The sequence below is a fragment of the Aquarana catesbeiana genome, linkage group LG01 (assembly GCF_042186555.1).
Source record: "Aquarana catesbeiana isolate 2022-GZ linkage group LG01, ASM4218655v1, whole genome shotgun sequence".
NCBI lineage: Eukaryota > Metazoa > Chordata > Amphibia > Anura > Ranidae > Aquarana > Aquarana catesbeiana.
Genome location: NC_133324.1, coordinates 5,561,749 through 5,633,126, shown reverse-complemented (window position 1 = coordinate 5,633,126; position 71,378 = coordinate 5,561,749). Strand labels below are relative to the sequence as shown.

At 51.1% G+C, this 71,378-nt stretch overlaps 3 protein-coding genes and 1 non-coding gene across 5 annotated transcripts in view; 2 read left to right on the top strand and 2 right to left on the bottom strand.

Moving 5' to 3' along the window:
* LOC141125029 (small nucleolar RNA SNORD57) overlaps positions 1 to 33 on the top strand; it is a 71-nt gene extending 38 nt beyond the window's left edge. Inside the window, exon 1 of the small nucleolar RNA XR_012241332.1 lies at positions 1 to 33. This exon is cut by the window's left edge and continues 38 nt beyond it. This is a non-coding gene — a small nucleolar RNA (small nucleolar RNA SNORD57).
* NOP56 (NOP56 ribonucleoprotein) overlaps positions 1 to 3,194 on the top strand; it is a 9,690-nt gene extending 6,496 nt beyond the window's left edge. Inside the window, 2 exon segments of the mRNA XM_073617853.1 lie at positions 134 to 280; positions 2,650 to 3,194. Of these exon segments, the coding sequence (XP_073473954.1) occupies positions 134 to 280; positions 2,650 to 3,033 (531 nt within the window). The 3' untranslated portion in view covers positions 3,034 to 3,194.
* A 16,088-nt stretch (positions 3,195 to 19,282) lies between these two features.
* Positions 19,283 to 52,830, bottom strand: IDH3B (isocitrate dehydrogenase (NAD(+)) 3 non-catalytic subunit beta). 2 transcript variants are annotated; one of them, XM_073617844.1, is made up of 12 exons: positions 52,677 to 52,830; positions 52,457 to 52,534; positions 44,220 to 44,318; positions 43,966 to 44,086; positions 41,300 to 41,360; positions 36,997 to 37,129; positions 35,136 to 35,269; positions 34,735 to 34,837; positions 33,226 to 33,372; positions 32,970 to 33,064; positions 31,088 to 31,148; positions 19,283 to 19,983 (listed from the first exon to the last, which is right to left on the bottom strand). In XM_073617844.1, the coding sequence occupies exons 1-12, from the start codon at positions 52,710 to 52,712 to the stop codon at positions 19,906 to 19,908; spliced, it is 1,146 nt and encodes a 381-aa protein (XP_073473945.1). In that variant the 5' UTR covers positions 52,713 to 52,830; the 3' UTR covers positions 19,283 to 19,905. The 2 variants fall into 2 exon arrangements, with proteins under 2 accessions (XP_073473945.1, XP_073473938.1); XM_073617837.1 differs by lacking the exon at positions 19,283 to 19,983 and adding an exon at positions 27,575 to 28,181.
* Positions 52,831 to 59,001: 6,171 nt separating this feature from the next.
* LOC141129737 (tripartite motif-containing protein 14-like) lies at positions 59,002 to 68,854 on the bottom strand. The gene is made up of 2 exons (XM_073617828.1): positions 68,739 to 68,854; positions 59,002 to 61,122 (listed from the first exon to the last, which is right to left on the bottom strand). The coding sequence occupies exon 2, from the start codon at positions 61,118 to 61,120 to the stop codon at positions 60,122 to 60,124; it is 999 nt and encodes a 332-aa protein (XP_073473929.1). The 5' UTR covers positions 61,121 to 61,122; positions 68,739 to 68,854; the 3' UTR covers positions 59,002 to 60,121.
* Positions 68,855 to 71,378: the final 2,524 nt, after the last annotated feature.

The following is a 71,378-nucleotide window of genomic DNA, read 5'->3' as shown; positions in this document are numbered from 1 at the left end:
TGGAGGCAAAAACTGATTTAATGAGCCTGATCCGACTAGTGTTGACTCTAGGCATGGTGGAGCAAAGAAGGGGGGGGGCTTATGTCATCTCAGGGTCGGATTGAGTTCAAACCTCCCGTTTTTGTCTTTTAAGGCCACAGACGTCGTGACTGAGATCAAGAGGAAACTGGAGAAGAAAGAACGTAAGCGGAAGAAGCGTGAAAAGAAGAGGCTAGCAGAACTGGCTGCAGCGACTGAGCAAGAAGAGTCTGCACCAGTGCAAAGCGTGGAGGAAGCGGAGGTGAGGGTGATGGGCTCAGTACAGATGAAAGACACTCCTGTGTAACTAGTTTTTGGTATTCACCAGCAGTCATCATAGGAACACCCCCTCCGTCCCCTTCCAAAAAATACTGGGTAGCTGCTACAGGCCTGAGGCAGGAGGCTCCTGATAAACTTCTCGGGGGGGGGGGGGGGATATGGGTGCTGAAGGCCACATCCTTGTCCTGTCTAATTGGGAATATCTGGGGAGATGTTCCATGCACAAACATGGCAAAGTGAGCCTTGGCAGGATTCAGATGAAGGAACACCACCTGCCATCTCCAACATGTTGTTCTGTCATTGCCCACTATAGAGCAGGGATATGCAATTAGCAGACCTCCAGCTATTACAAAACTACAAGTCCCATCATGCCTCTGTCTCTGGGTGTCATGCTTGTGGCTGTCAGTCTTGCTATGCCTCATGGGACTTGTAGTTCTGCAACAGCTGGAGGTCGGCTAATTGCATATCCCTGCTATAGAGCACTAGCCTCCCCAACACAATCTATCAACCTGGTATGGTCCTGCAGTCATTGCTAACAGATCACCTAACACCCACTTGCATCTCCAACATAGTATGGTCCTGTCACTGTCAAAAATCAAGCATCTAACACCTCCCGCCATCTCAAACATGGTATGGTCCTGTCATTGCCAACACTATAGAGCACCAGCCGCCCCACACCATCTTTCAACATGGTGTGGCATTGCAATCATTGGCAATGGCGGGGGGGGTGTATTTCGTGCTTTATATTGATGACAATGATTGTAGGTCCACACCATGTTGAAAGATGGTGGGACAGCTGGTGCTCTAGTGCTGGCGATGACAGGACCATACCATGTTGGAGATGCAAGGGGGTGTTAGGTGCTCTATTGTTAGCAATGATTGCAAGGCCATACCAGGTTGATATTGTGTGGGAACGGCGAATGTGCTCTATAGTGTTGGCAATGACAGGACCATACCATGTTGGAGACAACATGGATGTTAGGTGCTCTATAGTGATGGCAATGATAGGACACCATGTTGGCGCTGCGAGGGGGTGTTGAGTGCTTCATATTGTTGGCAATGCCTGCAGGATCATACAATGTTGAAAGATAGTTGGGGGCTCTATAGTTTTTGTCAATGACAGGACCATACTATGGTGGGAAGTATTTGGTTCTCCGTACTGTTGACAATTACGGGGGGGGTGTTTGCGCCATACTGTCATTAATATAAAAGCATGAAATGCCCCCCTGTCATTGTTAATCCCCCCCCCCTCCCCCAACAGTATGGAGCACGAAATACTTCCCACCATCTCACAATATGGTATGGTCCCGGCATTGACAAACTATAGAGCCCCCAACTAGCTTTCTACATGGTATGATCCTGCAGTCATTGCCAACAATATGAAGCACCTAACATGGTATGGAGCATTTAACACCTGTCATCTCAAACGTGGTATGGTCCTGTCATTTGCTAACCATAAAGAGCACTTTCCCACCACCATCTTTTAACATGGTATGGTCCTTCAGTTATTGCTGACATAATTAAGCTCCAAACACCCCCCTGCCATTGCCAAAGGTACAGAGTATCAAACATCCCCCCACCACCAACATGGCTTGGTCCTGCAGTCATTGTCTCCAATATCAAGTAGTAAAGAGCACCCAGTCACCTTCCTTGACATGTTGTGGCTCTGTTGTCCCTGATGACTATCTTGAGCACCAAGAAAACTGGCATTTGACACCATATTAAAATTAGACCTGGCTCTGGTTACACTCTTTCATAAATTGGGGATAGAGTGACTTCATTTCTGGTAGAAAAACAATTCCCTTCAGGTCATCAGTTGGCATTGCAGATCTTTACCTGCTTCCTGTTCTTGAGATACTGTGATCCGCTATTTCAGTGGCTTGTTAAAGGGAGTGGAGTCTCTGGGGCCCTACCTGATGTTCTTGGGATGGAGAATATGATTTGGAGGCAGAGCTGTTGAAGGTGCATCTTCCTGGGCTTGTTTAGACAAGTGGTTCTCAACCTCAGTCCTCAAGTACCCTCAACGGGCCATGTTTTGGGAACTTCCCTTAGAAAAAATAGCTCTTATCAATACCATGGCTATGATATTGATTTTAAAGCGACTGTGCACAGGAAAACCTGAGTACATGCCTGTTGGGGGTACTTGAGGACTGAGGTTGAGAGCCACTGGTTTACACTCCTGGAAACAAAGGGATGGTGACTCTTCAGGTCATCCTAAATCCTGCACCTTCAACAGCCGTTGCTTCTCCATAGATTCATCCAGACGTTACTTCTCAGTAGTTGTAGGTATGGGGGGTATGCTTTTGTATGTCGTGATTTTAATGGGGTCTGATATCTCATTGTCTTCTGCAGACTCCCAAGAAGAAGAAAAAGAAGGCGGTGGTGGAGGAAGAAGTGATGGACAACAGCCAAGAGGAGGAGCCACAGTCCGGCAAGAAGAAGAAAAAGAAGGCAGAGGTGGTGGAAGAAGAAGTGTTGGACAGCCAAGAGGAGGAGCCGCAGTCCGGCAAGAAGAAGAAAAAGAAGGCAGAGGTGGTTGAGGTGTCCGAGGAGGAGATGCCCAGCAAGAAGAAAAAGAAACGAAAGTCGGAGGGTGAGGTGTCTGAGAACGGGTTAGAGGAAGAGGAGGCACAGACGCCCAAGAAGAAAAAGAAGCCGTCCACAGAGGAGACCCCGACCACAGAACACAAGAAAAAAAAGAAAGCCAAAGTGCGCCATGAGGAGGAAGACGGCTGAGCCACAGCCGCGCACTTTACAGACTGGACTATAAGGCGGGACCCTCTGCCGTTCTTTCATTTCATACGTTTTATTTTTTATGTACAGAATTATGAAGCTTGAGGACAATGAGCTAGAAAGTGCCCAATTGTAAAATACAGAATAAAGTTTGTATATAACAAGATCTGAGTCTGTGTGTTGAATGGAAGTGTGCAATGCTTACAATGAGGAGGAACGGCTCTTCACACATCTGTACAGTTGGGGGGGGGGGGGCGCGGCAGAGGGCATCTGAGACGTAGCAGAACCTGGGGGTGGTAGGCACTTGCGGGTGGAGCCTTGGGCAGCTAGGTTTCTGAGAGACAATGGGACGGTTGATTTTAGTACTTGACCAGAAAATTTGGTGGATTTTAGTGAATTTTTGCCTGGATCGTGCATCACAGGGCATTTCATAATCATGGCCGCTTGGGTTAGGGTGTCCCCTTCAGGAAATCTCCACCCAGCCTTACCACAAGCTTGGCTAAGACTTGTTTTTATCTAGTGCCCTTCAGTGAAGGTCTCTCTGAAGATCTGGTCATTGGTCCCCTGTTTTTTTTTTTAGATCAGCGTTGTCCACATTTGGTCAAGGGGATTGAGAAGGGAGAACGCTCTTGCCTCTAAAGAAGGTGACCAGGGACTCCTCATTGTGGGCAGCATCAGCATTATGGTTGCTATCAAAGAAGCTGGTTGAGGATATTCTAATTTTTATGTGTATAGTCTTCCAGATACAAATAGTTAATTTTTTTTTTTTTTTTTTTTTTTTTTTCAGTAATTCAATTCAAAAAGTGAGACTCCTATATTTTATATGTAGTTTTGTTACACACAGTGATATATTTCAAGCCCCTCTTCTTCTTCTTTTTTTTTTTTTTTTTTTTTTTTTTTCTTTTTTAATTTTTGATCATGGCTTACAGCTAGTGAAAACCCAAAATTCAATCTCTCAGAAAATTAGAATATTACATAAGACCAATAAAAAAAAATACAGAAATGTCTTAGTGAGAAGTCTGTCCATGTACAGTGTAGTATGCACTCAATACTTGGTCGGGGCTCCTTTTGCATGAATTACGGCATCAATATGGCATGGAGGTGATCAGTCTATGGCACTGCTGAGTTGTTATGGAAGCCCAGGTTGCTTTGATAGTGGCCTTCAGCTCTTCTGCATTGTTGGGTCTGGTGCCTCTCCTCTTCCTCTTGACAATAACCCCACAGATTCTCTATGGGGGTTTAGGTGAGGCGAGTTTGCTTGGCCAATCAAGCACAGTGATCCCATGATCATGTGACCAGGTATTAGTAGTTTTGGCAGTCTGGAGAGTTGCCAAGTCCTGCTGGAAAATGAAATCGGCCTCTCCATAAAGCTGGTCAGCAGAGGGAAGCATGAAGTGCTCTAGAATCTCCTGCTAGAGGGCTATGCTCAACTTGACAAAACACAGAGGACCAACACCAGCAGATGACATGGCTCCCCAAATCATCACTGACTGGTGAAAATGTTGCATTTCGTTTTGATAATCTCGGTCCCAGAGTCTAGAGGAGGAGTGGAGAGGTCCAGTGTGAAGTTTCCAGTCAGTGATGATAAAACACAGTGGACCAACACCAGCAGATGACGTGACTCCCCAAATCAAGTCCAAAGTCAGCGCAGCCCTCTAGCAGGAGATTCTAGAGCACTTCACGCTTCCCTCTGCTCACCAGCTTTATGGAGATGCTGATTTCATTTTCCAGCAGGACTGGCCACACTGCCAAAACTACCGATCACATGAACCTTGTGCTTGACTGGCCAGCAATCTCACCTGACCTAAACACCTATGGAGAATCTGAATTGTCAAAAGGAAGAGAAGACACCAGACCCAACAATGCAGACAAGCTGAAGGCCACTATCAAAGCAACCTGACCTTCCATAACACCTCAGCAGTGCCACAGGCTGATCTCCTCCACGCCGCATTGATGCCGTAATTCATGCAAAAGGAGCCCCGACCAAGTACTGAGTGCATCCTATACTGTACATGGACAGACTTCTCACTAAGACAACATTTCTATATTAGAAATCTTTTTTTTTTTTTTTTTTTTTTTTTATTGGTCTTGTGATCTAATTTTCTGAGATAATGAATGTTGGGGTGTCACTATCTGTAAGCCATAATCGTCAAAATTAAAAGAAAAATGCTTGAAATATATCACTGTGTGTAAGGGATCAATATAAAGTTCACTTTTTGAATTGAATTAACTTTTTGATATTTTAATTTTGAGATGCACCTGTGTAAATTTTCTTCATGGGGTTGCTTTTTTTTTTTTTTTTTTCTCTCTCCTTCTCCAAGAATATCTGCAGGAACGAATCCCTAGCCAAACAACATTGAACAGTGTGTGTGAACAAATAGCACGAACGATGGGAAAATCTTAAAGGGGCAAGTAATACAAGGGGTGCACTATGTGCAGGTCTGAGGAGGGTGTGCTTGCTATGTGCAGGTCTGAGGAGTGTGCAGGGTTGAGGAGGGGTGCACTTGCCGTGTGCAGGGTTGAGGATTATGCGCCTGCTATGTGCAGGTCTGAGGAGTGTGCAGGGTTGAGGAGGGTGCGCTTGCCATGTGCCGGTCTGAGGAGTGTGCAGGGTTGAGGAGGGGTGCGCTTGCCATGTGCCGGTCTGAGGAGAACGCACGGTTGAGGAGTGGTGCGCTTGCTGTGTGCAGGGTTGAGGAGGGTTGCGCTTGCTGTGTGCAGGGTTGAGGGGTGCACAGGGCTGAGGAGGGTGTGCTCGCTATGTGCAGGGTTCAGCTCTTTATCACAAGCTGTTCACATCTCACTTCCACCCCCTCCTAGGCTCTCACCTATGCACCACTCTCCCCCCATCGCCCTCATTTTTCCATCCACAAAAGCTTCCTTGCATCTTACCTTCTCCTACCTGGCCCGGCTCTAGTACCTCCTGGAAACGTAGGCACTCTCACTTACCGGGAGATCATTGTCACCTGTGCACCCAGGAACAGATGGGGATCACCGTGCAGCTTACTCCATCATGCCCCATCCCACACTGCACCCGCATCTCCCTTGGCCCCGCTGTGAGTGCAGGCCAGGTAGTGATCCGTGAGCCGCTGAGAGGAAAGCTGTCCTTGTGAACACAGGAATTGGTGTTAAAAAGTGACCGCGGAGGGCGAGAACTGGAGATGGCGATAGTTCCACCACATTCTGGCTGACAAAAAAAAAAAAAAAAAACCCTGGGTGCGAGGGCCACATGAAATGGCCTGGCAGGCTCTATCCCCCCCCCCACAGACTTTTGCACGGGTGTAGGACATTAATAGCCTTTGAGGTTATCTGAACTTGGGTCTGCAGCATGGTGTCCAGAGGTTACCAGCTGGAATCTGCTGCTTTCTTTGTCATGGAACATCTTCATTAGCCATTACAATAGGGTTATGCTGCCATGTTCAGGTGATTGGACACTGGCAAGAAAGTCAGTTGCCTCATAGGCATAACCCCTACCAGTTAAGCAAAGCTTCAGTTTTTTTTTTCTTGCAAGTGTCTAATAGAGGACCCAGGTGATATGACCATCATGGAACCCCCTGTGAAAAGTGTGGGCCCGAGAGGGAATGATGGTCTCTGCTACATAGGTACTGCAGTTGACGGGACTACTGGGCACAGCAAGTATTACAAAGGCACCTTTCTTTGAGGGGGTGGTAAGGCAGTGAGAGTGAACCTCCTGGACAGATCTTGCTTTGAGGGTTCAGGTAGATTTGTTCAAGACTATAACAGATCCCCTCAATTTGCTCTTGCATGAGGGCTCTAGGAAAGATGGAAAGCATGGAACAGGAGGATGCAGTTGATGAGGTTCCCCAGTGTCACTAAACATCAGCATGAGACTGTCTCTGAACTTATGGATCTCCTCACAGATGCTGGAAATGGGAAAAATCATTCTTTTTATCCTAGAGGGTTCTGACAATGGATGTCCACCGCAGGGGCTGTGGTGACATTCTGGATTTCTCGGTCCAGGGAACTTAAGTCACCATTGCAGGAGAGGTTTTTGCCCACCAACCTCCTGGGATTAAGGTCAATTCACGTTGTCCTACTGCATTCATCATTGCAGCTAAAAGGCCTTCATATAAGGGTCCAGTCGGACAACGTAACAGTGGAGCCTAGAGGTTGAGCTGTTCAAAGAATCTCCATGTTCCCGCACTGGCTGCCCCCCCCCACACACACACATTCCAGCCGAGGAAAGCTCCGTTAGATTTTTTTTTTTCTCAGTCAATACCTATCTCCTGGGGAGTGGGCCCGTTTGAGGAACTCTTGATGGTAGAATCACCTCAGAAGTATCTTCAGGTGTCCAGGTTCAATGCACAGCTGGACGGGTTTGTCTGAAGAACCAGGGATATTCAGCCTTTGCAGTGAACGCTCTGGTGACACCGTGGGACCAGTTCTACCTAATTTATGCTTTTCTGCCATTTACAGTCAGGTCCATAAATATTGGGACATCGACACAATTCTAATCTTTTTGACTCTATACACCACCACAATGGATTTGAAATGAAACGCACAAGATGTGCTTTAACTGCAGACTTTCATCTTTAATTTGAGGGTATTTACATCTAAATCAGGTGAACGGTGTAGGAATTACAACAGTTTGTATATGTGCCTCCCACTTTTTAAGGGACCAAAAGTAATGGGACAGATTAACAATCATCCATCAAACTTTCACTTTTTAATACTTGGTTGCAAATCCTTTGCAGTCAATTACAGCCTGAAGTCTGGAACGCATAGACATCAGACGCTGGGTTTCATCCCTGGTGATGCTCTGCCAGGCCTCTACTGCAACTGTCTTCAGTTCCTGGTTGTTCTTGGGGCATTTTCCCTTCAGTTTTGTCTTCAGCAAGTGAAATCCATGCTCAATCGGATTCAGGTCAGGTGATTGACTTGGCCATTGCATAACATTTCACTTCTTTCCCTTAAAAAACTCTTTGGTTACTTTGGCAGTATGCTTCGGGCCATTGTCCATCTGCACTGTGAAGCTCCGTCCAATGAGTTCTGAAGCTTTTTGCTGAATATGAGCAGATAGTATTGTCCAAAACACTTCAGAATTCATCCTGCTGCTTTTGTCAGCAGTCACATCATCAATAAATACAAGAGAACCAGTTCCATTGGCAGCCATACATGCCCACGCCATGACACTACCACCACCATGCTTCACTGATGAGGTGGTATGCTTTGGATCATGAGCAGTTCCTTTCCTTCTCCATACTCTTCTCTTCCCATCACTCTGGTACAAGTTGATCTTGGTCTCATCTGTCCATAGGATGTTGTTCCAGAACTGTGAAGGCTTTTTTATATGTTGTTTGGCAAACTCTAATCTGGCCTTCCTGTTTTTGAGGCTCACCAATGGTTTACATCTTGTGGTGAACCCTCTGTATTCACTCTGGTGAAGTCTTCTCTTGATTGTTGACTTTGACACACATACACCTACCTCCTGGAGAGTGTTCTTCATCTGGCCAACTGTTGTGAAGGGTGTTTTCTTCACCAGGGAAAGAATTCTTCGGTCATCCACCACAGTTGTTTTCCGTGGTCTTCCGGGTCTTTTGGTGTTGCTGAGCTCACCGGGGCATTCTTTCTTTTTAAGGATGTTCCAAACAGTTGATTTGGCCACACCTAATGTTTTTGCTATATCTCTGATTGGTTTGTTTTGTTTTTTCAGCCTAATGATGGCTTGCTTCACTGATAGTGACAGCTCTTTGGATCTCATATTGAGAGTTGACAGCAACAGAAACCAAATGCAAATAGCACACTTGAAATGAACTCTGGACCTTTTATCTGCTCCTTGTAAATGGGATAATGAGGGAATAACACACCTGGCCATGGAACAGCTGAGCAGCCAATTGTCCCATTACCTTTGGTCCCTTAAAAAGTGGGAGGCACATATACAAACTGTTGTTATTCCTACACCATTCACCTGATTTGGATGTAAATACCCTCAAATTAAAGCTGAAAGTCTGCAGTTAAAGCACATCTTGTCCGTTTCATTTCAAATCCATTGTGGTGGTGTATAGAGCCAAAAAGATTAGAATTGTGTAGATGTCCCAATATTTATGGACCTGACTGTATATGATTAGAGCAGAAGAAATTCTGTTTGTTTCTCACTCCGCTCTTAGTCCAGGAGAACCCTGACATTGTGAACATGACGGTGGGCGATCCTTGTATCTTCTGGATTGAACCAGCATTTTGTCTCATGGTCCAATTCTTTTATTTATTTTTATAGTGCATGGCTGATTCAGTCAGGGTCTTGTGAGACAGAGGAGATGCTGTTTCTGACATTCCTATGTTGCTGAAGGCTCGGAAGGTGTCTTCAAGATTGATTTCTCCCTGATCTTGGAAATATTTTGTTTGGTGTGAGGTGAAAGGTTTTATCCTCACAAGTTTGTCGAGGGTCGTACTATGGTTTTTCTTCAGTCTGTATTTTATCCATGACTGGCTTTGACTTTGATCAAGGATCAAATTTTGGCCTTGCTGGTCCCTTTTTTAAAAAACAATTTCTTACTCTTTGGTGCATGTCATTATACAAGGCATCACTCATATTGTTCCACTGGTCAGGATTCTGTTAATTCCATGGAACCTCAACTTGGCACTTTCTGTAGAGCAGAGCTTTCTGTTTGAACCCATCTGAGATATTCCTTTAGTCTTTCTGCTTTGGAAGGTTAGATTTCCTGACGCCTCCATGGCAGCACACGCTGGGTTGTGACTCCGCCCCCACAACCTGACAGGATTGGTTAGCTATAAGTTTGAAGGGGAGACACCCCGCTGCATTCTCTTTTTTATCCTCACCTGACAGATTGGGATAAGCAGCTTGCTCCTGTTGTCAAGATATAGAAAAAAGCCTCTTACCGCACTCGCCCCAGCAGGTTCAAGCCTCTCCTGTTTGGAAGTCCCTCCTGTACAGTCTCTAAAGGAGCTTCTATGGAGGGAACCCCCGGTCTGGTGGTCTCAGGGGGCGTCTGGACATCTGGCACAGTAAGCTTTAAAGAAGCTTCATATTTTTGCAGTGGTCTCCTTTTCCTTTTTGCCTGTACCTTTGCCTGTAATTTACTTATGGTGTTTCTCTGTTTAGAGATCTGCTGGCACTTGTTGTCCTCTGTAGGAACCGTCATGGCCGCCGAGGCCGCCTCCTCCACTCTGCAATTGGCTTCAGGGCTTAGTTCTGCCTTAGGAAGGCAATGCCCTTGTCCAAGATGGCGCCGAGGCGCTCGGGACGCTCTGCGCATGCGCGGGAGCGTCATTTTGCCGCGACGGCGGCGGCAGATTTAAAAACACAGGCATTTTCTGTGTTTTTTGCTGAGCAGTTTTTCAAATACCTGAATGTTCACCGGCGTTCAACTGCTTTGCCAAGAAAACGACTCAGCAAGACCAGGTAAGTCTATTTATTGATTTAGCCTTCCAAAAAAAAAAAAAAAAAAGAAAGAGTAGGTTTTAAAAAAAAAAAAAAAAACTTTCTTTCTTTCTCTTATTCCTTCAGTCTACACTGTCTACTATCATTATGGAGACCACTGCCCGCGCAGACCACCATCAGCAAACGAGGTAAGAGGCTATTCGTCATCGGTAAGTATTGAAGAAAGGGGAGAAAAAAGAGAGCCAACCACTAACGCTGCGTTTTTGGCAGCCCCACCAGGTCAAGAGCCGCAAGTTCCAGGCGTGAGAGGAAATCAAGCCATGGGTCAAGCAAAAAGTCCCGCAGAAGCCGCTCAAGATCCTCTTCTCGCCACCGAAGACATAGCCGCTCACGTCACAGCCGCTCAAGACGCAGCCGCTCCCGTCACAGTCGGTCACACCGCAGACGGTCATCTTCATCGCACCGCCAAAGCCGCCACACCTGTCCTGCAGCAAACGCTTGCTGGGTATGCGGCGCACCAGCCTTGCCAGATAAACTAGTCTGCAGAGCCTGCTTCAATGAGGCAGCAAAGGACAAAGAGCTAGACGCAGCAATGGCTACGGAGCTCATAAAAGAATCTGTGCGGGAATCCATAAGGGAGACAACAGCACCACTAATCGATAGGCCTACGCCTAGCACATCGGTGGCGGATGACCGCCAACCCCAGGCATCAGAACCCTCCTCAGGAGATGAGGACCAGGACATGTCAGCAGGTTTTGATTTTTCCCTGGTACAGCCTTTCGCAAAGTCAGTCAAAGAAGCAATAGGCTGGGAAGAAGATATAGAGGAACCGCAGAAAGTCCGGAAATATTTCCCAAATTTAAGAAAAGAACCAGAAAATTTCCCTTTTATAGGTGAACTGGAGGATCTAATTAAAGATGAATGGGAAAGATCTGATAAGCGGTCCAGTCTCACCAACAGACTGACAAAAATGTATCCTCTGAAGGAGTCAAAAGTCAAAACATTGATGAACGCTCCAGTAGTCGACTCCTCCTTGATGCGTCTTGCACGGCATGTCACTCTGCCTATTGAGGACGCAGTTTCCTTTCGGGATGTTCTGGATCGGAAATTGGATCTAGAATTGAAGAAAGCATACTCCACTGCTGGGGGCGCATGCAGACCAGCAATTACCACAGCAGCAGTGGCAAAAGCCATATCAGGTTGGGCATCCAAGGTGGAGAAGGATCTGCAAGACGGTACTGAAATAGATAAAATAATATCTTCTCTTCAGGAGATCAAGTTGGCAGGTGACTTCGTGGCAGAAGCCTCAGTGGATATTATAAGATCCTCGGCGAGATCAATGCTAGCCTCAGTCACAGCAAGAAGGGCCTTGTGGCTGAAACCATGGATGGCCGATACTGCATCCAAAACAAACTGGTGCAGAATTCCATATGATGGCTCAAACCTGTTTGGGTCTAAATTGGACACCGCTATTTCAAAGGTAACAGGAGGGAAGTCGGGATTAATTCCCTCAGATAGAAGACCCAAGGCCCAAAAGGGTTCCTTCCTCAGGCGCAACCTTCCTGAGAAATATAGGGAAGCTAGATCCTACCGTCCTGGTAGGGAATTTAGAAGGGACTGGAAGAACACAAGACCTTCCTTCCTAAGGATGCAGAAGTCCAAGCCTACCTCGGTAGGGGAGCAGCAGAAGTCTTTTTGAAGGTTCGCCTGCCCACTCAGTACAGGTGGGCGCCAGGCTCAAGGACTTCGCACAGATTTGGTCAAGCCATATAGAGGATCAGTGGACTCTTTCCACGATCAAATTTGGACACAAGTGGAAGTTTATGGACAAAATCCCAAAGAATCACTTCCAATCAACAAGACTGCCATCTTCACTAGTCAAAAGGAAGTTACTATTAAAATATATAGTGGAATTGAAGGAGAAAGGGGCAATACTGGAGGTTCCGTCAGATCAAAAGGGGAGGGGGTTCTATTCCCCACTTTTTCTCGTAAAGAAGAAGACTGGAGACTTACGTCCTGTATTGGATTTAAAAAATCTCAACAGGAACATAAAAACAGAGGCCTTCAAAATGGAGAGTCTGCAGTCTATACTTCTAGCAGTGAACCTGGGCGACTGGATGCTCTCAGTAGATTTATCAGACGCTTATCTACATATTCCAATTCATCCTGCCTTTCAAAAATTCCTCCGATTTGCCATCAACAAAAGCCACTTCCAATTTCAGTGCCTTCCTTTCGGCATCTCGTCGGCTCCCAGGACATTTACCAAGGTCCTTCTACCCTTGGTTGCATTCCTCAGGGAGAAGGGTCTGCGAGTCCACCATTATTTGGACGACATCCTGCTCTTGGCAGAGGATCAAGAAACCTTGCTATGCCATCGGAAGATCTTACTCACGACTCTCCAAGACTTCGGCTGGTTAGTCAACTGGAAAAAGAGCAGCTTACAACCCACTCAAAACATGGTATTCCTGGGAGCAGATCTGAACACCAAATTGAACATGGTACAACTTCCTCAGGAGAAGATTCAGCCTCTAGTACAGAAGATGTGGAGATTACTATCAGCAAGGCATCTTCCAGCCAGAATCTGCTTAAGTGTGCTAGGGTCTATGGCGGCAACCCTGCCCATGGTGCAATGGTCACAATGGCACATGAGAATCCTCCAAAACTCCTTTCTGAGGCAGTGGGATGGAGTATCGATGCGTCAGACCATTACCATCTCCAGACCAATGAAGCAATCAGTGTGGTGGTGGACACACTTGACCAACCTCAGGAAATACAAACTGATAGTTCCCCCAGATCCGATAATAGTCACCTCGGACGCCTGTCAGAGCGGCTGGGGAGCTCACTGTCAAGATCAAGCAGCGCAGGGCCGATGGCAGTTCCGGGGCCAGGATTTAGTATCGAATATACTGGAACTCAGAGCAGCCTTCCAGGCCCTCATGGCATTTGCACCAGTCCTCAGAGGGAAGAACGTGCTTATTCGGATGGACAACAAGGTGGCAGTGTCCTACATCCAGAGGCAAGGGGGTACCAAGAGTCTCACATTGTTGGAGGAAGTCCGCCCTATCCTGGAATGGGCACAGGCACACCTAGCGGATCTAAAAGCAATATATGTTCCTGCGGCACAGAACATGTTAGCCGACTACCTGAGTCGAGAAACTCTTTCCAACAACGAATGGTCCCTGAGTCTCCAGGTCTTTTCTCTTCTTACGAAGACATGGGGAGTACCAGAGATCGACTTAGCAGCTACTCCGGCGAATACGAAGTGTCGGAGGTTCCTGTCCAGAGCATCTTTCCCTTCAGCCGAGGGGATAGATTGTCTAGTTCACCCCTGGAACTTCAAGTTGGGGTACATATTCCCGCCAACTCCGCTAATTGCAAGATTCCTGTCCAGGCTTCGGAGATCTTCAGCCACGGTAATCGCGATAATTCCTCTTTGGCCGAGAAGACCATGGTTCACGACACTATTGCAGCTCAGCCTTCAACCTCCAATCCTCCTTCCGGTAACTCCGGATCTGCTATTTCAAGGCCAATTCCTACATCCAGCTCCAGAGAAACTACATTTGACAGCATGGAAGTTGAAAGGGTTAGGTTAAGGGAACAGGGCTGCTCACAGGAAGTAATATCGACTTTGATGCAAGCCAGGAAGAGCACCACCAACACCACCTATACAAGAATTTGGAACCAATTCTTTAGAATGGCGCAGCAGAAGGGATGGGATCCTATTGCTCCAGAACCTTCTCAAATCCTAGAATTCCTCCAATCAGGAATCAACAAAGGTCTAAGTTCAAGTACCCTTAAGGTACAAGTATCTGCTTTGTCGGCCAAAACAGGCACCAGATGGGCATTACATCCGCTGGTTATCCAATTTCTGAGAGCCTGCCTGAAAATCAAACCTCCTAAAAAACCAGTTTTTCCATCATGGGATCTCTCAATAGTTCTTGAAGCCTTCACCAATCCTCCTTTTACTCCATCTGAATCAATATCTCTATGGAATTTGACTCTAAAACTATCCTTTCTCATTGCAATCACTTCAGCAAGGAGGGTGTCTGAGATCCAAGCACTGATGGCATCAGAACCTTACTTGGTATTCTTTCCTGATAAGGTAGTACTAAGACCTTCAGACCACTTCATCCCGAAGGTAGCAACTTCCTTCCATTACAACCAAGATATTGTCTTACCATCCTTCACTAATGATCAGGGTGAACCTCATCCCCTGGATGTTAAAACTACCATCATTAGTTACCTGACAGCTACGAATTCTTTTAGAAAGACGGATACCCTCATGGTCATCCCACATGGAAACAGACGAGGTCAAGCGGCTACCTCACGTACTATCGCCTCCTGGTTAGTCAAGTCCATCAAGAAGGCATACTCCATGCGGCATATGGCAATTCCTGAAGACATCAGGGCTCACTCGACCAGGGCAGTGGCTACCTCCTGGGCAGCGTATTGCAGGGTTTCACCGGAGACTATTTGCAAGGCAGCAACTTGGTCCTCCAGACATACGTTTATTTCTCATTATAGAGTAGATTCTGCTCATTTGGCTATGGCAGACTTCGGTAGATCCGTTGTTAGAGCCAATTCTTCCGCATTATAAGGAATAAATATTATTTTCTTGCTCCCACCCGACTGGCGAGTTATTTCCCAGCGTGTGCTGCCATGGAGGCGTCAGGAAAACGGAAAATTGTATACTCACCTTTCCGTAATTTTCCTTTCCTGACGCCTTTCCATGGCAGCACACAGATTCCCACCCCGTTTTATGGTGATATATTTACAGAGAATGCAGCGGGGTGTCTCCCCTTCAAACTTATAGCTAACCAATCCTGTCAGGTTGTGGGGGCGGAGTCACAACCCAGCGTGTGCTGCCATGGAAAGGCGTCAGGAAAGGAAAATTACGGAAAGGTGAGTATACAATTTTCCGTTTTCTGGTTGCCATCACTTAAAGTGGAAGTCCACCCTAACACTAAAATCCCTGTATCTACAGACATCCAAGATCTAACACTAACCTATCTAGCCCCGTAGAGAAAAAATCAGTATACATACCTTTTTTGAAGTTGTTCCGACCCAATCCCACGCTGGGCTGTCAGTAGTGGCTTCTCTGTGTGCAGAGGACACACCTGACCACGGAACCCCCATAGTAAGTCTATGGGTGACGTCACTCCCCATTCATTTCATAGCCGTTGTCGGCCATGTCCTCTGCAGAGCTTCCGCTGCTGGAGACCAGATCAGCTTGGCTTCAAAAAAGGTATGTATATGGATTTCTTCTTTACAGGGCTTTAGATAGGTTAGTGTTAGATCGTGGATGTCTGTAGATGCGGGGATTGTAGTGTTAGGGTGGACTTTCACTTTAAGCTCACAGAGTTACGGAATTGGTTGTTCTTTCTTGTGAGGAGCTGTTCCTGGATAGGTTGTTTTTTGGCTTCAGACATTTTTACCCTGGATGGTTCTTGTGTTCCATCTCAACCAGGACAACCATCTCAGCCGGGGAAAAGGTTCTTCACACTTTGTGGTTCATGCTATCAGGCATTTCCTTACGTCGACTGCTGTGACTTGTCAGTCAAGTTCACTTTTTTTTGTGCTTCCTTAAGGCCCACAGAAGGGTCACGCAGTTTCCAAGTCTATCTTTACTCATTGGATTCATTAGCCTTTTTCTCAAGCTTACAGTCTCAAGGGTACGTTCCACCGTTTTTTGGTGACGGCTCATTTGCCTGGAGTGTGAGTACTTCCTTAGCTATTCAACACCAGACTTCGGTAGCTTAATGTTTGTACAGTTGCTACCAGGTTTTTGGTTCATACAAAGTTTTTATCATGTGGATGTTGAAGCAGCTGAGGACACTACCTTTGGTCGGCGTGTTTTGCAGGCTGCTGCATGATATAACCTGTTTTGGTTTTGTTGGTTGGGGCTTGTTTGACTTCTTGCCGTGCTGCCCACCTCTCATGTCCAGTGCTTTAGGACATCCCTATTCGTAATAATATAAATGCTCTGTGTCCTGTAAAGTAGGATAAAGAAAAATCCTGCTCATGGAAGACATCGTGGGGCACATAGATCCCAACCCCCTTTCTTTGAGGTTTAAGGCTTGCTACAAAAAAAAAACCCTTTTCTTGGAATACATCATAGGACACACAGATCCCTCCCCTCTTTTGTCTTTTCCTCACTGCTTGCTAAAATACTGAGGTTTAGCTGAGCTGAGAAGGGATATGCCTGGGTTGGGAATTCATGCTTTTTTGGAAGTCAGTGTTTTGGCAGCATTACCCAAGTAGTCGTGAATATGATGCCGTTGTCATTGGTCATGGCTCCTAGAGCTGGTCCCTGCCATTGCTACCATAGGCATCATTAGTGCAAGAATGCAGGGATTTAAACTATTTAACCAGTGCCTGTCATATTGAGGTCACAGCAAGATTAGGGCATAGGGTTGGACATGCCAGCAAAAACTGAGAGGGATTCTAACTGCTTGTCTGTAGAATCCTTGAATGTGAGGACTTCCTCTACTGTCCTAGTTGTCCACTGTTCGGAAAGGGCCATATGGACCCAATGTTTAAAAAAAAACTTCTTAAAAGGGAACAAATCCATAGGTGCTCAGGGGCTGCCCAGGACCCATCAGGGTGCTTCAAATCCTGAGAGGAACATTTCAAAGAGCTAATGTAATGGGAAGGTCCTTGCAACTGTAGAAGCTCAGATATACCAAGACGTGAGACAACAGGCTGATCCTCTAGATGCAGAGTAATCAAGTAGCACATCAAATAAGAGTGGAGGTTACACGCAACATTCTACACATCAGATAGACATCATTCCCTCACTATTCCAGGGTAGACCAACAGAAAGTTGCGAGTAGGCAGGTTGAGCTGAGCATCGGGAAATACCTAATTACTTGGACTGCTGAGGGGATTTGAATTTCCCACTTTCAGTTGGTTTACCCTGGAAGGGGTTAATAGTGAGGGATTGATGTCATCTGCTGGGTAGAATGCTGTGTGTAACCTGTTTTGCAAAGACCCACTTGCAATAGCTATTTTTCAATGTTCCTACTGCCAGGTCTATAGTGACTTTGGTCACTTCTAGCTTTCCGACCCTCATCAGGTGCCAGCTGTCTGGTTTTCGAGTAGCGGAGGCCTTGCCTCTAAACTGCATTTAGTTGCTTTTCCACAATGGGGTCACAACACTTCTGTATCTAGACACAGAGAGGACAGTCCTGCTGCAACAGGTGATCCCAGCTCTCCTTCTCGGGAATATTCACTTTGTCCCTATATGAAAGCACTCGCATTGTAATCTGGAATCCTGCCACCCAATGACATTAAGGTTTTGGTCTTAGGAGTCCTTCTAGGCTCTGATGGTTGATGCCAGGTCTCCTGCCTTTTATCAACAGGGGTCTCTGCTAGTCACACAGGATTTTGTGACCCAATTTGGTTTCTCATTGGTCCCGATGTGCACTCCTGGACCTTCCACCACAGTCTGTTGCTGATCTACCTGCAGTCTTAGAGGCAGCTAAGCCATTTGTCACAGTGACCACTTTTGAATTTGGGTCACCTTAGGAGACTTATCTGAGGAGACTTTTCTTCAGGGAACCTCTTTCCCCAGGTATAGAACCGAATTTAAGAGATTACTGGCTCTTATTTGATGTGATACTTGCTACTCTGCATCTAGAGGCTCAAGTCTTGGGTCTGTTTGAGCTTCTACAGTTGCAAGGACCTTCCCATCACATCAGCTCTTTGAAATGTTCCTCTCAAGAGATTCAAAGGACCCTGATGGGTGCTGGGCAGACCAAGCACTTATGGATTTGTTCCCTTTTAATAAGATTTTTTTTTTAAAACAGTAGTCTATATGGCCCCCCCGAACAGTGGACAACTAGGACAGTAGAGGAAGTCCTCACATTCAAGTATTCTACAGACAAGCAGTTAGAATCCCTCTCAGTTTTTGCTGGCATGTCCAACGCTATGCCCTATTCTTGCTGTGACCCCAATATGTCAGGCACTGGTTAAATGGTGTAAATCCCTGCATTCTTGCACATTTACCAGAATGCCTTGCACACTTGTATGGACAGCAGACTCTGGGTCCAAGTAGGGCTTGATCTGCTTGGTCTTCTGAGGGGCGGCGCCCCCTTTGGACCCACCTTGGACGTTATCAGGGATATCATTGCAGGCTGGAGCATCCACCTGCTTCAGTGAAAAAAAGTTTAAAAAGGGGTTGGAGTTGTGTTTATTCTGCCTGTACTCCTGGAGTAGGCACATCTAGGTCTTCTAGATCTGGTTTTCTAGACACCTGCAGGGTTGGAGGTAAGAAGTCTGCAAAAAACCCTTCTGGGCTCTTGAGTAGTTTGCCATCCAGGCAATTGCACACAGAGGACTAATGTGGGATTACAGACAGGACCCTCGCAAATGGCACTTTATTCATTCCCTCACTCCCAAGGTGCAAGTAGATCCTGCCTTGGCAAGGTTGGCAATGAGCCTTCTTGCCACCTTCTGGAATGTCATATCTTTGTTCAGCTCTCACCTGCTGATTCATGTTTTGAAGTTCCAGAAGAGGTGTTTTCTTCTACAACTATCCCCTTGACAGGTTTCTTGATACAGATACTGTTAGACTACATTGTAGGACTATTGTATCTCTACAATCCATGAGGAACTGGAGGTCTTGCTATGGCAGTTTGGTTCTTGTTGGGGACACAACTTTATGCTACAATCCTGTCCTCTCTGCTCTTTCCAAGTGCATTATTGTTGCAATAATCACTAAAATGGCCATAGAAACACAACACCCTCAGGAGGTTCTAATCAATGGCACCTAATCTGGAACACGGGAATCTAATTTCATGGATCTGAAGTGGTGGTGGTAATCGTTGGGGTGTACTTATTTTTTTTTTTCTATCTCAGGCTCTCCAGCACAGATCAGTAAATACAGCACCCTTGTCTCACACACACACATCAAACACTTTATTTTTCAGTAATATATCACATTGCTCCAATTTGTGCGTCAAGGCAGCAAAAGACAGCAGAATGGTGCGTCACCAGGACGCAAGAAATGATGGGAATCGAGAAAATCAGCAGTGTGTACAGACAGCATATACACTAATGGGCCTGTTTTTAAATTGCTTGCCCAATTTTCTTAAATCTGTGGAAGTCGGGATGTAAAAGGCATGGAATATTTTAAGGAGAAAAACAGTCAAGACACCAATAATAAATTAATGAAATGTGCGTTCCATTAAAATAAGTTAAATATTAAGGTGGATTTCCCAGAATTGTGAAAAAAAAAAAAAAAAAAAAAATTTCTAGTGAAAAAAAACACATGCATAATATCAATAACTTTTTTTTTTTTTTTATAAAGAGGCCTCATAGTGTTGAACTGTATGACTGTCCCAACATAAGTCCTCCAGGCAAAGGAAGTGTAGACAGGTACACCCGGGGTAAAGCAAGTGCTATGAGAACATTCAGTCATGAGAACCGCATGGGCTGGTCTATGCAGTGCAATAGCCGATGAGTCAGAGAGATGAGGAGTGTCACATGGCCAGGACTCCGCCCCTGAAGATCTTCTAGGAATTGAGGTTGTTGATAACGGCCTGAGTGTAATCCAGAGACGTGGCGTACCCGCCCATATCCGTCGTACGGACCTGAAAAGGAGTAAATACAGTAAAGAACGTTTATGTTTCCAGTCAGTCAAGTCCAGTTGCCTACTGGTAGAAGCGGAGGGGGGCTGATCCTCAGACTGGAGGAGCAATATAGAGAAAACCCAAACCACCTTCCCACAGAGGAGCCTAGATCATATTTTCTGCCACTGCAGCACGTGAGACTGATGCCAGAGAAGTGTAGCCTACCCTCCAGTGCTGGCATACTCCAAATTACTTTTTGTAGCTGCATCACCCCCCTGAGGAGTCTTCAAACTCTGTGCATGTAGTATGCACACCTCATGCATACCCTGCACTTCTCACCAATGAAATGCAGATGCCTCACTGAGTGAAAGGCATGCTGAGCAGATTTGTGGGATGAGGGTACATAGGATGTGTATTTGAGCTTTGTTTCTGAGTCAGTCTGCATAGCGCCCAACCTTCCCACCTCCACATAGAACCAACCTACCCCAGCAACGAGATTATTCTCCGGGCAACCAACAAGACTTCCAATTCTGTACTCCTCTACAGCTTCATGCCCTGCGGTCTGTATAGTGTGAGAATGTTAATGTCCTACCTGAAAACTAAGAATGTGAATGCTGAGGAACACTAGAGATGTCACAGGGTCCCATCCTCCCAGTATCTGTGCTGCGCCTGCCTCTATAATACAGATCTCCTCCATTATTGGACTGTCCTGTTATTACTCAGAATGTTCTAAGAAAATAGTTCCATGATTAATAATTCACATTAAAGTTCTTCATATAGCCCATTCCTTGGAAGGGCATAAGAGCCAAAATATGAACATGCTGACAGGGTTGATACAAAAATGGCTGCCATGAAGGAAGACATTTGTACACGTCTGTCCACAGGGATGACATCACCATGTAGAACTGACCTGGAAGTCTATGGTATAGGAAGAACTGGCCTGGGCTGAGACTCTGGTATGGGCAGAACTGGCCCAACATAAGGCTCCGGTAGAGGCAGACCTGGCCTGGGATGTAACATTGGTATGGGTGGAACTGGCTTGGGATGAGTCTCTGGTATGGGCAGAACTGGCCTGGCATGAGTCTCTGGTATGGACAGAACTGGCTTAGGAAGATTCTCTGGTATAGGCAGAACTGGCCTGGGATGAGGCTCTGGTATGGGCAAAATGGGCCTGGGATGAGGCTCTGGTATGGGCAGAACTGGTCTGGGATAAGTCTCTGGTATGGACGGAACTTGTCTGGGATGAGTCTATGGTATGGGCAGAACTGGCCTTGGCTGAGTCTCTGGTATGGGCAGAAATGGCCTGGGATGAATCTCTGGTATAGACAGAACTGGCTTAGGAGTCGTCTCTAATATGGGCAGAACTGGCCTGGGATGAGTCTCTGGTGTGGACAGAACTGGCCTGGCATGAGTCTCTGATGTGGGTGGAACTGACCCAGAATAAGTCTCTGGTATGGGTGGAACTGGCCTGGGATGAGTCTCTGGTATGGGTGGAACTAGCCTGGGATGAGTCTCTGGTATGGGTGGAACTAGCCTGGGATGAGTCTCTGGGATGGGTCTCTGTATGGGCGGAACTGGCTGGGATGAATTTCTGGTATAGGTGGAACTGGCCCAGGATGGATTTCTGTATGGGCAGAACTAGCCTAGGATGAGTCGATGGTATGGATGGAACTAGCCTGGGATGAGTCTCTGGGATGGGTCTCTGTATGGGCGAAACTGGCTGGTATGAGTTTCTGGTATAGGTGGAACTGGCCCGGGATGGGTTTCTGTATGGGCAGAACTGGCCTAGGATGAGTCGATGGTATGGATGTAACTGGCCTGGGATGAGTCTCTGGTATGGGTGGAACTGGCCTGGCATGAGTCTCTGGTATGGGTGGAACTGGCCTGGCATGAGTCTCTGGTATAGGCGGGACTTGCCTGGGATGAGTCTCTGGTATGGGCAGAACTGGCCTGGGATGAGTCTCTGGTATAAGCAGAACTGGCCTGGGATGAGTCTCTGGTATGGGCCAAACTGGCCTGGGATGAGTCTCTGATATGGGCCAAACTGGCCTGGGATGAGTCTCTGATATGGGCCAAACTGGCCTGGGATGAGTCTCTGGTATGGGCCAAACTGGCCTGGGATGAGTCTCTGGTATGGGCCAAACTGGCCTGGGATGAGTCTCTGGTATGGGCCAAACTGGCCTGGGATGAGTCTCTGGTATGGGCCAAACTGGCCTGGGATGAGTCTCTGGTATGGCCAAACTGGCCTGGGATGAGTCTCTGGTATGGGCCAAACTGGCCTGGGATGAGTCTCTGGTATGGGCCAAACTGGCCTGGGATGAGTCTCTGGTATGGGCCAAACTGGCCTGGGATGAGTCTCTGGTATGGGCCGAACTGGCCTGGGATGAGTCTCTGGTATGGGCCGAACTGGCCTGGGATGAGTCTCTGGTATGGGCCGAACTGGCCTGGGATGAGTCTCTGGTATGGGCCGAACTGGCCTGGGATGAGTCTCTGGTATGGGCCGAACTGGCCTGGGATGAGTCTCTGGTATGGGCCGAACTGGCCTGGGATGAGTCTCTGGTATGGGCCGAACTGGCCTGGGATGAGTCTCTGGTATGGGCCGAACTGGCCTGGCATGAGTCTCTGGTATGGGCCGAACTGGCCTGGGATGAGTCTCTGGTATGGGCCGAACTGGCCTGGGATGAGTCTCTGATATGGGCCGAACTGGCCTGGGATGAGTCTCTAGTATGGGTGGAACTGGCCTGGAATAAGTCACTGGTATGGGTGGAACTGGCCTGGGATGAGTCTCTGGTATGGGTGGAACTGGCCTGGGATGAATCTCTGGTATGGGTGGAACTGGACTGGGATGAGTCTCTGGTATGGGCAGAACTGGCCTGGGATGAGTCTCTGAATGGACACAACTGGCCTGGGAGGAGACTGGTATGGGTGGAACTGGCCTAGGACGAGTCTCTGGTATGGGTGAAACTGGCCTGGGATGAGCCTCTTGCATGGGTGGAACTGGCCTGGGATGAGTCTCTGGTATGGGTGCAACTGGCCTAGGACGAGTCTCTGGTATGGGTGGAACTGGCCTAGGACGAGTCTCTGGTATGGGTGGAACTGGCCTAGGACGAGTCTCTGGTATGGGTGGAACTGGCCTAGGACAAGTCTCTGGTATGGGTGGAACTGGCCTAGGACGAGTCTCTAGTATGGGTGGAACTGGCCTAGGACAAGTCTCTGGTATGGGTGGAACTGGCCTAGGACGAGTCTCTGGTATGGATGGAACTGGCTGGAATGAGACTAGTATGGATCGAATAGGCCTGTGATGAGCCTCTGGTATGGGGGGAACTGCCCAATAAAGAATGGAATGAGAATAATTGGCCTGGGATGAGATGGATTTGAGTGAAACTGACCTGGCAATCTCTGGTATGGGTAGAACAGGCCCAGGATGAGACTGGCATGGGTGGAACTGGCCCGGAATGAGACTGGTATGGGTGGAACTGGCCCGGGATGAGACTGGTATGGGTGGAACTGGCCCGGGATGAGACTGGTATGGGTGGAACTGGCCCGGGATGAGACTGGTATGGGTGGATCTGGCCCAAGATGATACTGGTATAGGTGGAACTGGCCTGGGATGAGTCTCTGGTATGCACAGAACTGGCCTATAAAAGGGATCATGGAATGAGAATAACTGGCCTGGGATGAGATACTGGTAGGGGCAGAACTGGCCTGGAATGAGGTATGGATGGAATTCCCAAACTGCTGACTTAATTAATGGGGGGAAAATTATAATGATTTGTAATTACCGGTTATTGCTTTAACTTTTTTTTTTAATTGGCAAAATTTCAACATTTTTCCTCCAATTTAGGAAGTTTTCACATGAAAATTTGAAGATTAATGAAGCCCGATATAAAAAAAGCACCATTATAAAAATCAATCTCCAGCGCCCCCTCTAGGAAGTTACTAGCGGTTGGAGAAATCAGTTCCTCTCAGAGGCATGCAATGCAGGTTGCTCCTCTGGGTGACACCACCATCCTGCCATTACAAGTGGGATTCTTCTCTTAAGACAGACAGCATTGTGGGGGGCACTTGAACTTGGAGTGTCCACCTTCTACTGCATATGGAGATCTTCCAAGCTTCATTCAGGGGAACCTGTTCCCCACTCCCTCCTCCATCCTGGCAGCTCAGCATCTCCTATAGAATCTTCCTTCCCTCGGCTGGGTGACACAGGACTCACACAAGGCAATGTCTGCTGTAGAATATCTGATTTGCAGTACAGAAGGCGGCAGACAACTCCAGTGGGCTTCACCCCGCTGGAGGCTTTATCAGACCCTCCTTTAATTCCAGCTGAACTTCGGACAACTGTAACTACCATTATGAATTCAATTAAACATAATTAGAGATAACTAAAATGAATCCTTTTTACCCCCACATACACTATGTACAGGCTTTGGACATATTCTTCTAGAAGACAGGCACGTGTGTATAGCAGATATCCAAAAACATCCATAGGACTGAGTGTCTTCCACCACACAGAAGTCTATGGGAATGTACAAAGCAGATGTTGAATGATGTTAACAGCGCAGAAGGCCACAGGATACAGGTAAGTATGTATCTGGGATATCCGAGTCAACACTCTGCCCTTCCTATGCTGGAGAGTGAATGGCTGAACCAAGCTCCCCAGGATATCAGAGTCAACTTTCTGTCCTTCCCACACTGGAGATAGCGAATGGCTGAACCCACCTCCCCAGGACATCTGAGTCAACTTTCTGTCCTTCCCACACTGGAGATAGCGAATGGCTGAACCCAGCTCCCCAGGATATCAGAGTCAACTTTCTGTCCTTCCCACACTGGAGATAGCGAATGGCTGAACCCACCTCCCCAGGACATCTGAGTCAACTTTATGTCCTTCCCACACTGGAGATAGTGAATGGCTGAACCCAGCTCCCCAGGACATCAGAGACAACTTTCTGTCCTTCCCACACTGGAGATAGCGAATGGCTGAACCCAGCTCCCCAGGACATCCGAGTCAATGCTCTGTCCTTCCCACACTGGAGACAGCGAATGGCTGAACCCACCTCCCCAGGACATCTGAGTCAACTTTATGTCCTTGCCACACCGAAGGCAGTGAATGGTTGAATCCATCTCCCCAGGACATCAGAGTCAACTTTCTGTCCTTGCCACACCGGAGGCAGTGAATGGTTGAACCCAGCTCCCAAGACATCAGAGTAAGCACTCTGTCCTTCCCACACTGGAGACAATGAATGGCTGAACCCAGCTCCCCAGGACATAAGAGTCAGCACTCTACCCTTCCCACACTGGAGACAATGAATGGCTGAACCCAGCTCCCCAGGACATCAGAGTCAATGCTCTGCCCTTCCCATACTGGAGACAATGAATGGCTGAACCCAGCTCCCCAGGACATCAGAGTCAATGCTCTGCCCTTCCCACACTGGAGACAATGAATGGCTGAACCCAGCTCCCCAGGACATCAGAGTCAGCACTCTGTTCTTCCCACACTGGAGACAGCAAATGGCTGAACCCAGCTCCCCAGGACATCAGAGTCAATGCTCTGCCTTTCCCACACTGGAGACAGCGAATGGCTGAACCCAGCTCCCCAGGACATCAGAGTCAGCACTCTGTTCTTCCCACACTGGAGACAATGAATGGCTGAACCCAGCTCCCCAGGACATCAGAGTCAACTTTCTGTCATTCCCACATCGGAGACAGTGAATGGCTGAACCCAGCTCCCCAGGACATCAGAGTCAACTTTCTGTCCTTGCCACACCGGAGGCAGTAAATGGCTGAACCCAGCTCCCAAGACATCAGAGTAAGCACTCTACCCTTCCCACACTGGAGACAATGAATGGCTGAACCCAGCTCCCCAGGACATCCGAGTCAATGCTCTGCCCTTCCCACACTGGAGACAGTGAATGGCTGAACCCAGCTCCCCAGGACATCAGAGTCAACTTTCTGTCCTTCCCACACCGGAGACAGGGAATGGCTGAACCCAGCTTCCCAGGACATCAGAGTCAATGCTCTGCCCTTCCCACACTGGAGACAATGAATGGCTGAACCCAGCTCCCCAGGACATCAGAGTCAATGCTCTGCCCTTCCCATACTGGAGACAGCGAATGGCTGAACCCAGCTCCCCAGGACATCACTCTGTCCTTCCCACATTGGAGACAGTGAATGGCTGAACCCAGCTCCCCAGGACATCACAGAGCCAACACTTCACCATTCCCACACCGTAGACTACAAGTAGCTAAACCCAGCTCCCCAAGACATCATGGAGCCAACTCTCTATCCTTCCTACACTGGAGATGACAAGTAGCGGAACCCAGTTCCCCAGGCTGTCAGAGAACCAACAATCTGCCCTTCCTACACCGGAGACAGGGAATGGCGAAACACAGCATTCCAGGACTTCACTGAGCCGACGCTCTGCTCTTCCCGTATCCAAGACAGTAAATAACCAAACCGGTCTCCCAAGGCATCACAGAGCCAACTCTCTACCCTTCCCACACCAGAGATGACAAACGGTGAAACCCAGTGCCCTGGGACATCACAGAACCAACACTCCACCCTTCCCACATTGGAGACAGTAAATGGCGAAACACAGCATTCCAAGATTTCACAGAGCCATTGCTCTGCCCTTCCCATACCGGAGACAGTGAATGGCTGAACCCAGCTCCCAAGACATCAGAGTCAGCACTCTACCCTTCCCACACTGGAGACAATGAATGGCTGAACCCAGCTCCCCAGGACATCAAAGAGCCAACGCTCTGCCCTTCCCACAGCAGAGACCGCGATTGGCTGAACCCAGCTCCCCAGGACATCAGAGTCAGCACTCTGTCCTTCCCACACTGGAGACAGCGAATGGCTTAACCCAGCTCCCAAGACATGAGAGTCAGCACTCTACCCTTCCCACACTGGAGACAGTGAATGGCTGAACCCAGCTCCCAAGACATGAGAGTCAGCACTCTACCCTTCCCACACTGGAGACAGTGAATGGCTGAACCCAGCTCCCAAGACATGAGAGTCAGCACTCTACCCTTCCCACACTGGAGACAATGAATGGCTGAACCCAGCTCCCCAGGACATCAAAGAGCCAACGCTCTGCCCTTCCCACACTGGAGACAATGAATGGCTGAACCCAGCTCCCAAGACATCACAGACATCTGCCCTTCCCACACCAGAGACCGCGATTGGCTGAACCCAGCTCCCCAGGACATCACAGAGCCAACGCTCTGCCCTTCCCACACCAGAGACCGTGATTGGCTGAACCCAGCTTCCCAGGACTTCACAGAGCCAATGCTCTGCCCTTCCCACACTGGAGACAGTGATTGGCTGAACCCACCCTGGAGACATCACATGGTCTAACTCTGCTCCACAGGGCATCGCAAGCCAGCGCGCTGCTCTTTCTATACTGGAGATGGGGAATGGCCAATCCTGGCTCCTCTGGGGTCACATTTTGCCCCCAGTTTTCATGGGACTTTTGTAGCCTTGTATTATGCCGACATCCTCCTCCTCCTCTGAATATGGATCCTCAGTGAAACGTCATCATCTCCTTTCCATGAAAGCAAACATTTGGCATTCTTTCCATGTTTTTGATGAGAACACAGACAGTACACTTAACTTTGTGACACAAAAATTTATTATCTGGTGAAATACGGCCAAATTTATAAATATTATTTACACTGGATACAAAAATAGACATCAAGGATTCCTACACCCCGGAATTTCATTCCAACTTCCAAAGCTTGTTCAGCCGCTTCCTGTCCTCCAGGAATTCAGCTTGGGGGTTTTCTACGGCTTGGACAAAGCTGGAGACTCCATCTAATAATACTGAGGGATCTGACTGCTTCTCGGAGGTGAACAATCAATTTCCACCTTCTGAAGATCACATGATGGCTCTTACATCTCTCAGGTAGCCAAGAGATGGTGACCTCTACTGTAGATACAAGTTAACTGATCAGAGGCCCAGAAATCAGAAGAGCCATATTTATGAAGCAGCTCAATGGGCGTGGCCTATCCAGAGGGAAGGGAAAGGTGGAGGATTCTGGGTCATTACAGCTAAGCACAAGTGACTTGTGGTGGAGATGGTACTCTTGGGGGCTGTAGAATGGGGGGGTGAGCCAGCCATGGGAATGACATTATTGAGCGTATCGAGCATGCAGGTTGCCAATCACAGCTTTGACGAAGTCGGTGGTGGTGGAGTAACCGCCCATGTCTCGCGTCCGTACCTAGAGGAAGATGATGGGGGAAGCGCACACACACACACAAGAAAAGGGGAGAGAACAAAAACAAAATGGCGGATGAATACAGAACTGAAAAGCAATGGAGGCAAGGCAGAGATGGAAATGAAAATCAAGAACATGCAAACCCTTCCAAAGAGATGTTACCTACATATATCTCATTAGTTACACCTCCATACCTGCATCCATGTATAACCCAATATAACCCCCACCAGCCCCTACTAAGCTCCTCAGTCCAGAGTTCCACCTAAAAATGGGCAAGCACCAGTGCGAGTCTACAGCCAACTGTTTTCCCTTCTTGATCTAACTGCTCCTGAAGCCGCCAGGAACTTCACATAAGCCGTTGCATCATCCGTGTCATTTACTGATGAGGACTAACAGACCTCAAATGGCATTAAAGCCGAAGCTCTGGATGGACAGTTGGATAAATGTCTCTATATTTAGGATGTATCTGGTCTATAAACCAGAGGCTCTGGATGGACAGTTGGATAAATGGTTCTATATTTCGGATTATCTGGTCTATAAACCAGAGGCTCTGGATGGACAGTTGGATAAATGGTTCTATATTTAGGATGTATCTGGTCTATAAACCAGAGGCTCTGGATGGACAGTTGGATAAATGGTTCTATATTTCGGATTATCTGGTCTATAAACCAGAGGCTCTGGATGGACAGTTGGATAAATGGTTCTATATTTAGGATGTATCTGGTCTATAAACCAGAGGCTCTGGATGGACAGTTGGATAAATGGTTCTATATTTAGGATGTATCTGGTCTATAAACCAGAGGCTCTGGATGGACAGTTGGATAAATGGTTCTATATTTCGGATTATCTGGTCTATAAACCAGAGGCTCTGGATGGACAATTGGATAAATGGTTCTATATTTAGGATGTATCCGGTCTATAAACCAGAGGCTCTGGATGGACAGTTGGATACATGTCTATATTGTTAGGATGTATCTGGTCTATAATGCTGTATACTGAGGTATAAAAAGACAGAAGACATGGACAGGCTGAGGAGAACATAGAGTAGGAAGGATGGACACAAAGGTGGAGAAAGATCCCAGACAGAATCAAGGTCTTCTGGCTGTAAAATGGGTTGGTAAAGTCTGGAGTTGTACTAGTAACCAGTAAAATATGGGATGGTATGGTCCAGACTTTTACTGTTAACCAGTAAAATACAAAATGGAACGGTCCAGACTTTTACTGTTAACCAGTAAAATATGGGATGGTACGGTCCAGACTTTTATTGTTAACCAGTAAAATGTGAGATGGTACGGTCCAGACTTTTACTGTTAACCAGTAAAATACAAAATGGTACGGTCCAGACTTTTACTGTTAACCAGTAAAATACAGGATGGTACGGTCCAGACTTTTACTGGTAACCAGTAAAATATGAGATGGTACGGTCCAGAGTTGTACTGATAACCAGTAAAATATGGAATGGTACAGTACTGAGTTGTACTGGTAACCAGTAAAATATGGAAAGGTATAGTGCAGAGTTGTGCTGGTAACCAGTAAAATATGGGATGGTACAGTCCGAGGTCGTACTACCCAATTGTGGAGCGTCAGCTGATCCATGGAGCCGGAACACAGCGCACACCACCACTCTATCCCACTTCCAACACCAAACTCACAGAGCAGATCACCCGACACCTCATATCACTCCTATGAAAGGCGCCCCCTATAGGGATCAGACACTCACTGCACTCTCCCCTATTTCTGAATTCTTTCTATTTATACAATTGCAAATTGAAAAATCGAAGCAAAAAATGGTGTAAAGCAAACAGAATAAAATCAAATAATAAAAATAAAAAAAGTACAAAAAGCAGCAAAATAAGCAGCACAGAGGAAACTCTTTTCTGCAGACTTTCTCCAGCGATAACAATGGATGATTTGGGGTGGTGAATTATCGGGGTTACTTCTTTATAAAGCCATGCAAAAAAAAAAAAAGAGTGCAGAACCCCAACCGGCACGGCTTCGTACACAGGAGAGAATGTGAGACCATGTATAATGAAAACAATTCATAAAGATTACCGGGTGAGGACAGAGGGTGGTAACAGGGGGTGGTAGTGCTGATAGAAGGTGGCAGGACTTATATCTGGGTGGAGATAGAGTGGGAGGGTTTATATCTGGGTGGAGATACAGAGTGGGAGGGTTTATATCTGGGTGGAGATACAGAGTGGGAGGGTTTATATCTGGGCGGAGATACAGAGTGGGAGGGTTTATATCCAGGTGGAGATACAGAGTGGGAGGGTTTATATCTGGGCGGAGATACAGAGTGGGAGGGTTTATATCTGGGCGGAGATACAGAGTGGGAGGGTTTATATCTGGGCGGAGATACAGAGTGGGAGGGTTTATATCCAGGTGGAGATACAGAGTGGGAGGGTTTATATCTGGGCGGAGATACAGAGTGGGAGGGTTTATATCTGGGTGGAGATACAGAGTGGGAGGGTTTATATCTGGGCGGAGATACAGAGTGGGAGGGTTTATATCTGGGTGGAGATACAGAGTGGGAGGGTTTATATCCAGGTGGAGATACAGAGTGGGAGGGTTTATATCTGGGCGGAGATACAGAGTGGGAGGGTTTATATCCAGGTGGAGATACAGAGTGGGAGGGTTTATTTCTGGGCGGAGATACAGAGTGGGAGGGTTTATTTCTGGGCGGAAAAACAAAGTGGGAGGGTTTAGTTCTAGAAAAGCGATACAATGTAGGCAGTGGTATAACCCAAACTGTTACCGAATTCTTGTGTCCCTCACTGGACGGTGGAGAAATGCCCTTTATTAGAGGGGGAGGGGTGGGTTAATCGGTGTAGTGGGTGGAGTTAGCTTGTTATACAGCGATACAGAATTGTTATTAGACCACCACAAACAATACAAAGCAGGCCTCTCACCTTTCCCTGTTTAATCACTTTCTTCACAGCGTCAGAGATGAGGGTGGAGTGATATTCCAGGCTGGAAATAAACAGAATTCTCGTCATTCCCGACCAGCAGCCATATTGTTACATTAAAAGGGTCACTCCGCCTCCTCTGATAGCCCAGCCCTGGTAGACTGAACTACCTTTTTACAACCTTCTGGGTCCTCAGCAGACCCCACCCACGAGGAGTGATCTGTATACAGAGGCCCTGTGGCAGCAGTAAGACCCCACCCACGAGGAGTGACTTGTATACAGACGCCCTCTGGCTGCAGTGAAACCCCACCCCCGGGGAGTGATCTGTATATAGGCGCCCTCTGGCTGCAGTGAGACCCCACCCCCCGGGAAGTGATCTGTGTATAGACGCCCTCTGGTAGCAGTGAGACCCCACCCCTCAGGAGTGATCTGTATATAGAGGCCCTCTGACAGCAGTGAGACCCCACCCCCGGGGAGTGATCTGTATATAGAGGCCCTCTGGCAGCAGTGAGACCCCACCCCCGGGGAGTGATCTGTATATAGAGGCCCTCTGGCAGCAGTGAGACCCCACCCCCGGGGAGTGATCTGTATATAGAGGCCCTCTGGCAGCAGTGAGACCCCACCCCTCAGGAGTGATCTGTATGCAGACGCCCTCTGGTAGCAGTGAAACCCCACCCCCGGGGAGTGATCTGTATATAGAGGCCCTTTGGCAGCAGTGAGACCTCACCCCTCAGGAGTGATCTGTATACAGACGCCCTCTGGCAGCAGTGAGACCCCACCCCCGGGAAGTGATCTGTGTATAGACGCCCTCTGGCAGCAGTGAGACCCCACCCCTCAGGAGTGATCTGTATACAGACGCCCTTTGGCAGCAGTGAGACCCCACCCCCGGGGAGTGATCTGTATATAGAGGCCCTCTGGCAGCAGTGAGACCCCACCCCCGGGGAGTGATCTGTGTATAGACGCCCTCTGGCAGCAGTGAGACCCCACCCCTCAGGAGTGATCTGTATATAGAGGCCCTCTGGCAGCAGTGAGACCCCACCCCCGGGGAGTGATCTGTATATAGAGGCCCTCTGGCAGCAGTGAGACCCCACCCCCGGGGAGTGATCTGTATATAGAGGCCCTCTGGCAGCAGTGAGACCCCACCTCCGGGAAGTGATCTGTGTATAGACGCCCTCTGGCAGCAGTGAGACCCCACCCCCGGGGAGTGATCTGTATATAGAGGCCCTCTGGCAGCAGTGAGACCCCACCCCCGGGAAGTGATCTGTATATAGAGGCCCTCTGGCAGCAGTGAGACCCCACCCCCGGGGAGTGATCTGTATATAGAGGCCCTCTGGCAGCAGTGAGACCCCACCCCCGGGGAGTGATCTGTATATAGAGGCCCTCTGGCAGCAGTAAGACCCCACCCCCGGGGAGTGATCTGTATATAGAGGCCCTCTGGCAGCAGTGAGACCCCACCCCCGGGGAGTGATCTGTGTATAGACGCCCTCTGGCAGCAGTGAGACCCCACCCCCGGGGAGTGATCTGTATATAGAGGCCCTCTGGCAGCAGTAAGACCCCACCCCCGGGGAGTGATCTGTATATAGAGGCCCTCTGGCAGCAGTGAGACCCCACCCCCGGGGAGTGATCTGTATATAGAGGCCCTCTGGCAGCAGTGAGACCCCACCCCCGGGGAGTGATCTGTGTATAGACGCCCTCTGGCAGCAGTGAGACCCCACCCCCGGGAAGTGATCTGTGTATAGACGCCCTCTGGCAGCAGTGAGACCCCACCCCCACAGAGTGATGTGTAGACAGACACCCCCCCACCAATATGGCCGCAGACAGCACAGCTTCACATACACGGGCCCCGAGTCACATGACATACTGGAGGGAACAGGCCGTCACTTACTTGAGGTGGCGTAACATGTTTGTGGCAGTCAGTAACATGGCGGTTGGATTGGCGATATTCCGGCCCACGGCCTGGGCGAAGGGATGGCGGGCCCCCTGGGGAGACAGAACAAGCAGCATGCTGGGTAAATGTGTGGCTTGCTGCCTCCTGGGTAGGATGAGTGTGATGAAATGACAGATAATGATTTACTCTTCATCCAGATAACACAGAGAATTATGGGAATCCAGCTGACTCCGCCCCCACAGCCTGAACTCACCGTCTCAAACACGGCATACTCCGCGCTGTAACTCTCCCCGGGAACCACACCGGCTCCTCCCACCAGACCCGCCGCCAGGTTATCGATGATGTTCCCGTACAGATTCGGCATCACCAGCACGTCAAACTGATATGGGTTCTGTACCAGCTGTGAGAGAAACAACAATTACTACTCAATACGGAGAGACGCTGGAAGTCTGCCCCCACCAGCAGTGAGACCCCCACCCACGAGGAGTGATCTGTATACAGACGCCCTCTGGCAGCAGTGAGACCCCCACCCCCGAAGAGAGTGATCTGTATACGGACGCCCTCTGGCAGCAGTGAGACCCCACCCCCGAGGAGTGATCTGTATGTGGGTGACAGAGGAGAGAGCAATAATACAAAGTCTGATATAAGATATGGAGCCTGCCCCTCCTACTGTAGGGTGTGAGGCAGGAAGCATTATAACATAGGGAGTCTGACCTGCCTACTGCAGGGTGACAAAGTGCAGCTTGCCCCTCTTATAGGGTGTGACAGAGAAATAAGATAGAGCCAGACCCTCTCTAAAGAGGGTGAAGGGGGAGTGTCCTGTGGGTGAAGGGGGAGTGTCCCGTGGATGAGGGCAAAGGGGCGTGTCCTGAGGGTGAGGGCAAAGGGGGGAGTGTCCTGAGGGTGAGGGCAAAGGGGGGAGTGTCCTGAGGGTGAGGGCAAAGGGGGGAGTGTCCTGAGGGTGAGGGCAAAGGGGGGAGTGTCCTGAGGGTGAGGGCAAAGGGGGAGTGTGCTGAGGGTGAGGGCAAAGGGGGGAGTGTCCTGAGGGTGAGGGTCCTGCAGATGAGGGTGAAGGGGGAGTGTCCTGCGGAGGAGGGTGAAGGGGGAGTGTCCTGCGGAGGAGGGTGAAGGGGGAGTGTCCTGTGGAGGAGGGTGAAGGGGGAGTGTCCTGTGGAGGAGGGTGAAGGGGGCGTGTCCTGTGGAGGAGGGTGAAGGGGGCGTGTCCTGTGGAGGAGGGTGTAGGGGGAGTGTCCTGTAGGGGAGGGTGAAGGGGGAGTGTCCTGTGGAGGAGGGTGAAGGGGGCGTGTCCTGTGGAGGAGGGTGTAGGGGGAGTGTCCTGTAGGGGAGGGTGAAGGGGGAGTGTCCTGTGGAGGAGGGTGAAGGGGGAGTGTCCTGTGGAGGAGGGTGAAGGGGGCGTGTCCTGTGGAGGAGGGTGTAGGGGGAGTGTCCTGTGGAGGAGGGTGAAGGGGGAGTGTCCTGTGGAGGAGGGTGAAGGGGGAGTGTCCTGTGGAGGAGGGTGAAGGTGGAGTGCCCTGTGGAGGAGGGTGAAGGGGGAGTGTCCTGTAGGGGAGGGTGAAGGGGGAGTGTCCTGTAGGGGAGGGTGAAGGGGGAGTGTCCTGTGGAGGAGGGTGAAGGGGGGCGTGTCCTGTGGAGGAGGGTGTAGGGGGAGTGTCCTGTAGGGGAGGGTGAAGGGGGAGTGTCCTGTGGAGGAGGGTGAAGGGGGAGTGTCCTGTGGAGGAGGGTGAAGGGGGCGTGTCCTCACCTGCATACAGCAGTTATCGATGATGATGGTCTCGTATTGGATTTTGGGATACAATTCAGCCACCTCTTTACAGCACTGCAGGAACAGACCGTCACCCAGCTTCCTGATTGGTGGAAACAGATCACAGGATTATTCACAGAGAAGTCACATGATCACTTGTACCAAAAAAGAAAATAAATGGACAATTTACTATGTGAGAAGGATGTGGGCGTGTCACAGTAATAGAGGTACCGCCTACAGCTCTGTTTCCTCCTCCATCCTCTGGTTGAATAGAGGAGGTGATGACCTCAGACCTCCCCGGGAGGAAGGAACCATATGGAGGGGGAGACGTTTCCCCTCCCATCTGAGCGCCCCCTCCCCCACAACCTCAGAGTGACGGAACTCCCTTCCCCCGGACTCACATTATGTTGGCTTTGTGCACAGCCGTGACCTTGGACCGACCTTTCTTCGTGGCGTAATCAAAGGCAAACTTGGCGATACGGTTGGACTTCACTCTGGTGATGATCTTCAGACATTCGATGACTCCGCTGACACTCTGCACCCCAAAACACACAAAATCCATCACACAAGGGCTGCCATGAGGTGCACCTCCCCTCCACATACCTTGAACATCCCCCACGTCCAATGAACCTCCTACCTCTCTCAACCACGTCCAATGTACCTCCTACCCACAATCATGTCCAATGTACCTGCTACCTCCCCACAACCACGTCCAATGTACCTCCTACCTCCCCCCAACCATGTCCAATGTACCTCCAACCATGTCCAATGAACCTCCTACCTCATCCCAACCATGTCCAATATACCTCCTCCCTCCCTCCAACCACGTCCAATGTACCTCCAACCTCCTCCAACCACGTCCAATGAACCTCCTACCTTCCTCCAACTACGTCCAATGTACCTCCTACCCCCAACCATGTCCAATGTACCTCCAACCTCCCCCCAACTACGTCCAATGTACCTCCAACCACATCCAATGTACCTCCAACCATGTCCAATGTACCTCCTATCTCCCCCCAACCACATCCAATGTACCTCCAACCACGTCCAATGTACCTCCTATCTCCCCCCAACCACGTCCAATGAACCTCCTCCCTCACCCCAACCATGTCCAATGTACCTCCAACCTCCTCCAACCACATCCAATGTACCTCCTATCTCCCCCCAACCACGTCCAATATACCTCCTCCCTCCCCCCAACCATGTCCAATGTACCTCCAACCTCCTCCAACCACGTCCAATGAACCTCCTACCTCCCTTCAACCACGTCCAATGTACCTCCAACCACGTCCAATGTACCTCCTATCTCCCCCCAACCACGTCCAATGAACCTCCTACCTCACCCCAACCACGTCCAATATACCTCCTCCCTCCCCCCAACCATGTCCAATGTACCTCCAACCACATCCAATGTACCTCCAACCATGTCCAACGTACCTCCTATCTCCCCCCAACCACGTCCAATGTACCTCCAACCACATCCAATGTACCTCCAACCATGTCCAATGTACCTCCTACCTCCCTTCAACCACTTCCAATGTACCTCCAACCACGTCCAATGTACCTCCTATCTCCCCCCAACCACGTCCAATGAACCTCCTACCTCACCCCAACCACGTCCAATATACCTCCTCCCTCCCCCCAACCATGTCCAATGTACCTCCAACCTCCTCCAACCACGTCCAATGAACCTCCTACCTCCCCCCAACCACATCCAATGTACCTCCAACCACGTACAATGTACCTCCTACCCCCAACCATGTCCAATGTACCTCCAACCACGTACAATGTACCTCCTACCCCCAACCACATCCAATAAACCTCCTACCTCCCCCCAACCACATCCAATGTACCTCCTACCCACAACCACGTCCAATAAACCTCCTACCTCCCCCCAACCACATCCAATGTACCTCCAACCATGTACAATGTACCTCCTACCCCCAACCATGTCCAATGTACCTCCAATCTCCCCTCAACTACGTCCAACATACCTCCAACCACATCCAATGTACCTCCTACTTCCCTCCAACCACATCCAATGTACCTCCTACTTCCCTCCAACCACATCCAATGTACCTCCTACTTCCCTCCAACCACATCCAATGTACCTCCTACTTCCCTCCAACCACATCCAATGTACCTCCAACCACGTCCAATGTACTGCCTACCCCCGAACACGTGCAATATACTTCATACTCCCCTTCATCGTGTACCTTGTGCTCTACCCTATCTCCACCCTCCCCCTCTCCCCACATGTACCTCATGTTCCAAGGAGCTGTACTCGCCCTCGGTTTGCTCTCGGATGATGACCAGGTCCAGATTGTTGTGTCGGGTCTTGTATCCCGGTAGACTGTTCACATGAACCACATTGGCAAAGAGATCCAACTTCCGTCTGTGAGGAGAGGAGGAGACTTCCTGTTACTGGGGATTCTGGGAAATTATAATCCTGTGTGATGGTGCACAATAATGCCCTGTACACACGATCGGACATTGATCGGACATTCCGACAACAAAATCCATGGATTTTTTTCTGACGGATGTTGCATACACACAGTCACACAAATGTTGTTGGAAATTCCGAACGTCAAGAACGCGGGATGACGTACAACACGTACGACGAGCCGAGAAAAATTAAGTTCAGTATCCAGTGCGGCTCTTCTGCTTGATTCCGAGCATGCGTGGAACTTTGTGCGTCAGAATTGTGTACACACGATCGGAATTTACGACAACAGATTTTGCTGTCGGAAAATTTGAGATCCAGATCTCAAATTTTGTTTGTCGGAAATTCTGACTGAAAATGTCCGATGGAGCCTACACACGGTCGGAATTTCCGACAACAAGCTCACATCGCACATTTCCCGTCAGAAAATCCGACCTTATGTACGGGGCATAGGACAGCTCCTATCATCAGTTCAGACTGGAGGCCTGGCTTCCTTGTCCCCTGTGGTCCCTCACTGCACCGTCCTGACAGTCCCTTAGCCCCACACCCGTTTCCTCGTGGCCCCGCTCCATGCCCGACAGCTCCCTCATGGCCCCCCCGCTCCACAGCTCCCTCGTGGCCCCCCTCCACGCCCGACAGCTCCCTCGTGGCCCCCTGTTTCATGCCCGACAGCTCCCTCGTGGCCCCCCGCTCCACAGCTCCCTCGTGGCCCCGCTCCATGTCCAACAGCTCCCTTGTGGCCCCACTCCACGCCCTGACAGCTCCCTCGTGGCCCCCGTTTCACGCCCTGACAGCTCCCTCGTGGCCCCCCGCCCGACAGCTCCCTCGTGGCCCCTCTCCACGCCCTGACAGCTCCCTCATGGCCCCGATCCACGCCCTGAGAGCTCCCTCGTGGCCCCCCGCCCAACAGCTCCCTCGTGGCCCCGCTCCATGCCCGACAGCTCCCTCGTGGCCCCCCGCTCCACACCTCCCTCGTGGCCCCGCTCCACGCCCGACAGCTCCCTCGTGGCCCCGCTCCACGCCCGACAGCTCCCTCGTGGCCCCGCTCCACGCCCGACAGCTCCCTCGTGGCCCCCCTCCACGCCCGACAGCTCCCTCGTGGCCCCCTGTTTCACGCTCGACAGCTCCCTCGTGGCCCCGCTCCACGCCCTGACAGCTCCCTCGTGGCCCCGCTCCATGTCCGACAGGTCCCTCGTGGCCCCGCTCCACGTCCGACAGCTCCCTCGTGGCCCCGCTCCACGTCCGACAGCTCCCTCGTGGCCCCGCTCCACAGCCCCCTCGTGGCCCCGCTCCACGCCCAACAGCCCCCTCGTGGCCCCGCTCCACGCCCGACAGCCCCCTCGTGGCCCCGCTCCACGCCGACAGCCCCCTCGTGGCCCCGCTCCACGCCCGACAGCCCCCTCGTGGCCCCGCTCCACGCCCGACAGCCCCCTCGTGGCCCCGCTCCACGCCCGACAGCCCCCTCGTGGCCCCGCTCCACGCCCTGACAGCTCCCTCGTGGCCCCCGTTTCATGTCCGACAGCTCCCTCGTGGCCCCGCTCCACGCCCTGACAGCTCCCTCGTGGCCCCCCGCCCCACAGCTCCCTCGTGGCCTCGCTCCACGCCCTGACAGCTCCCTCGTGGCCCCGCTCCACGCCCTGACAGCTCCCTCGTGACCCCGCTCCACGCCCTGACAGCTCTTTTGTGGCCCCGCTCCCCAGCCCCCTCGTGGCCCCGCTCCACGCCCGACAGCCCCCTCCTGGCCCCGCTCCACGCCCGACAGCCCCCTTGTGGCCCCGCTCCACGCCCGACAGCCCCCTCGTGGCCCTGCTCCATGCCCTGGCAGCTCCCTCGTGGCCCCCCGATCCACGCCCTGACAGCTCCCTCGTGGCCCCCTGTTTCACACCCGACAGCTCCCTCGTGGTCCCCCGCTCCACAGCTCCCTCGTGGCCCCGCTCCACCCCTAACAGCTCCCTCGTGGCCCCGCTCCACGCCTGACAGCCCCCTCATGCCCCGCTCCACGCCCGACAGCCCCCTCGTGGCCCCGCTCCACGCCCGACAGCCCCCTCGTGGCCCCGCTCCACGCCCGACAGCCCCCTCGTGGCCCCGCTCCACGCCCGACAGCCCCCTCGTGGCCCCGCTCCACGCCCGACAGCCCCCTCGTGGCCCCGCTCCACAACTCCCTCGTGGCCCCGCTCCACGCCCGACAGCTCCCTCGTGGCCCCGCTCCACGCCCGACAGCTCCCTCGTGGCCCCGCTCCACGCCCGACAGCCCCCTCGTGGCCCCGCTCCACGCCCGACAGCCCCCTCGTGGCCCCGCTCCACGCCCGACAGCTCCCTCGTGGCCCCGCTCCACGCCCGACAGCTCCCTCGTGGCCCCGCTCCACGCCCGACAGCTTCCTCGTGGCCCCGCTCCACGCCCGACAGCTTCCTCGTGGCCCCGCTCCACGCCCGACAGCTCCCTCGTGGCCCCCAGCTCCACAGCTCCCTCGTGGCCCTGCTCCATGCCCTGGCAGCTCCCTCGTGGCCCCCCGATCCACGCCCTGATAGCTCCCTCGTGGCCCCGTTTCACACCCGACAGCTCCCTCGTGGCCCCCCGCTCCCGCGTGGCCCCGCTCCACCCCTGACAGCTCCCTCGTGGCCCCGCTCCACGCCTGACAGCCCCCTCATGCCCCGCTCCATGCCTGACAGCCCCCTCATGCCCCGCTCCACGCCCGACAGCCCCCTCGTGGCCCCGCTCCACGCCCGACAGCCCCCTCGTGGCCCCGCTCCACGCCCGACAGCCCCCTCGTGGCCCCGCTCCACAACTCCCTCGTGGCCCCGCTCCACGCCCGACAGCTCCCTCGTGGCCCCGCTCCACGCCCGACAGCTCCCTCGTGGCCCCGCTCCACGCCCGACAGCTCCCTCGTGGCCCCGCTCCACGCCCGACAGCTCCCTCGTGGCCCCTCTCCACGCCCGACAGCTCCCTCGTGGCCCCGCTCCACGCCCGACAGCTTCCTCGTGGCCCCGCTCCACGCCCGACAGCCCCCTCGTGGCCCTGCTACACCACCCGACAGCTCCCTCCTGGCCCCGCTCCACAGCTCCCTCGTGGCCCCGTTCTACGCCCGACAGCTCCCTCGTGGCCCCGCTCCACGCCCGACAGCTCCCTCGTGGCCCCGCCCGACAGCTTCCTCGTGGCCCCGCTCCACGCCCGACAGCTCCCTCGTGGCCCCGCTCCACGCCCGACAGCTCCCTCGTGGCCCCGCTCCACGCCCGACAGCTCCCTCGTGGCCCCGCTCCACGCCCGACAGCTCCCTCGTGGCCCCGCTCCACGCCCGACAGCTCCCTCGTGGCCCCGCTCCACGCCCAACAGCTCCCTCGTGGCCCCGCTCCACGCCCGACAGCTCCCTCGTGGCCCCGCTCCACGCCCTACAGCTTCCTCGTGGCCCCGCTCCACGCCCGACAGCCCCCTCGTGGCCCCGCTCCACAGCTCCCTCGTGGCCCCGCTCTACGCCCGACAGCTCCCTCGTGGCCCCGCTCCACGCCCGACAGCTCCCTCGTGGCCCCGCTCCACGCCCGACAGCTCCCTCGTGGCCCCGCTCCACGCCCGACAGCTCCCTCGTGGCCCCGCTCCACGCCCGACAGCTCCCTCGTGGCCCCGCTCCACGCCCGACAGCTCCCTCGTGGCCCCGCTCCACGCCCGACAGCTCCCTCGTGGCCCCGCTCCACGCCCGACAGCTCCCTCGTGGCCCCGCTCCACGCCCGACAGCTCCCTCGTGGCCCCGCTCCACGCCCGACAGCTCCCTCGTGGCCCTGCTACACCACCCGACAGCTCCCTCATTGCCCCGCTCCACAGCTCCCTCGTGGCCCCGCTCCACGCCCGACAGCTCCCTCGTGGCTCCGCTCCACGCCCGACAGCTCCCTCATGGCCCCAGCCCATCTCTGATAGTTCCCTCGCTGCCCTCTTCCATGCCTGCCAATTCCCTTGCCTCAGCCCATCCCCAGCAGTCCCTCCCAATCCTGTCCCATGCCTGGTGGCCCTGCAGGGCCTTGTCCATTATACCCCCCTCCCATCTCCTGGGGTCCCATATGCAGCCCATTGCTGAGTCCTGTCAGGTGTGTACCCAGGAAAGGGGGGAGGAGAGGGGGGTATACAGATCATACCTGAGTCTCATCTCATAGGAGGCCAGTTCACCTTTGTACTCCATGGGGGTGTGGATCTTCCCTGCAGAGACAGACAGAGGACACGTCACACACAGACAGAGGACACGTCACACACAGACAGACAGAGGACACGTCACGCACACACAGAGGACACGTCACACACAGACACAGAGGACACGTCACACACACACAGAGGACACGTCACACACACACACAAAGACAGAGGACACGTCACACACACACACAAAGACAGAGGACACGTCACACACACACAGACAGAGGACACGTCTCACACACAAAGACAGAGGACACGTCTCACACACAAAGACAGAGGACACGTCACACACACAAAGACAGAGGACACGTCACACACACACAAAGACAGAGGACACGTCACACACACACACAAAGACAGAGGACACGTCACACACACAAAGACAGAGGACACGTCACACACACACACAAAGACAGAGGACACGTCACACACACAAAGACAGAGGACACGTCACACACACACAAAGACAGAGGACACGTCACACACACAAAGACAGAGGACACGTCTCACACACACACAGACAGAGGACATGTCACGCACAGAGGACACGTCACACACACAAAGACAGAGGACACGTCACACACACACAAAGACAGAGGACACGTCACACACACACACAAAGACAGAGGACACGTCTCACACACACAGACAGAGGACACGTCACACACAGACAGAGGACACGTCACACACACACAGACAGAGGACACGTCACACACACACACACACAGACAGAGGACACGTCACACACACAGACAGAGGACACGTCACACACACACAGACAGAGGACACGTCACACACACACACAAAGACAGAGGACACGTCACACACACACACAAAGACAGAGGACACGTCTCACACACACAGACAGAGGACACGTCACACACAGACAGAGGACACGTCACACACACACACACAGACAGAGGACACGTCTCACACACACAGACAGAGGACACGTCACACACAGACAGAGGACACGTCACACACACACACACACAGACAGAGGACACGTCACACACACACAGAGGACACGTCTCACACACAAAGACAGAGGACACGTCACACACACAGAGGACACGTCTCACACACACAGACAGAGGACATGTCTCACACACACACAGAGGACACGTCTCACACACACAGACAGAGGACACGTCACACACACAAAGACAGAGGACACGTCTCACACACACACAGACAGAGGACACGTCTCACACACACAAAGACAGAGGACACGTCACACACACACAGACAGAGGACACGTCACGCACAGACAGAGGACACGTCACGCACACAAAGACAGATGACACGTCACACACACAAAGACAGATGACACGTCACACACACAAAGACAGATGACACGTCACACACACACAAAGACAGATGACACGTCCCACACACAAAGACAGAGGACACGTCCCACACACAAAGACAGAGGACACGTCCCACACACAAAGACAGAGGACACGTCCCACACACAAAGACAGAGGACACGTCCCACACACAAAGACAGAGGACACGTCTCACACACACAGACAGAGGACACGTCTCACACACACAGACAGAGGACACGTCTCACACACACAGACAGAGGACACGTCTCACACACACAGACAGAGGACACGTCTCACACACAGACAGACAGAGGACACGTCACACACACACAGAGGACACGTCACACACACACACAGAGGACACGTCACACACAGACACAGAGGACACGTCACACACAGACAGTCTGTCCCCTCCTCCATTTTTTAGCACTTCCTGCTTCTACTACACTCATCTCCTCCTATAGGCGTCCCATTTTCCTCCTCCAGGATCCGCTCCTCCTCCTAGAGGATCCCTCTAGGGGATAACAATATGTATAAACTGACCCCTCATAGCCGGCACCACCCCACATGGTGCAACACTACCCAATTACTGAAGTATTGGATGTCTGTACCAATACCAGGATATTATCACCCCCCCCATAGCAGGATATCCCCCCCCAATAACAGGATATTATCACCCCCCCATACCAGGATATTATCACTCCCCATAGCAGGATATCCCCCCCCAATAACAGGATATTATCACCCCCCCATAGCAGGATACCCCCCCCCCCCCATTAACAGGATATTATCACCCCCATAACAGGATATTATCACCCCCCATAGCAGGATACCCCCCCCCCCATTAACAGGATATTATCACCCCCATAACAGGATATTATCACCCCCCATAGCAGGATAACCCCCCCCCCCCCCCCATAACAGGATATCCCCCCCCCCCAATAACAGGATATTCTTACCCCCCCCCATACCAGGATATTATCACCCCCAAACCAGGATATGACCCCTCCCCCCATGCTGTACTGTAGGAATGGTGTTATTTGGATAGATGTCGGCCAGACATATTGTTTGGTGTTGAGACCAAATCATCCATTTTAGTCTCATCTGACCACTTTAAAACGCACCTTGAAGATTCTAAGGGCCACATGGAAAAAAGGTGTTCTGGTGGGTGGGGTCAATTCTTTTTTATACCCGCTGTTTATGTCGACATCATCCCACAATTTTACCCCAGAGCACCTCTTCCCCCGACCCATGTGACCTGCGCGGTAATGATGACTTACCTTTAATGGCCACTCTATTGGCCTGCATGGAGCTCAGCACCTGCTCCAGCTTCTCGGGGGACGCCATGTTCTGCACCTCGCTCAGGTGATACTCATCAAATTCCACCGGGACATCGGCGGCCTGCAAGAGGAGGATGAGAAGGAGGAGGAGCATGTGACAGCATTGGGCCAATCAGCATAGAGAGCTGAAGGAAATACACAGTACTTCTGGGTATGGATGGTGCCCAGATGATGTCACCGTATAACTCACTCACCTTAAAGACTTCCTTCACAGAGTGCATGAGCTCCGGACCCACTCCGTCCCCGGGGATCATAGTGACACGGAAGGCCCCCTCTGACAGGCCCGACTCCCCCTGTGACATCACAGAACACAGAGAATGACATCACACTCAGGACAGAGACAACTCCTCCCACTGGAGACACAACCCCACCCATGAGAGAGACAACTCCACTTACTGGAGAGATGACCCCACCCAATAAAAGAGACAACCACGCCCACTGGAGAGATGGCCCCACCCACTGTAGAGAAGACCCCACCCACTGGAGAGAAGACCCCACCCACTGGAGACAACTTCACTTACCTAAGAGATGCCAACACCGAGTGGAAAGACGACCCCATCCAATAAAGAGACATTCCCACCTACTGGAGGGATAATGCCACTTGCTAGAGAGATGACCCCACCCAATAAAAGACAACCCTACCCACTGGAGAGACAATCCCATCCCCTGGAAGGACAATCCCACCCAATAAAAAAGAGACAACCACACCCTCTGAAAAGACTACCCCACTTACTGAAGAGACGACCCTACCAAGAGGAGACATGACCCCCCCCCCCCACCCACTGAAAGAACAGCTCCACTTTCTAGAGACATGACCCCACCAAATAAAGAGACAGCCCCACCCACTGGAGGGACAACTCCACTTACGGAAGAGATGACCCCACCCTCTGGAGAGTCAATCCCACCCCCCTGGAGAAATTACAACCCCACCCACTGGAGGGACAATTCCACTTACTGGAGAGACGACCCCACCCAGCGGAGATAGGATCCCACCCAATAAAGACAACCACACCCACTGGAGGGACAACTCCACTAACCTAAGAGATGACCCCACCCAATAAAGAGACAACCAAACCCACTGGATGGACACCTCCACTTACTGGAGTGATGATCCCACCCAACAAAAAAGACAACCACACCCACTGAAAAGACAACTCCACTTACTGAAGAGATGACCCCACCAGGAGGAGAGATGACCCCCATTGAAGAGACAACCCCACCTACTGGAGAGAATACTCCACTTACTGGAGAAATTATCCCACCCAGAGGAGAGTTAATCCCATCCAGAGGAGAGATGATCCCACCCAGGGGTGAGAACTCCACCCAGAGGAGAGATGATCCCACCCACCCAGAGGAGAGATGATCCCACCCAGAGGAGAGATGATCCCACCCAGAGGAGAGATGACCCCACCCACAGGAGAGATGATCCCACCCAGAGGAGAGATAATCCCATCCAGAGGAGAGATAATCCCACCCAGGGGTGAGAACTCCACCCAGAGGAGAGATGATCCCACCCAGGGGTGAGAACCCCACCCAGAGGAGAGATGATCCCACCCAGGGGTGAGAACCCCACCCAGAGGAGAGATGATCCCACCCAGGGGTGAGAACTCCACCCACTGAAAAGGCAACTCTACTTACCAAAGAGATGACCTCACCTAATAGAAAATCCCGCCCATAAAAGACAACCCCACCCACTGGATTGACAACTCCACTTACTGGAGTGATGACTCCACCCAATAAAAGAGAAAACCGCACCCACTAAAAAGACAACTCCACTTTCCGAAGTAATGACCCCACCCAGAGGAGAGATGACCCAACCCACTGAACAGACAACCCCACCTACTGGAGAAATGACCCCACCCAGAAAAGAGATAAATTCCACCCAATAAAGAGACAACCACACCCACTGGAAATACAACTACATTTACAGGAGAGATGATCCCACCCAGATAAGAGAGAGATGATCCCACCCACAAGAGAGAGAGATGATCCCACCCACAAGAGAGAGAGATGATCCCACCCACAAGAGAGAGATGATCCCACCCACAAGAGAGAGACATGATCCCACCCAGAAGAAAGAGAGATGATCCCACCCAGATAAGAGAGAGAGGATCCCACCCAGATAAGAGAGAGAGGATCCCACCCACAAGAGAGAGAGGATCCCACCCACAAGAGAGAGAGGATCCCACCCACAAGAGAGAGAGGATCCCACCCACAAGAGAGAGAGGATCCCACCCACAAGAGAGAGATGATCCCACCCAGAAGAGAGAGAGATGATCCCACCCAGAAGAGAGAGAGATGATCCCACCCAGAAGAGAGAGAGATGATCCCACCCAGAAGAGAGAGAGATGATCCCACCCAGAAGAGAGAGAGATGATCCCACCCAGAAGAGAGAGAGATGATCCCACCCAGAAGAGAGAGAGATGATCCCACCCAGAAGAGAGAGAGATGATCCCACCCAGAAGAGAGAGAGATGATCCCACCCAGAAGAGAGAGAGATGATCCCACCCAGAAGAGAGAGAGATGATCCCACCCAGAAGAAGAGAGAGATGATCCCACCCAGAAGAGAGAGTGATGATCCCACCCAGAAGAGAGAGAGATGATCCCACCCACAAGAGAGAGATGATCCCACCCAGAAGAAGAGAGAGTGATGATCCCACCCAGAGGAGAGAGTGATGATCCCACCCAGAGGAGAGAGAGATGATCCCACCCAGAAGAGAGAGATGATCCCACCCAGAAGAAGAGTGATGATCCCACCCAGAGGAGAGAGATGATCCCACCCAGAGGAGAGAGAGATGATCCCACCCAGAGGAGAGAGAGATGATCCCACCCAGAGGAGAGAGAGATGATCCCACCCAGAGGAGAGAGAGATGATCCCACCCAGAGGAGAGAGAGATGATCCCACCCAGAGGAGAGAGAGATGATCCCACCCAGAGGAGAGAGAGATGATCCCACCCAGAGGAGAGAGAGATGATCCCACCCAGAGGAGAGAGATGATCCCACCCAGAAGAAGAGTGATGATCTCACCCAGAAGAAGAGAGATGATCTCACCCAGAAGAAGAGAGAGATGATCCCACCCAGAAGAAGAGAGAGATGATCCCACCCAGAAGAAGAGAGAGATGATCCCACCCAGAAGAAGAGAGAGATGATCTCACCCAGAAGAAGAGAGATGATCTCACCCAGAAGAAGAGAGATGATCCCACCCAGAAGAAGAGAGAGATGATCCCACCCAGAAGAAGAGAGAGATGATCCCACCCAGAAGGAGAGAGAGATGATCCCACCCAGATAAGAGAGAGATGATCCCACCCAGAAGAAGAGAGAGATGATCCCACCCAGATAAGAGAGAGATGATCCCACCCAGATAAGAGAGAGAGGATCCCACCCACAAGAGAGAGATGATCCCACCCACAAGAGAGAGATGATCCCACCCAGAAGAGAGAGAGATGATCCCACCCAGAAGAGAGAGAGATGATCCCACCCAGAAGAGAGAGTGATGATCCCACCCAGAGGAGAGAGAGATGATCCCACCCAGAAGAGAGAGATGATCCCACCCAGAAGAAGAGTGATGATCCCACCCAGAGGAGAGAGATGATCTCACCCAGAGGAGAGAGATGATCTCACCCAGAAGAAGAGAGAGATGATCCCACCCAGAGGAGAGAGAGATGATCCCACCCAGAGGAGAGAGAGATGATCCCACCCAGAGGAGAGAGAGATGATCCCACCCAGAAGAAGAGAGAGATGATCCCACCCAGAAGAAGAGAGAGATGATCTCACCCAGAAGAAGAGAGATGATCTCACCCAGAAGAAGAGAGATGATCTCACCCAGAAGAAGAGAGATGATCCCACCCAGAAGAAGAGAGAGATGATCCCACCCAGAAGAAGAGAGAGATGATCCCACCCAGAAGGAGAGAGAGATGATCCCACCCAGATAAGAGAGAGATGATCCCACCCAGAAGAAGAGAGAGATGATCCCACCCAGATAAGAGAGAGATGATCCCACCCAGATAAGAGAGAGAGGATCCCACCCACAAGAGAGAGATGATCCCACCCACAAGAGAGAGATGATCCCACCCAGAAGAGAGAGAGATGATCCCACCCAGAAGAGAGAGTGATGATCCCACCCAGAGGAGAGAGAGATGATCCCACCCAGAAGAGAGAGATGATCCCACCCAGAAGAGAGAGATGATCCCACCCAGAAGAAGAGTGATGATCCCACCCAGAGGAGAGAGATGATCCCACCCAGAGGAGAGAGAGATGATCCCACCCAGAGGAGAGAGAGATGATCCCACCCAGAGGAGAGAGAGAGGATCCCACCCACAAGAGAGAGAGGATCCCACCCACAAGAGAGAGATGATCCCACCCACAAGAGAGAGATGATCCCACCCACAAGAGAGAGATGATCCCACCCACAAGAGAGAGATGATCCCACCCACAAGAGAGAGAGATGATCCCACCCAGAAGAAAGAGAGATGATCCCACCCAGAGGAGAGAGAGATGATCCCACCCAGAAGAAGAGTGATGATCCCACCCAGAGGAGAGAGAGATGATCCCACCCAGAGGAGAGAGAGATGATCCCACCCAGAGGAGAGAGATGATCCCACCCAGAAGAAGAGTGATGATCCCACCCAGAGGAGAGAGAGATGATCCCACCCAGAGGAGAGAGAGATGATCCCACCCAGAGGAGAGAGAGATGATCCCACCCAGAGGAGAGAGATGATCCCACCCAGAAGAAGAGAGATGATCTCACCCAGAAGAAGAGAGATGATCCCACCCAGAAGAAGAGAGAGATGATCCCACCCAGAAGAAGAGAGAGATGATCCCACCCAGAAGAAGAGAGAGATGATCCCACCCAGAAGAAGAGAGAGATGATCCCACCCAGAAGAAGAGAGAGATGATCCCACCCAGAAGAAGAGAGAGATGATCCCACCCAGAAGAAGAGAGAGATGATCCCACCCAGAAGAAGAGAGAGATGATCCCACCCAGAAGAAGAGAGAGATGATCCCACCCAGATAAGAGAGAGATGATCCCACCCAGATAAGAGAGAGAGGATCCCACCCACAAGAGAGAGATGATCCCACCCACAAGAGAGAGATGATCCCACCCAGAAGAGAGAGAGATGATCCCACCCAGAAGAGAGAGTGATGATCCCACCCAGAGGAGAGAGAGATGATCCCACCCAGAAGAGAGAGATGATCCCACCCAGAAGAAGAGTGATGATCCCACCCAGAGGAGAGAGATGATCCCACCCAGAGGAGAGAGAGATGATCCCACCCAGAGGAGAGAGAGATGATCCCACCCAGAGGAGAGAGAGATGATCCCACCCAGAAGAAGAGAGAGATGATCCCACCCAGAAGAAGAGAGAGATGATCTCACCCAGAAGAAGAGAGATGATCTCACCCAGAAGAAGAGAGATGATCCCACCCAGAAGAAGAGAGAGATGATCCCACCCAGAAGAAGAGAGAGATGATCCCACCCAGAAGGAGAGAGAGATGATCCCACCCAGATAAGAGAGAGATGATCCCACCCAGAAGAAGAGAGAGATGATCCCACCCAGATAAGAGAGAGATGATCCCACCCAGATAAGAGAGAGAGGATCCCACCCACAAGAGAGAGATGATCCCACCCACAAGAGAGAGATGATCCCACCCAGAAGAGAGAGAGATGATCCCACCCAGAAGAGAGAGTGATGATCCCACCCAGAGGAGAGAGAGATGATCCCACCCAGAAGAGAGAGATGATCCCACCCAGAAGAAGAGTGATGATCCCACCCAGAGGAGAGAGATGATCCCACCCAGAGGAGAGAGAGATGATCCCACCCAGAGGAGAGAGAGATGATCCCACCCAGAGGAGAGAGAGATGATCCCACCCAGAAGAAGAGAGAGATGATCCCACCCAGAAGAAGAGAGAGATGATCTCACCCAGAAGAAGAGAGATGATCTCACCCAGAAGAAGAGAGATGATCCCACCCAGAAGAAGAGAGAGATGATCCCACCCAGAAGAAGAGAGAGATGATCCCACCCAGAAGGAGAGAGAGATGATCCCACCCAGATAAGAGAGAGATGATCCCACCCAGAAGAAGAGAGAGATGATCCCACCCAGATAAGAGAGAGATGATCCCACCCAGATAAGAGAGAGAGGATCACACCCACAAGAGAGAGATGATCCCACCCACAAGAGAGAGATGATCCCACCCAGAAGAGAGAGAGATGATCCCACCCAGAAGAGAGAGTGATGATCCCACCCAGAGGAGAGAGAGATGATCCCACCCAGAAGAGAGAGATGATCCCACCCAGAAGAAGAGTGATGATCCCACCCAGAGGAGAGAGAGATGATCCCACCCAGAGGAGAGAGAGATGATCCCACCCAGAGGAGAGAGAGATGATCCCACCCAGAGGAGAGAGAGATGATCCCACCCAGAGGAGAGAGAGATGATCCCACCCAGAGGAGAGAGAGATGATCCCACCCAGAGGAGAGAGAGATGATCCCACCCAGAGGAGAGAGAGATGATCCCACCCAGATAAGAGAGAGAGGATCCCACCCACAAGAGAGAGATGATCCCACCCACAAGAGAGAGATGATCCCACCCACAAGAGAGAGATGATCCCACCCACAAGAGAGAGAGATGATCCCACCCACAAGAGAGAGAGATGATCCCACCCAGAAGAAAGAGAGATGATCCCACCCAGAGGAGAGAGAGATGATCCCACCCAGAAGAAGAGTGATGATCCCACCCAGAGGAGAGAGAGATGATCCCACCCAGAGGAGAGAGAGATGATCCCACCCAGAGGAGAGAGATGATCCCACCCAGAGGAGAGAGAGATGATCCCACCCAGAGGAGAGAGATGATCCCACCCAGAAGAAGAGAGATGATCTCACCCAGAAGAAGAGAGATGATCCCACCCAGAAGAAGAGAGAGATGATCCCACCCAGAAGAAGAGAGAGATGATCCCACCCAGAAGAAGAGAGAGATGATCCCACCCAGAAGAAGAGAGAGATGATCCCACCCAGAAGAAGAGAGAGATGATCTCACCCAGAAGAAGAGAGAGATGATCCCACCCAGAAGAAGAGAGAGATGATCCCACCCAGAAGAAGAGAGAGATGATCCCACCCAGAAGAAGAGAGAGATGATCCCACCCAGAAGAAGAGAGAGATGATCCCACCCAGAAGAAGAGAGAGATGATCCCACCCAGAAGAAGAGAGAGATGATCCCACCCAGAAGAAGAGAGAGATGATCCCACCCAGAAGAAGAGAGATGATCCCACCCAGAAGAAGAGAGATGATCCCACCCAGAAGAAGAGAGATGATCCCACCCAGAAGAAGAGAGATGATCCCACCCAGAAGAAGAGAGATGATCCCACCCAGAAGAAGAGAGAGATGATCCCACCCAGAAGAAGAGAGAGATGATCCCACCCAGAAGAAGAGAGATGATCCCACCCAGAGGAGAGAGATGATCCCACCCAGAAGAAGAGAGATGATCCCACTCAGAAGAAGAGAGATGATCCCACCCAGAAGAAGAGAGATGATCCCACTCAGAAGAAGAGAGATGATCCCACCCAGAGGAGAGAGATGATCCCACTCAGAAGAAGAGAGATGATCCCACCCAGAAGAGAGAACTCCACCCACTGAAAAGACAACTCTACTTACCAAAGAGACGACCTTGCCTAATAGACAACCCCGCCCACTGCAGGGACAACTCCGCCCCCTGGAGACACATCTATTGGGGTCATTTATGGTAAGGTGTTTGTAAAGACACCCTGTCACTAAGGGAAGGGACTTCCCATCACGGCATGCACAAACATAGTTCTGACCCCTCCCAATAATCCCCACCCTCTGTGCAGGAGACCGGGGGGGGGGGGACGGCAGGATAGTGATGGTCTCTTTAACCCTTTTACTACCACTGCCGTAGAAACGACATTGGTGGCTTCAAAGTGTTTTACACCCCCGGCAACCCATCAGTGGACCTGGGATCAGGATAGTGGGGGGGGGGAAGAAGAGATCACCGAACCCACATAACTATAAATACATGCATCAGAGGGGGGGGCTACTCGTGAAAACATCGGGTCGCACACAATCTTAAGCCTCGGCATGTCGGGTGTCTATTTACTCAACTTTTATATTTTACCAAAATATTGGGTGATTTGTTGCGTCTTTGTACCCAAAAAATGTACTTTAGTGTATTTTTTTTACTGAGATTTGGCATTTCAATAATGCGTTGCGCTAATACCGTGTGACATAAAAAGGTGGGACCTCCTCTATATTATTCTCCGGCGAGTCCGCTTTCAGAAAATATATCATGTTTGGGGGGTTTCATGTAATCTTCAGGCCTAAAAATGGGTTGTTATACAGAAACGGCTCCGGTGGGGAAGGGCTGAAAGCCGATTGGCCGTTCGGGGTTGGCTGGGCTCCGCCCCCGCGGTACAGGCACACTCACCTGGCTGCTGGCGGCTTGTTGGAGGACGGAGGAGGAGGAGCACGACCTCCGGAAGAGGGAGGAGCCCCAGACACATCTCTATGGAGACACAGAGAGAGAAGAATGACTGACAGGTCACAGTATGAGGAGCCCTGACCTTCACTGGGAGCATGCTGCTTCCCTCTCAGGGGACACCCTCTATACGGCTCCCTATTCACCTTTTACAATACAGGAGTCTCACCTCTGCCGCTGCAAACAACTGCCTGACCGCCGCCATGATGGAAACAAACGTGACCCGGAAGTAGAAGAGAGGACAGCCAGCCACTTCCGGTGTCCTCAACCCGCCGAGGAGCGTTAGTGGATTCTGACCCCGCCTCTATCGCTGAAGTCCCGCCCCCTTTCATATTTACATAACACCCAACCCCGCCTCTTTTTTTTTCCGATGAGTCCCGCCCATTCCCTTTGCGGCTACGCAGTCCCCGCCCCCTCCCTTCTGCCACTACGGCCATAAAATCCCGCCCCCCTGTCATTCACTTTGATAGGCGACAGGTATCTAGCGCACTAGAACACGATGTCTCCGCCCCCCTATATTTGCATAGGTGTCTCAGGGAGACGTTGATAGGTGGGTGTGTGTAGAGTGACAGATCTCCGCCCCCTCGATGATCTGAGTGGATAGGACACGATGTCTCCGCCCCCTCTATTTGCATAGGAGTCTCAGGGAGACGTTGATAGGTGGGTGTGTGTACAGTGACAGGTCTCCGCCCCCTCGATGATCTGAGTGGTAGAACGCGATGTCTCCGCCCCCTCTATTTGCATAGCTGTCTCAGGGAGTCGTTGATAGGTGGGTGTATGTAGAGCGGAGAGGTATCCGCCCCCTCTATGATGTGAGTGGTAGAACGCGATGTCTCCGTCCCCTCTATTTGCATAGATGTCGCAGGGAGTTGTGGGTAAATCGGTGGGTGATATCGGGGTGTGTGCGGGGACGGACAGTGTGGATATATATCCATATAGAGTTATAGAAGACATATAGAGAAGACGGAAGGATATATAGGACCGGTTGTGATTGGACGGATTCCTCTCCATGAGTTGTACCTCTGTATCGGGGGCGGGGTATATAAGGAGGGTGGAGACTCTATACATCCGGGTGAGGGGAAGCTCATTACCGGGGTCACGTGCTGAGTGCGCCACTCCCCATCCATCTGGGGGGCGGAGTCACTCCCGATCCGCCTCGGGGAAGGTCTGAGACAAGAGCCAATCACCGCCCTCACAGGGCGTCACCCGATCTTCGCGGGTGAGTGAGTCCCCAGACAGCCTGGCACGGCCCGATCACATGACCCGACAGGAGAAGCCGGTGGGCGGGGCCCATGGACCGCAGGTGGGCGGATCCTAGATTACAGGTCCCTCCCTGCGTCCTGACTCCTCCCCCGGCCGATGTCGTCATGTCACCCGGACCTTGGAAGAGACTCATGGCTGGCCGAGCGAGTCCGATGTGTGAGATGAGAGCGACTGCGCATGTGCGGGAGAGCTCCACAACCCAAGTCAGACTACTCTCTCCTCCCCTTTTTATTATAATACACTGCGCATGTGCGGGAGAGCTCCACAACCCAAGTCAGACTACTCTCTCCTCCCCCTTTTATTATAATACACCGATTTTTGGGGGTCAAAAAAAAAAAAAATACACTTTCATAAATGAAAAAAAAAACAACAAATTTTTTTTTTTTTTTTTTGGGGGGGGTGTAAAATATAAAAGATGTTGTTACACCGAGTAAATAGATACCAAACATGCCACACTTTAAAATGGCGACAAACTACGGGGCACTTAAGGACCGCGCCTATTTTTCAGACTCGGTGTTAAAATCATTTTTTTTTTTTTAGAAAATTACATATATATGTAATTTTCTAAAAAAAAAAAAAAAATGATTTTAACACCGAGTCTGAAAAATAGGCGCGGTCCTTAAGTACCCCGTAGTTTGTCGCCATTACAATTTTAAAGCGTGACATCCCCACAAGCGGGGGGCGCAATTTTGAAGCGTGACATGTTGGGTATCAATTTACTCGGCGTGACATCATCTTTCACAAGATTTTTTTTTTTTTTTTAATTAAAAAAGTAAAGTTAGCCCAATTTTTTTAATTTTTTTTTTTTATCTTGTGAAAGATGATGTCACGCCGAGTAAATTGATACCCAACATGTCACGCTTCAAAATTGCGCCCCCGCTCGTGGGAATGGCGACAGACTTTGACCTTTTTTAAAAATCTCCATAGGCGATGTTTAAAAAAAAATTCTACAGATTGCACGTTTTGAGCTGCAGAGGGGGTCTGGGGTAAGGAACTATCGCTCTCGCTCGAATGACCGCGGTGTGGTTTGAACGCCGTTTTCATATGCAGGCGCTGCTCACGTTCTCTTCTGCGCGCGAGCTCGGTGGGACGGGACGCATTTAATTTTTATTTATTTTTATTATTAATTTTACTTTTTATGTGTTTTACTTTTAAACCGTCCTTTAAAAAAAAAAACAAAAAACAAAAAAAAGCAAACAAAAAAAAAACAACATTTGGGTCACTTTTATTCCTATTACAAGGAATATAAACATCCCTTCTGATAGAGAGAAAAAAAAAAAAAAAAAAAAAAAAAAAAGCATGACAGGACCTCCTAAATATGAGATGAAAAAGACCTCACATCTCAATTAAAAAAAATAAAAATAAATGTCTTTAAAAATAAATAAATAAATGTCCCCTTGAAGACCATTGGGCGGAAGTTACGTTTGACGTCGCTTCCATCATCCAATGTTATGGAGCCGAGTGGGGGGCGGGTCTTTCTCCATGTCTCAGGAGGGGAGAGGGCCCCTTTTCTCCCGCCACCAATAAAAGTGATCTCAGGGGAATCCACCGCAGAGACCACTTTTATCAGAAACAGGACCATCCGTCGTTTAAGAATATGCCGGGGTTATGGTAGCTATCTCTGCTGCCTTAGCCCCCGTATTCTACGTCAAAGTACCGACGTTTAACGATGGCAGGCTGTCCGCAAGTTGTTATTTAAAAAAAAAAACAAAAAACCCTATAGTTTTTTTTTTTTGTGGGGGGGGGGGGATAGAATATAAAAGATGATGTCACGCCGAGTAAATAGATACCAAACATGTCACGCTTTAAAATTGGAATGGCGACAAACTACGGGGTACTTAAAAATCTCCATAGGTGACGTTTTAAAAATGTTGACAGGTTACCAGGTTAGAGTTACAGAGGAGGTCTGGTGTTAGAGTTATTGCTCTCGCTCTGACGATCACGGCGATACCTCACATGTGTGGTGCGATCACCGCTTACATAGGCGTGAGTGACTTACATATGTGTTCGCTTCTGCGTGCAAGCATGCGTGGGGCGCTTTAATTAATTTTTTTCTCTTATTTTTTTTTTTTTTATAGTGTCCCTATATTTTTTTAGATCAATTTTCTTCCAATTACAGGGAATGTAAACATCCCTTGTAATAGAAATAAGCATGAGGGGACCTCTTCATAGAGAAATCTGGGTTCCCCCGACTTTTATTATACACCGCCACAGCCTACAGGGAGAGGCAGAGGTTCCTCACACAGGGGAGACCTCAGCCTCTCCATGTAGGCCTCCCACGTGTGAGGAACCTCAACCTGTAGACCTCCCACTTGTGAGGAACCTCGACCCCATCCTGTAGGCCTCCCACGTGTGAGGAACCTCAACCTGTAGACCACCGTCTGAGGATCCTCAACCCCAACCTGTAGGCCTACCACGCGTGAAGAGCTTCTGCCTCTCCCTGTAGACCTCCCATGTGTCGGGAACCTCTGCCCCAACCATTAGGCCTCCCACATGTGAGGAACTTCAGGCTCTCCCTGTAGGCCTCCCACGTGTGAGAAACCTCAGCCTCAACCTGTAGACCTCCCACGTGTGAGAAACCTCAGCCTCAACCTGTAGACCTCCCACGTGTCAGGAACCTCAGCCCCAATCATTAGGCCTCCCACATGTGAGGAACCTCAGCCTCAACCTGTAGACCTCCCATGTGTCAGGAACCTCAGCCCCAATCATTAGGCCTCCCACGTGTCAGGAACCTCAGCCTCAACCTGTAGACCTCCCATGTGTCAGGAACCTCAGCCTCAACCTGTAGACCTCCCATGTGTCAGGAACCTCAGCCTCAACCTGTGGACCTCCCATGTGTCAGAAACCTCAGCCCCAATCATTAGGCCTCCCACGTGTGAGGAACCTCGGCCTCTCCCTGTAGGCCTCCCACGTGTGAGGAACCTCGGCCTCTCCCTGTAGGCCTCCCACGTGTGAGGAACCTCGGCCTCTCCCTGTAGGCCCCCCACAAGTGAGGAACCTTGGCCTCTCCCTGTAGGCCCCCCACAAGTGAGGAACCTCGGCCTCTCCCTGTAGGCCCCCCACAAGTGAGGAACCTCGGCCTCTCCCTGTAGGCCCCCCACAGGTGAGGAACCTCGGCCCCTCCCTGTAGGCCCCCCACAAGTGAGGAACCTCGGCCTCTCCCTGTAGGCCCCCCACAAGTGAGGAACCTCGGCCTCCCACATGTGAGGAACATTGGCCTCTCCCTGTAGTCCTCCCACAAGTGAGGAACCTCGGCCTCTCCCTGTAGGCCCCCCACAAGTGAGGAACCTTGGCCTCCCACACGTAAGGAACCTCGGCCTTTCCCTGTAGTCCTCCCACATGTGAAGAACCTCAACCTTTCCCTGTAGAATGATGCTCACTAACAAAGTAAATGTTGGGCTTTGAGCACTCCAAAATTAAAAAAAGGTCCAATCACGCACAACACACGACCATAATAAAATCAGTGATTTGCTGACATCTGTTTATCATTTGAACATTTATTATGAAAAGTTAAAAAAAAAAACATTTATACCTCAGCCCCAATCATTAGGCCTCCCACATGTGAGGAACCTCAGCCTCAACCTGTAGACCTCCCATGTGTCAGGAACCTCAGCCCCAATCATTAGGCCTCCCACGTGTCAGGAACCTCAGCCTCAACCTGTAGACCTCCCATGTGTCAGGAACCTCAGCCCCAATCATTAATCCTCCCACGTGTCAGGAACCTCAGCCTCAACCTGTAGACCTCCCATGTGTCAGGAACCTCAGCCTCAACCTGTAGACCTCCCATGTGTCAGGAACCTCAGCCTCAACCTGTGGACCTCCCATGTGTCAGGAACCTCAGCCTCAACCTGTGGACCTCCCATGTGTCAGAAACCTCAGCCCCAATCATTAGGCCTCCCACGTGTGAGGAACCTCGGCCTCTCCCTGTAGGCCTCCCACGTGTGAGGAACCTCGGCCTCTCCCTGTAGGCCTCCCACGTGTGAGGAACCTCGGCCTCTCCCTGTAGGCCTCCCACGTGTGAGGAACCTCGGCCTCTCCCTGTAGGCCCCCCACAAGTGAGGAACCTCGGCCTCTCCCTGTAGGCCCCCCACAAGTGAGGAACCTCGGCCTCTCCCTGTAGGCCCCCCACAAGTGAGGAACCTCGGCCTCTCCCTGTAGGCCCCCCACAAGTGAGGAACCTCGGCCTCTCCCTGTAGGCTCCCCACAAGTGAGGAACCTCGGGCTCTCCCTGTAGGCCCCCCACAAGTGAGGAACCTCGGCCTCTCCCTGTAGGCCCCCCACAGGTGAGGAACCTCGGCCCCTCCCTGTAGGCCCCCCACAAGTGAGGAACCTCGGCCTCTCCCTGTAGGCCCCCCACAAGTGAGGAACCTCAGCCCCTCCCTGTAGGCCCCCCACAAGTGAGGAACCTCGGCCTCTCCCTGTAGGCCCCCCACAAGTGAGGAACCTCGGCCTCCCACATGTGAGGAACATTGGCCTCTCCCTGTAGTCCTCCCACAAGTGAGGAACCTCGGCCTCTCCCTGTAGGCCCCCCACAAGTGAGGAACCTCGGCCTCTCCCTGTAGGCTCCCCACAAGTGAGGAACCTCGGCCTCTCCCTGTAGGCTCCCCACAAGTGAGGAACCTCGGGCTCTCCCTGTAGGCCCCCCACAAGTGAGGAACCTCGGCCTCTCCCTGTAGGCCCCCCACAGGTGAGGAACCTCAGCCCCTCCCTGTAGGCCCCCCACAAGTGAGGAACCTCGGCCTCTCCCTGTAGGCCCCCCACAAGTGAGGAACCTCAGCCCCTCCCTGTAGGCCCCCCACAAGTGAGGAACCTCGGCCTCTCCCTGTAGGCCCCCCACAAGTGAGGAACCTCGGCCTCTCCCTGTAGGCCCCCCACAAGTGAGGAACCTCGGCCTCCCACATGTGAGGAACATTGGCCTCTCCCTGTAGTCCTCCCACAAGTGAGGAACCTCGGCCTCTCCCTGTAGGCCCCCCACAAGTGAGGAACCTTGGCCTCCCACACGTAAGGAACCTCGGCCTTTCCCTGTAGTCCTCCTATGTGTAAGGAACCTCGGCCTCCCCCTGTAGGCCTCCCACATGTGAAGAACCTCAACCTTTCCCTGTAGAATGATGCTCACTAACAAAGTAAATGTTGGGCTTTGAGCACTCCAAAATTAAAAAAAGGTCCAATCACGCACAACACACGACCATAATAAAATCAGTGATTTGCTGACATCTGTTTATCATTTGAACATTTATTATGAAAAGTTAAAAAAAAAAACATTTATAGTCAACAGATATATACCCCGCCCCCTGTAAATAACAAGTAGTTATGAGTAAACACAGCACACTTCGGATCACTAGACGTTCGCTAAACTTGCAAACCTCGAACATAGCACCTGAATCCCACTGTAGTCTATCAGAGTGGAATTTTAGAATTTTTTATTTTTTTTGTGGGGGGGGGGGGGGTGTCACAGACCTCACCTAGGATTCCCAGTGCTTTTTGTATTCCAACACTTAGAGTGCATTAAGATAAAAAAAACCTTCTACCTTTACAACTCCTTTAAGGGTTCCTCTGGGGTAAAAAGGTTGAGAAAGCCTGTCCTAAAGTGTCAGGCAGATACCCCAGTATTTATATTCACACCTTAGGTCACCTTAATCCAGTCAAAACATAATGTGGGAATGTTGATTGCCCAAGAGCAGGATGGGAGGTGTAAAAGTGGTGCCATCATTTCCAAGTTCCAACCCCATTGTTGGTGTCAAGAAACCTTCAAAAGGTGTTACTTCCTAAATGTACATGACTGAAGGTGTGAATTGTTGTCAAATCACCAGGGCAGAGATGGTAAAACGGCATTATATTTGGTAGTAAGATGGTGAAGAAAGCCCCCAACCGCTGTTCAAGGATGGTTATTCCATTTGACAGAGATTCATTCTTGAGAGGACAACTGTTTTTCGCAAGAGTCAAGGCCATCTACATCAGAATAGAACTACCATCCCTGAACATGGATGAGGGCCTTTCTACACCATCTTTCTTCCATATAATGCCATTTTAACATTTATATCCATGGTGATTTGTGTCCTCCGGTGTTCCTATAATAGCTGGGGTATCTTCCCGACATTTTTGGAGCTGAAAAGAAGTGGCTTGGAGAAGCTACACAACTTCTTCATCATTACAGAACAAGTCCAGTTGAATGTGACCATCAGAGCTGAAGAAGTGGCTTGGAGAAGCTACACAACAAGTCCAGTTGAATGTGACCATCTACTACTAGATATTAGTAGTGTTGTTTCTTGTCCCATGTTTCCTCCTATTGGCTGAGTATTTCACCAATCAGATTCTCCATCCTGTGATGTCACCAGTCTCTGGGCAGGTTTCTCACATCTGATTCCCCCCAGATATCTTTGTAGAACCTTCCAAAATATAGAACGCAGCATGGAGGGGCTCAGTGAAGGTGGTGGTGAAGGTGTGGAGATGTCGGATTGGGTCACACAGATCATAAAAGGAGATCCTCCCGGCCTCATAATCCAGATCTATCCTGATTTTGTAGATGGAGTCATCAAAAGGCACAGGGACTGGGATCTTATAGCTATTATGCATCACTGAATACTCACTAACCCACTTTCCCTTCAAACACCAGGACTTTCTATTGTATCCAAGCTCCGATTGATCCCCCCTCCTGACTATACTGGGGTAACACATCCCAATTCTCCAGTACCCCGATTCTTCGACGTCCACGTCCCAGTAATGTCGCCCTGAGGAGAAAGTCTGACTGCTCAACACCTGAGTACACTGAAATCTCTCTGGTGTTTCTGGACGATCCAGGTTCTCATCTAATGCGGTTATAGTTTTCATATCTTCTGATATTTGTAGACGATTACCAGCTGTGCCCACATCCAGTAAGATATCTGCAAACACTGGCAGCCTCGATTGTTGCTGTACAGCCCCTGTGGGTCCTCCAGCAGGGTGGTATGAGCGCTGTAATGCGGAGGTAGGTTGGGGGCGCGGCCTGGACAACTGGACTCTCAGGTGATGGTCACTCAGAGAAGCTTCACAATGCAGACAGGATCTAAGAGCAGGTACAGGAGTGTGAATGCCGTGAGTACAGGAGACCCCGGTGTCCTCCTCACCTGGCGCAGCAGACAGGACACTCTCCACTATGTTATGCAGCGTTACGTTTCTCCTCAGTGAAGGCCGCCTGAGGAACTCGTCTCTACATGCAGGACAGGAGTAACTTCCAGAACCCTCCTGTGTATCCAGCCAGCAATCAATACAGTCCCAGCAGAAGCTGTGTCCACATTTCAGGCTTACGGGATCTGTATAAATGCCACGGCAGATGGAACATTCCAGCAACACTTTCAGATGAGAAGACGCCATGGCTGGGAGCAAAAAAAAAAAAAAGGAAAGTGAGAAGATTAGACTCTATCAGGCTTATTTACTAAGATAGAAAATCTACAAAGTCCATTAATCCGTAATATGAACTGGCGGTGTTACCCTAGAGCCACCAATCACATTCACACTTCCATTCCCAAGAGATCATTTTCAGTTGAAGGTTGGAATATGATGGTTGGTTGGTGGTCAGCACAGAAACCTTATATGTGATAATAGTGATGAAGGATGAGCTCTGGTTTGGTCAGAAGTGAAGTAAGCCGTCGCTTCCACCCAATGAACTGAGGCCAGGGGTATTCCCCTCTGGGGGCCCATTGACCCAACATGGCCCGGTGGGCCCATATTAGGTCAATAATGTCACAAGCATTCCTGCTCATTTGTGTACATGTAGCAGCTGTGGGACAGGGAATTCCCTGGCCGCCGCTGATTGGGCAGTAGTCGCCAGGAGTGACAGCTTCTTCCTGGGTTTTTGGTCCTAACATCCTTGGGGCTTGTTCTTCCTAAAGTGATTGGTTTCTGAATTGCTTTTCAGAGGCAGCGAGGAAGCAATATATCATCTCCTCGCCACCTGTTTTAACCTCTAAATGCCGCACCACCATGTCACAAAGGTTCAAATTGCATGTGGGGCAGTTACAGCGCGGCCCCATTCACTTAAATGGGTTGGGTTTGGCGGGCGGTAGTGACCGCCAAAAGGAATAGGGGGGGGGGGTACAAATCAAACTGTTGTCATGAAGCAAAGGATCATGGAATTTGTACAAAGTCCATTAATCCGTAATATGAACTGGCAGTGTTACCCCAGAGCCACCAATCACATTCACAAGAGGTCATTTTCAGGGTTGGAATATGATGGTTGGTTGGTGGACAGCACAGACACCTTATGTGCGATAATAGTGATGAAGGATGAGCTCTGGTTTGGTCAGAAGTTGGAAAGAAGCAGTCACTTCCACCCAATGAACTGAGGCCTGGGGAACTACACATCACAAAGAGGCAGGGATGCTCGTGACATCAGTGACCCAACACGGCCCCCGTGGGCCCATTGACCCAACACGGCCCCCGTGGGCCCATTGACCCAACACGGCCCCCGTGGGCCATATTAGGTCAATAATGTCACAAGCGTTCCTGCTCACTTGTGTACATGTAGCTGTGGGACAGGGAATTCCATGGGCAGTAGTCGCCAGGAGTGACAGCTTCTTCCTAGGTGTTTGGTCCTAACATCCTTGGGGCTTGTTCATCCTCTGAAAAAGTCATTGGTTTCTGAATTGCTTTTCAGAGGCAGCGAGGAAGCAATATATCATCTCCTCACCACCTGATTTAACCCCTAAATGCCGCACCATCATGTCACAACGGTTCGCATTGCATGCGGGGCAGTTACATCGTGGCCCCATTCACTTAAATGGGTTGGGTTTGGTGGGCGGTAGTGACCGCCAAAAGGAAGGGGGGGGGGGGGTACAAATCAAACTGTAGTCATGAAGCAAAGGATCATGGAATTTGTACATCCTTGGCCGTTGCTTTTTCAGCTAAGGAAGGAGCAGTTGGGGGTGGTGGAAAAAATGCTTCTCAACCACATGGTTTTACTGCCTGTCAACTGCAAGTGTGAAGGAAGGCCCTTTAATGGTGACCTCCATATTTCCAAATTGTGTCGCCCTGCAACGAGAGGAGCAAATACAATAGTTGTGTCCTATGCTGCGGCAGGGTGTACCTGGAGTTCCATTGCTACCATTTATACAACACTGTAAATAAGTGAGATGGACATCATTACCTACATTGTATGAGATTCAGATGGCCTGATGTTCCTCAGACTTGCTATGGTTATACCTCGCGTTTAACAAAGATGGCGTAACATAAGAGGGTATTGTAGATCAATAGCTTCCCAGATACGGGAGGGCTACAGACCTCTTGCCAGTATGAGTGCTCTCTGAGAAGTGAAGTCCTTCTCTTCCTGCCTCAGTTCCTTTGTAGTCCCCCTCGGGGTGGACTTGTTTGGGTTCTCCTTGTGAGGTCAAAAACTAAAAATCACACTGTGACAGACCTAGCCAGAACAAGTCCACCCCGAGGGGGACTACAAAGGAACTGAGGCAGGAAGAGAAGGACTTCACTTCTCAGAGAGCACTCATACTGGCAAGAGGTCTGTAGCCCTCCCGTATCTGGGAAGCTATTGATCTACAATACCCTCTTATGTTACGCCATCTTTGTTAAACGCGAGGTATAACAATAGCAAGTCTGAGGAACATCAGGCCATCTGAATCTGATCTGATTATGGGCCCTGGATTTTCAATGGAACAATACTCTTTGTGAGGTGAATGAGAAATCCAGGCTGAACTGTACTAATCGGACTCAGTCCTGTATATATGTATATATTGTATGGGGACTCCTTACTGTAGATTTGTGTCCCTGAAGAGGGAGGGGGGATTCCTCCAGCAGCCCCCTGCTGATAAGACTGATTCATTCTGTTGGGACACATCCTGTGAGGAGATGCTGGTGTCATCAATTCCAACTACCTGTGTTTATGTTAATTGAATGAGCTGATGACATTGTCCTCTATACAATGTAGGAGACGGGACGACTGCTATTGTGTTGATATAACTGTGTGAAGCTCGGTGACCACAAGTCTAGGCGAAAGGTCATGTCTCAGTCACCTAGGCTGTATAAAGGATTAGATAATTAGCTCATGTTAATTAAGTTACAGTTGTATTGTTAGAGGAGGTTCCAACGGCATATAAAGTCTTGTAATTTTGATTCTAAATAAAGTGAGTTCTTGGTAGCAACAAGCAAGTGTCGTCTTGTTTTGTGCTCAGAGAGGTTGGAATATCTGATATCTGTATACAGACTGGGAGGAAGTGGTATATGACGGAAGCACTCAAGCGGAGTGTGGGACGTTCCGTGACATTGGTGGCAGCGGTGGGACAGCTTCCTGCAGTCTGGGAAATCTAAACCTCCAACTGGATCCAAGATCAGGATAGCAGACTTCAGTCACCCCAGCGGAGATATGGACCTGGCATCAGAATTCCCGGGGCTGCTGCGGATCATCCTTTCAACATACACCAGGACTGTGTCTGAGGATGAATACCTGGAGCTCAGGCAGCAGATTCGGGTGGAGCTCTGGATTGCAGCCCTCCGTCTCGCTGGTATAAAACAGGGCAAGTGCTTTCCAACCCAAGAGCAACGGGCCAGTGACCAACGGGCATTGCGGATGGCATTCCTGGGAGAGCGGCCCCAGGAGCAATGGGTGACTGAGTTGGACAGGTTGGTCCAGCAGGAGATAGAGCTGGACAATCGTTATCGGGCTCTGCAATGGCACGCAGAGGAGGGATATTTAGGGGAGACAACAGAATGCTCTCCAGAGGGATATGACTTTGGCGGCCCTGGATTGCTGTGGGAGAGCCTTACAGATCTTTTTATGTTTGGCGATGAAGGGGAACCTGACCTTGAGGACCTGAGAGAATATAGAGAGTCTGTGCTCGGTCTTGCAGGGGTCTCAGAGCTCAAACCTGATCTAGACCATTTGCTAAGGAAGGAACAGCATCTGGAAAGGGCATACAGGAAACTGCTAGAACAAGTTCAGCAGCATGCCAGAGAATCGGCAGTGGAAAATCCGGAGATTGCCGTCCCCAAACCTGAAGTGCTGACAACAGGGCAGAGCTCTGCTAACCTCTGCCCAGAAATGATAGCATCTTCTGGGTTCCATGGACAGGAGATGGTGAACCTCTATCCCCAGACATCAGTTGCAGAGACATGGGATTTGATAGACTTTTCTGCTGAGGAAGAACAACCTGATGAGCCTCCAGCAGAAGAGCTGCTATCAGGGCCAAAGTTCACTGTGTTCTGCCCAGCACCAACAGTGGCTTTGGCCTTCCTGAGAGAAGAGGTAGTCGGCCTTTCTCCCACAACACTGACAGGGACATGTGATTTTCTGCCAGCAGCATCTATGGAGTTAAAACAAACTTCTCCAGCTGAAGATCTGGTAACTGAACAGAGGGTCCAAGACCTCTGTCCCACACTTGTACCAATTCCAGAGACTGGGGATTTAATAGACATTTCTGTAGAGGAGGAACCACCTAGCAAACCCCCAGCAGAAGTGCTGGCAACCGGACAGAGGGTCCAAGATCTCTGCCCCACACCTGCAGCAATTGTGGAGGCCCAAGGTGAGGAGGTGGCAGTCTATCGCGAGCTGCAGATCAGGATCCAAGGAGAGAATGCAGTCATCACCTCACAACTGCAGCTTGATCTGGTGTCGGTTGATGGGGCTTCAGTCCCCACCTGTATACCCCAGGGATGCTGGGCAGTCGGCCCAGATCCCCAACAGCAGGATGGAGTGAGCCCAGTCCCCCTGTCTTCTCTCCAGCGGCAGAAAGGATTCCAGGGAGAAGGGCCAGTCCGGGCCTCTCCCCAGCGGCGGATATGTTCTCTGAGAGAGGCAGAGGTTGGCTGGGTGAATAATACTCTGTTTGGAATAATTTGTTTGGGGTACTGTGTGGGTACAGGCAGTAGAGGACTGGAACTATGGACTAACTTCGGAGTCAACCCGTCTGGGGTCTCCTCCTGTGTTAGTCTCCTGCCGAAAGGGGAGAAATGTGACAGACATAGCCAGAACAGAGGCTGTTAGAGAGGACTGTACGCAAGCCTGTTGCCTTTTGATTATGGGCCCTGGATTTTCAATGGAACAATACTCTTTGTGAGGTGAATGAGAAATCCAGGCTGAACTGTACTAATCGGACTCAGTCGTGTATATATGTATATATTGTATGGGGACTCCTTACTGTAGGATTTGTGTCCCTGAAGAAGGATGGGGGATTCCTCCAGCAGCCCCCTGCTGATAAGACTGATTCATTCTGTTGGGACACATCCTGTGAGGAGATGCTGGTGTCATCAATTCCAACTACCTGTGTTTATGTTAATTGAATGAGCTAATGACATTGTCCTCTATACAATGTAGGAGACGGGACGATTGCTATTGTGTTGATATAACTGTGAAGCTCGGTGACCACAAGTCTAGGCGAAAGGTCATGTCTCAGTCACCTAGGCTGTATAAAGGATTAGATAATTAGCTCATGTTAATTAGGTTACATTTGTATTGTTAGAGGAGGTTCCAACGGCATATAAAGTCTTGTAATTTTGATTCTAAATAAAGTGAGTTCTTGGTAGCAACAAGCAAGTGTCGCCTTGTTTTGTGCTCAGAGAGGTTGGAATATCTGTATACAGACTGGGAGGAAGTGGTATATGACGGAAGCACTCAAGCGGAGTATGGGACGTTCCGTGACACACACCTTGCAGCAGGAGGTGATAGAGGATAGCTGTGATCTTTGTACATGGATATACATTGTAATTAATGTTCTGTACCACGATGTATCTTTTATACAGCCATCTTCTCACTCTTCTCACCATATCTTCTGAAGAAGCTGACCTGAGAAACATGTTGGGTTTTCCTTTCCGCTATATAAATCTCCAAGCACAAAGACATGTTTTCGAAAACGATATGATGGAAATTGTAAGTGAAATTGAAATACATGATCTTTGAGAAGAGGTAGAGCAATCTGAGGAACATTAGACCATAGGAATGATGTACAATATATTGTCAAAAGTATTGGGATGCCTGCCTTTACATGAACTCTAATGGCATCCCAGTCTTAGTCCGTAGGGTTCAATACTGAGTTGGCCCACCCTTTGCAGCTATAACAGCTTCAACTCTTCTGGGAAGGCCGTCCACAAGGTTTAGGGAGTGTGTCTATGGGAATGTTTGACCGTTCTTCCAGAAGAGCATTTGTGAGGTCAGACACTGATGTTGGACGAGAAGGCCTGGCTTGCAGTCTCCACTCTAATTCATCCCAAAGGTGTTCTATCGGGTTGAGGTCAGGACTCTGCGCAGGCCAGTCAAGTTCCTCCACCCCAAACTTGCTCATCCATGTCTTTATGGACCTTACTTTGTGCCCTAGTCCATGCACTTGGCCAGAGAGGGGGTCGCTTGGACGCAGTTGGCCAGAGAGGGGGTCGCTTGGACACAGTTGGCCAGGGGGGGGGGGGGGGGGGGGGTCGCTTGGACACAGTTGGCCAGAGGGGGGGGGGTCGCTTGGACACAGTTGGCCAGAGAGGCAGGGGGGGGGGGTCGCTTGGACACAGTTGGCCAGAGAGGCAGGGGGGGGGGGGTCGCTTGGACACAGTTGGCCAGAGAGGCGGGGGGGGGGGGGGTCGCTTGGACACAGTTGGCCAGAGAGGCGGGGGGGGGGGGGTCGCTTGGACACAGTTGGCCAGAGAGGCGGGGGGGGGGGGGGTCGCTTGGACACAGTTGGCCAGAGAGGCGGGGGGGGGGGTCGCTTGGACACAGTTGGCCAGAGAGGGGTTGCTTTGAAGCAGCTGGCAAGAGCAGGGGAGGGGAGTCGCTTTGAGGCACTTGGCCAGAGAGGGGGGTCGCTTTGAGGCACTTGGCCAGAGAGGGGGGTCGCTTTGAGGCACTTGGCCAGAGAGGGGGGTCGCTTTGAGGCACTTGGCCAGAGAGGGGGGTCGCTTTGAGGCACTTGGCCAGAGAGGGGGGTCGCTTTGAGGCACTTGGCCAGAGAGGGGGGTCGCTTTGAGGCACTTGGCCAGAGAGGGGGGTCGCTTTGAGGCACTTGGCCAGAGAGGGGGGTCGCTTTGAGGCACTTGGCCAGAGAGGGGGGTCGCTTTGAGGCACTTGGCCAGAGAGGGGGGTCGCTTTGAGGCACTTGGCCAGAGAGGGGGGTCGCTTTGAGGCACTTGGCCAGAGAGGGGGGTCGCTTTGAGGCACTTGGCCAGAGAGGGGGGTCGCTTTGAGGCACTTGGCCAGAGAGGGGGGTCGCTTTGAGGCACTTGGCCAGAGAGGGGGGTCGCTTTGAGGCACTTGGCCAGAGAGGGGGGTCGCTTTGAGGCACTTGGCCAGAGAGGGGGGTCGCTTTGAGGCACTTGGCCAGAGAGGGGGGTCGCTTTGAGGCACTTGGCCAGAGAGGGGGGTCGCTTTGAGGCACTTGGCCAGAGAGGGGGTCGCTTTGAGGCACTTGGCCAGAGAGGGGGTCGCTTTGAGGCACTTGGCCAGAGAGGGGGTCGCTTTGAGGCACTTGGCCAGAGAGGGGGGTCGCTTTGAGGCACTTGGCCAGAGAGGGGGTCACTTTGACGTAGTTGGCCAGAGAGAGGTTGCTACAGGAAAGGGTGAATAAGTGGAAACACCTCCTTAATATCTCATGTGTTGTATAAGTGAAGTGATTTAGGACCTGAACACCCTTTCAAAACTTGGAAAAAAAAAGGAAGGAAGGTTTTGCCATTAGTGACTTAATAAGGTGTTGACATTGAAGATCCGCCTATCGATCAGATGTCATTGGTAAAATGAGTTTTGGGAAGTACAGATCTGTGCCCACAGACAGGACACATAGGACAATGTTCCCCAGGAATGCGGTTCTCATAACTCGAGAAATCGATGGAACGAACCCGACCACTAAAATCCTATAAAGTCTTTAATGTGATAATATCCCTTGGAAAACCAATTTTATTTTTTTTTTGATCGCTATAATCCATGAAAATAACATCTTCTGATATTAAAGGTATCAACATCTCCAAATCACAGTCAGAGTCCATGGAGCTACAATACTAAGGCAGAACTTACCTTGGTGGAGTTGTCCTCCTCATAGCCCCCTCTATTTAGTGCAGACCATGTGTGTGTGTGTTCCAGGAAGGGATTACAATTGTAGGAACAGAAAACTCAATTTCCCACAATGCTTTGCTGTCCTCCGAAAGAAGAAGCTTCTCTGAGCTTAGCTCCCCCTCCCCCCACACCAGATTTCTGGAGGAATCTTCTAACCGATCGCTGGAGGACTCAGCGCTTCCAACCAATGTTGGTGTGTCACCGGTCACTGCCAGTATATATATATATACACCGGTATATAAAAGTGTACATGGATTTCTGAGGATACAATGTATATAACTAATGATGCCAGCTCCAGCGTTAAATCTTCCGAGGTGTCACCATTCCATAACTCCCCCCTCCCCCCCATAACTTCACTACGGCTGGCCATATAAGGTTCAGATCTCGGTGGGTACGGCAGGACCCGGCTGAGATTCCAACCGTTAATGGGCAGGCTGAATGTACCAAGTTGATCGGTCTCCTAAGACCAGAGCCCTCAGAGTGTGGTGCAGCTGTGCATGGGAGCCAATCAGCTTCTACAGCCTGGAACAAGTGAGGAGAACATGGGACACACTGGTCCATAGTTGCCAACGTTGCAAAAAAATATGTGGGACACTTTTTTGGCTGTAGGCGGAGCCGTACAATAATTAGGGGGCGGGGCATTTGCTTGTAGGTGTGGCATAGCAACAAAAACTACAAGTGTGGTGCGCGAAGCGCGCCGAAGCGGAGAAAAGGCGCGTTTATATGAAATGGTGGGCGTGCTTAAATGGGCATAGCTCAAAGAGGGTGTGGTTAGAGTCTGAGATGAATGAGGGATGGAGAGGGAAAGGAGGAGAGAGGAATGAAGGACAGCAGCCCCAGATCCTACACAACAATAGAAATATCTGTATTCTAGAAAGTTTAACAATCAGCAGATAAAGATACTCCAAACACCTGGTGTTAATGCTTCAATCATCCCGGCACCATGATTGTTATGGTGTCAGGATGATTGAAGCGCATTATTTCTATTATTACATTGTAATATAAAATGAAATCATTCAACTCACCATAATGCCGAATCAGTGGGATCTCTGAGCGTGTCACCTGCCACGTCGCCTGCCACAAGCAGAGTCTGTCCTCGCATCAGGTGTCCCAGCAGAGTCAGTATAGACCCCCTCAGTGCAGACCCCCTTCATCAGTGCAGACCCCCCTTCATCAGTGCAGACCCCTCCATCAGTGCAGACCCCCTCAGTGCAGACCCCCCTCCATCAGTGCAGACCCCCTCAGTGCAGACCCCCCTCCATCAGTGCAGATCCCCCTCCATCAGTTCAGACCCCCTCAGTGCAGACCCCCCTCCATCAGTGCAGATCCCCCTCCATCAGTTCAGACCCCCTCAGTGCAGACCCCCCTCCATCAGTGCAGATCCCCCCTCCATCAGTTCAGACCCCCTCAGTGCAGACCCCCCTCCATCAGTGCAGATCCCCCTCCATCAGTGCAGACCCCCTCATTGCAGACCCCCCTCTATTAGTGCAGACCCCCCTCAGTGCAGCCCCCCCTATTAGTGCAGACCCCCCCTCTATTAGTGCAGACCCCCTCGGTGCAGCCCCCAGCTATTAGTGCAGACCCCCCTCAGTGCAGCCCCCCCTCTATTAGTGCAGACCCCCCTCAGTGCAGCCCCCCCTCTATTAGTGCAGACCCCCCTCTATTAGTGCAGACCCCCCTCAGTGCAGCCCCCCCTCTATTAGTGCAGAACCCCCTCTATTAGTGCAGACCCCCTCAGTGCAGCCCCCTCTATTAGTGCAGACCCCCTCTATTAGTGCAGCCCCCCTATTAGTGCAGACCCCCCTCAGTGCAGCCCCCCCTCTATTAGTGCAGAACCCCCTCAGTGCAGCCCCCCCTCTATTAGTGCAGAACCCCCTCAGTGCAGCCCCCCTCTATTAGTGCAGACCCCCCTCAGTGCAGACCCCCCTCTATTAGTGCAGCCCCCCCTCAGTGCAGCCCCCCTCTATTAGTGCAGACCCCCTCAGTGCAGACCCCCCCTATTAGTGCAGACCCCCCCTCAGTGCAGCCCCCCTCTATTAATGCAGACCCCCCCTCTATCAGTGCAGACCCCCCCTATAAGTGCAGGCCCCTCAGTGCAGACCCTCACCTCCCATAACGCCCCCCACCACACGGTCCAGGAGCGGCCGGTGTTCTGCCGAGAAAGGTCCCCTCGGCAAGTAAGGACCCCCCTGTACTGCACAGGCGCAGCGCTTGCGCAGTACGAGCCGGCGGAAATAGCCGAGCTGAATAGCTGGGGAACTTTCTCGGCAAGACACCGGCCGTGTGTTCAGTGGAGAGGGGAGGGGCCGATCCGTGCAGCTAAAGAAGCCGATTCATTGGCTGCACGGATCGAGCCCCCTTCCTCTCTCCACTGAACACTAGGGGAAGATCTAGCGGCGGCACCGGCGGCCATTTTGCTGGAGCCAGCTGCTCCAAAAATAAAAAAAACAACATTCCCGATTTTCCTGATGGAAATCCCGATTCGGGACAGCCTCCAGTCGGGACGAGGGTCCCAAAATCGGAATTGTCCCGGGAAAATCGGGACTGTTGCCAACTATGCTGGTCTCATAAAGAGGTTACTAAAATTTTCCTACCACAGAA

Excerpts from the sequence above, each read along its gene's own strand:
- IDH3B (XM_073617837.1), bottom strand. The coding sequence starts at position 52,712 with ATGGCGGCGGTCAGGCAGTTGTTTGCAGCGGCAGAG. Across the intron at positions 52,535-52,676 it reads AGTTGTTTGCAGCGGCAGAG|AGATGTGTCTGGGGCTCCTC; the intron begins GTGAGACTCCTG and ends GTGTCTCCATAG. Across the intron at positions 31,149-32,969 it reads AACATGTTACGCCACCTCAA|CCTGGAATATCACTCCACCC; the intron begins GTAAGTGACGGC and ends GTTTATTTCCAG.
- LOC141129737 (XM_073617828.1), bottom strand. The coding sequence starts at position 61,120 with ATGGCGTCTTCTCATCTGAAAGTGTTGCTGGAATGTTCCATCTGCCGT.